The following is a 69,425-nucleotide window of genomic DNA, read 5'->3' on the forward strand; positions in this document are numbered from 1 at the left end:
TCTGCAGACTGGGGCTTCTGGTCAGCGCCTCTCCCCTCCAGGCTCTGTGTCCACTCTGACCTCCTGCCCTGACCTGGCTTCCACCCCTCTGCCCAGAAGCGTCATGGTCAGAGCTCTCGCTCCTTCTGCCGGACCTAGTTTTTCCATCTGTATACTCCGGCTGATAACACAGCAGGTTTGGGCCCCCAGGGGGTGGTGGGGCCACCCCAGAGCCTGGCGGTCCCTGTAGGTAGAGAGGAAGTGCTGGCCCCAAAGTGTGGTCCTTCCACCTACCTGGCTCCCAGCCCTGCCCACACTCAGCACCGAGCTCTCCGCTGGTGCCAAGTCGGGCTGACCACCATGGTGGCATATCACTGGCCACCCTGGCTCCCAGGAGCAGGTGGGGAAAGCTGACACCTGGGCCCAGCGGCCCTGCAGTGGTGCTGAATGGAACAGGTGTGGGTCTAGAGCACACTCCAGGCTCAGCTCAGCCCCTCTACCCACACGCTGCCTGCTCCCCAAGGCTCTGTCCCCAGTCTGACCCCACACTCTGCCACCAGGGTAGGTTCAGCCTCAGCTCCCCCAGGCTCTGCCCCAGTCCACCCTCAAATTGAGCCCCCAGAGTGGCAGGGGTTGGTTTTCCCTGGCAGGGGCTCCATTCAAGTGGGGTGGTCCTTTCTTTCTCCTCAGAGTGGTGGAAGTGTAGGGGGAAGGCCCAGGAGCCATTGCACCCCCAGGGCCTGCATGTCCAAAGACAGACAGACTCCGCGGCAAGGTGCTGCTCAGGCTGGGTCTGTTGTTTTTTACCGTGGAAGGCACTGGACTGCTTTTGGCTCAGCTCTGAACCCCTGCCAGGGGAAACCCAGTCCTGGTAGCCAACTTAGGGCCCTGTTTTGTTCCCAAGGGTGATTCACGCAGGCTGAGACCCACCCTGGAGGCCACCAAGTGGCTGGGTCAGCGACAGAGCCCGCTGCCAGAGGCCTGCAGGTCCCATGGGGTGATGTGCAAGGCACCCAGGTGGCAGGCATGGAGGAAACAGCTGGATAGCTGGGTGTCTCTGGGCCCTTGGCGGGCTGCTGGGGTGCCGGCAGTCATCGCACATCCCTCACTAACTAGGGATGGAGGAAAGACTCTGCCTGTCCGCCACAATCCACAGGCCAGGACGGAAGTGCTGGTGAAGGCAAGGGGCCAGCAGCCGGGGTGGTGGGTCTTGATGCCTTTCGCTTGCTCTGCCTCTCTTCTTGGGTGCTCCCTCCTTCCCAGGGCCTGGGCCTTTATCTGCCCCCCTCTCCGACAGGCATCTCCCACTGGCCCTCCCCCCAGCACCCTGCCCTAGGCCAGGATCAGGCTCTGGCTTGTTCCTCTTTATCTCTGGAAACTAAAATAAACGCACATCAGGAGACTGCCAGGGCTGGAGGCCAGGCCGCCCCACCCGCCCAGCCTGGGGGGGGGGCTTATTTTAGCAGGTGATGCTCCATGGGAGGGGGGCCTGTCCTCCCAGGACTCAGAGCCGACCCTTGGCCTGGCTGGCTCTCCCCTTCCCTCCCTTTCCTGGAAGAGGAGTCATGACCACAGGGAGAGCCTTGAGCTCACTCAGGCTCCGTCTGGGGTCCCTGCTGGTGTGAGGCTCCTTGTCCCCCCACCCCAACAGCCGCCCTTTTATTCCCAGAGATTGAGATGAAAATAAACATGGGGCGGGGGGTGGGGAGCTTGGGGAGCAGGTTGGAGGGGAGGAGGGGTAAGTGTGGTTTTGATTACTATGCTCCAGGGAGCCTGGTAGTGTTGCGGTTACACGTTGGGTGGCCAGTGGGGAGGTCAGCAGTTCAAAACCACCTGCTGCTCCTTGGGAGAAAGATGAGGCTGTGGGTGTTCGTTTGCTTTGGGTGACACACACATGGGCAGGGGGGCGTGTTCGAACTGCAGGAGACAGGGAAGAAACACAGGTCGAGACACAGGATTGAGGGGCTGACAAGTGCTAGGGAGGAAAATAAAGCCCAGATCCGGGGAGCTAGAGACCATCCCACCCCCCCCCACCCCCATCAGCTTCCCAGACTGCGTGTTGCTCTGACGCTGGAAGCCACGCCGCCATGGGGTCTCCCAGCATGAGCAGCTTTCAGGGGGGCTTCCAGAGGACAGACTAGGAAGGGAGGGCTGGCGGCCTGCTCATGAGAAGTTGCCAGTGCAAACCACCTGGGTGCCTCACGACTGGACGATGTCTGGCGGACTTCCTTTGCACATGCCACGGAGAGGTATCAGTCTCCAGAGGAGGACATCTTGTTTGCTGGAGAGCCTGGCCAAAGGGGGCACAGGGGACCCTCTGTGAGAGGGGTGGCCCCGTGGGCACAGGGGACTGTGGGGAGTAAGGTCCCCTGGCTTGAGCTGCCTGGACCCCTCGCTCTCTCCATCTGCCTACAGGGCTCCCATGGGGTGGGTGGTGGGTGGGGGAAGCAGTTAAGTTTAGGCTCAGGAAGGTGGGAGCAGCCTTGCCTGCAGGTGCGTGTCAGTCCGTGGGGGCCACTTCCTCCTCTCCCCTCCCCCGAGGTTGGTCAACTGTCTGGTTCCTGTGCCTGCATTTATCCACCTTGGGCTCCTTGCTGGCCCACAGAGACCCCGCAGAGTCAGGGATGGCTGCCATCTTGAAGAGCCGAGTCCACCTGACAGCCATGGTGTCAGGCTCTGCCCCGCCCACTACCCCCCACCCCCACCAGGATCCAGACTCACATCTTAGAAGTCCAGTGGCCGCTGGCCAAGGTCCGGAGCGCCCGCGACATGGGCAGTCCCAGTCACTGACATCCAGGACCGGGTGTCAAGCTGTCAGCAGAATCGTGCCAGCAGACTGCTCTAAGGGAGGGCTTCTTTTGACCCACGCTGGAGGCTGCTGCCCAGCAGAAAGCCCATCCCCACCAGCCGCTTCTGAACATGCCTTCCCCTGACATCATCGTGAGTGCAGAAAAGGCCCGTCGCTAGGACACACCGCCATCAGGTCAATGCCGACTCACGGAGACCCTACAGGACAGGGTAGTACTGTCCTGGGTGTTTACAAGACCGAAACTCTTCACGGGAGTAGAAAGCCCTGACTGCCTTCCTCGGGGCAATGGGTGGTTTTGAACTGCCGGCCTTGCAACTAGCAGCCCAATAGGTAACCACGAGGCCAGCCCCCCTTCCCCCGACCCCATGCATCCCAGTCTAAAAGAGGGGGCTGATCTCACCCTCCTCCTTATCCCGCTGTATTGCCCCCACTTCCTGCACATGGTGGGGCGCGGGGGGGAGACTTCTGGGTCATACACCTGATGGAGCGCCGGAGGGTGGGGGGGTTTAGCTCCCCCCTCCCTCCCCCACCTCCCATCCAAGGCGCCTTGGTCCAGGGGTGGGCCCTCCACCCCCCTCCCACACCTTTCTGCAGCCTGTCTGTCCCTTTCTATGGAATGAATGGCTCCAGTGTGTGTGTGTGTGTGTGTGTGTGTGTGTGTGTGTGTGTGTGTGTGTGTGTGTGTGTGTGTAGCCCGGGAAGGGGGCAGGGTCAGACTCAAGCCCTGGCTCTGGCACCATCCCAGACTTGGTAGTCTCATCTCTGGTGGCAAACGGAACGTGATAGTACCAGGCCAGGTTCTGTCCCCAAATGGTGCAACACTTTGCTATGGTCTGGACTATGACCCCACCACACCCAAATATGCATGGAAATCCTAACCTGTAGGCCGATTCCAGGAGCCCTGGGAGCATCTCGAACTGCTAATTGCAAGGTCAACAGTTCGAGCCTACCAGCTACGGTTAGGGAGAAAGAGGAGACTCTACTCCCATAAGAGTGACAGCTGCAGAAACCCACAGGGACAGTTCCACTTTGTCCCCCAGGGTCGCTGTGGGTCAGCTTCAACTCAATGGCGGGGAGTTAGGTCCTTTAGTGTACACGCAGTAAGGAACCCTGGCAGTTCAGTGGTTAAGTGTTGGGCTGCTGACCCAGAGGCTGGCTGTTCAAATCCACCAAGCTACCCTTTGGGAAAACGATATGGCCATCTCAGAAACACTAATGAGGAAGTTCTGCTTTGCCCCACAGGCTCTTCATGAGTGAGCGGGGATGGACTCCAGGCGGGAGGTTTGGCTCGGGCTTTGACACCTGCGCTTATAATCCCATTGGGTAACAATGAACACACGAAGGATGGGTCTTTGAGGGGCTGGACTTGAGGGGTCACCCAGCCACAGGTACCTGGGGTGGGGGTGGGAGGTGGGGGGATGATCTTCACTGGGGAAATCTGATCAGGTGGTCAAGTCAATGCCTATCAATTGTCAGATGGCAGACAAACGGGCCAGCCTCTCCAGGCCTCGGTTTCTGGTCAGCACCCGGAGGATGGCCAGAGACTGTTGAGGGCTTTCTGGAGCCTGGGCGCCGGGCACCCTGTGCTTATGGTCTTGAGTCCCCTGGTGGGGTACCCGTAGCCTGTGGTACAGAAGCTCTCTGGAGTCTGAGTTGGTAAGAAACCAAACTTTGGTGATGGTCAATCCAGTATCTTCTCTGGGGACTAAACCCCAAACCAAACTCAGCTCTGCCCCCACCATGGAGTTGATTCAACTCCTGGCCAACCCCATGGGACAGAGCAGAAGTGCTGATGGGGCTCCCAAGGCTGTCACTCGTTGCAGGAGCAGACGACCTCATCTTGCTCCAGCCAGGGGACCTTTCCGTTAGCAGCCAGGTGCTCTAACCTCTGTGCCACTAGGGATCCTCCCACGGGGGTCGCTGGGCCCTTGAGATGGGAAGGGCCTTGTCTCCTGGCTCTCACTCTGCCGTGGGGACTACACACAGCAGGGTGGCCAGAACCAGGGGATGCTCTTCTCCACACCTGGACGAAGGTGCCCTTCTCCTTGTCCCTCTGCTCAGGACTGTCCCTGTCCCTTGTGCATTTGTGTGTCCCTGTCTGCAGTGCCCCCAGCCCCCAGCTGGTGGCAGGTGCCCCCCGGGGTCTGCCACCTCCCCTTGACCACAAAGGGAGGTGTCCCCAAAGGCCTCCCCTCTCTCCTTCTCTCCTCCTTCCCCTCCGTCCCTGTCCTCCTCCCTGCCTCTTACCTTCTCCCTCTTCCGTGGGACTCACACGACTTCCTTCGCCTCCTCTGTGTCCTTGCTGCTCGCTTCCAACTTTCCCTTTTGTCCTGCACCCGGTCCTGCCACCTGTCTCTGTCTCTCTGCTCTTCCATCCCGCCTCCATCTGATGCCCTGGACATCGCCATTGTTCTCCCTGCCCTCCCCGCCACCCATCTCTCTATTCTCTTCTTTGTCTCCATCTCTCTCACCCCACCCCTTTCTTCTTTCTTCCCTCCACCTCTTCCTTTGCTTTCTCCTCTCCCTCCATCTCTGCCCCCCCCCCACTCCATCTCTTACCCTTAGTGCCTCTCCCAGGCTTTCCTGTCCTGACACCCTCCCTCTCCCCCCTGGGCCCTTCCAGAAACATACCCATATATGGCCTGTGTGTCAAGGACCGCTGATGATGGCGTCATGGGGGTGGGGGGGGTGTCAGCATCGAGGCTCAGCTCCAAGATGCTCCCTGAAGTGAGAGCCGGTCTTGGGTGCACCGGGAACGGAAGCCAGAGCCAGGGCTGCTGCTTCCCCGGGCTGAATTCACACAGGAAATCTGAGACACACAACATCTTATAGTCTGGCTTGCCATCCCTGGTCATGCGGTGGGCCCAAAATAAACTCCCGGCTTCAAAGGCGAGTGTTTGTGAGCTGCCTGGCAGTGTGACTGGGACCCAGAGAAGGCCGGGGCCTGGGCTGCCCGGAGACACTCCTCCCATCCCCCTGAGGCGTGCCCTGGTCTCAGAGCCCACCAGGTAATGCATGCTTTCACTTTCACTTCTCATAGGATGAAGCCAGCTCTGGCTGGTGGGATGCACCACCACCCCCTCCCAGGCAAGCCCCTCTTGCCTCTTCTTCTTGCTCCTCTGCTCCTGAGGTCCGGTGCCTTCTACTCCAGAGGGACAGGGGCTCAGGGACTCGCAGGGGCTTGTCCGTTCTCGGGCTGTGCGTCTCAGCACGGACACGCCTAGGGCACTTAGGGTTACAGACAAAGGGCTCTCAGAGATGCTCCCAGATGTCCCCATGCTGGGGAGCTTCAAGCGGGCATCGGAGAAGTGCTCACATGTAGGGGAAACTGAGGAGGGGGCACAGCAACCAAGGTGCCGGGGGATGTTACCTGTGGGCGGTTTGTGTACACATAAGCGCATTAGCACGGAGGACAGGCTGAGGCACAGGACAGGTGAAAGCAGGAGCTTTGTCCAGCCAGTTCTGGAAGGAGGGAAGCCAGTCCTGCCCTGGGCAGAGGGGCAGCTGGAGCAAAGACAGGGGGCTGGACCAGGTCTTCAGGCGGGGGCGATGGACAGTGCAGGCAGGCTGCTTGAAGGGGGGCAGGGTGGCAAATGTGGGTGAAACCCAAAGGGGAACTGGAGGGGATTAGGGCTCCTCTGCCTGATGAGATGGCTTCTGAGCAGAGGAGGGGCCCGCCCAGCTTTGACTTCATCGGGAAGCCTGCAGATGGGTGAGGGCCCAGAAGGCAGGCAGCCCTTGGTGAGGTACAGAAACTGAGGAAGGCAGGGCAGGGCCTACTAAGACCCCCACCCTGGGTACAGGATAGACAAGCAGACTCTGAGGGAGCTCATGGCCTCCCAGGCCCACCAAGCTGGGTCATGGCCCTGGACTCCTGGCAGCAGAGGCCCGGCCGGCCGTCAGTGACAGACACTCATCTCTTCCAAAACACTCGATGGGCCCTGACAGCTGGTGATAGCTCTGTTTACCCCACAGCCACCAAGAGCTTACATCACCATGCTGCACAAACAGGCCTGGCCCGGGCGCCCTGCAGGGCCACCCTCCCTCCTCTTCCCTGGGCCGGGGGCCCAGTCGTGACTTCATGGTGACTTGGGAACAGTCAGCACCCCCAGGGAGCCCTTCCCACGAGCCAGGCACAGGCTGGGGCTCAGGGTGCTTGCTCTCACCGACTCCTTTCAGGGGGTTGCTTAGGCCCATTACCCAGATGTAGAAACTGAGGTCAGAGAGTTCTAGGCATCCACTCAGTGCTGTGGACGGAGGAGGTACTGCGCAGTCGGCTGACTGCCAGGCTCATGTGCTTCGGATGTGTCGTCAGGTGGAACCAGTCCCTGGAGGAAGACCTGGTGCTCCGTGAAAGGGGAGGGGCAGAGAAAGAGGAGACCCTGGATGAGATGGACTGACGGGATAGCTTCAACAATGCATGGCCCAGGCCTAGGCGGTGTGTGGTTCTGTGGGGCAAGGGGTCACCATGACTCAGAAATGCTTGGACGATCAACAGCGGCAATGTCCATGCCTCCCCCAACCCCGCCCACTACACACACACACACACACACACACACGCTGTGATAAGCTTAGGACACAGGTCCCTGGCACAGCTAAGGCATCCTAAGGTGCCCGTGTATTGTAGCCCCAACGAGTCTCTGTGTCCCCTGCAGGCCAGGAGAGGCCAGATCCTGTCTTCTCATTCCTTGGCCTCTTGGAATCTGCAGGGCCTTAGCAAAACCTTTTAAGACTCTGGGGGCCAGGTCTGGCAGCAGGGAGATGGTGCCCATACAAAAACCGGTTCATCCCACACACGAGGAGTTTGGAGACAAAGACCCAGAGGGCCAGAGCAAGGAGAGGGGAGAGAGAACAAGATTGAAATAGAGGCAGGTGGCAGAGGGGGTTGGGAACCCCAGAGGGAGAGGGCAGTCTGGAAGGAATCCCAGTGATCCATTGTTGTTGTGAGTTGCCTGGGGGTTGATCTTGATTCTGATTCACTGCAGAGGGTGCAGGGTAGGGGTGGGGTGGGGGTGAAGTGGGATTTGCAAGGCTCTGACCTTCCAGATGCCCATCACCAAGCCCATCTTCCAGGCAAGTGTCCTAGATAGGTTCTCACAGCCAACTTTCCAGCATTTCGACATGTGCACCCACAGAGGCTCTGGGTATGATTTCAATGGCAGGATTCCCAGCTGGTCCTGGGACCTGGATTTCGGGGGCTCTAGGGGCCACTTCCTGTGCCCTGCAGGCCTTGCAGCTTTGCAGTCTGGGACCAGAACTTCCAGAAGCAGGGCCAAGATGCCCATGGGACAGACAGCGCTTAGCTACAGAAATGGTGGAGGAGGGGCGAGGCTGCAGCTGTTGGAGGCTGAGATCACATTAGGCTGAGATCACCCACCTGCCTCCTCCTGGGTGGGTGGGTGACAGAGGCTGGCATGGTGGAGCCCTGAGCAGAAGCGGAGGCACCCCTGGACTACCGTGCCCCACTGGACCTGGGCTGGCCTCAGTCAAAGGGGCTGGCTGGGACAGAGAGCAAGGTGAAGGGGAGAGTGGGGCTCATCTTCCTTCCCAGGCTCTGGCTCCCCATGTCTCACCCTGGGAAAGCCTGGCGGGTGGGTGGGGGGTGGCTGGCTGGCCAGGACCCCTGAGGATGCCCGGGAGGTGCCAGCCACGGCTCCCCCTTTGCCCACAGCTGTGCAGAGAAGGCCTTGACCATTAGCTCTAAGAGGAAGGGGAGCTGCCCCCCCCGCCCAGGCTGAGTCTCGTGAAACTACAAATAGAAATGAGTCCCCACCAGGGAAGGGTCCAGGCTCCCCGCCATCCCCATGCCCCCTACACACACTCTCTGTACCACTGGCTGCGTGCCCAGGGTTGTGTCCACACGTCATGCACCGTCTGAGGGATCCGGGTGTGTGCCAGAGCGAGGCTTCACTGACTGCTTTTGCAGCATTCGATGGCCAGCCCGTTCTTGTGAGGCACTTCTCTGTGGACTAGAACCACGACCTTTTGAGTGGTAGCTAGCGCCTTAACTAACCATTGAAACTATTGGGAGTCAAGGTTTGGGATATGGCAGAGAGGGTAAGAGAGGCGCTCCCTGGAGATCCCCGTCTCTTCCCGCTCCAGGCAGGCCGTGGCTGGGGCAGCCCTGAGTACAGCTCCCTCCGCAGGGCCCTGGCTCCCAGGGTGAGAGCTAGCAGGTGGCTGCTGCCTCTGGGGAAGGGCTATTTTTTATCTCTGTCAGCCTCTCGAGAGCACCTACCCCACTCCCCTCTCGCCCCCAGCCTGAGGTGCTGCCTCCCCTATAGGATCCAGGCCCAGAGGAAAATGATCAGAGATCACCATGAGCAGCACAAAGATGCCAGGGAACCGAGACCCCCAGAGAGACAGAACCTCACCCAGTCTCACTCCCAGCCCCCATCAAACGGGTCCTCTTCTGGGCCCATCTTGTTGTCAAGTGCTGGCGAGTGGGTTCCCACTCACAGGGACCCTGTGCGCAACACAACCAAACACAGCCCAGCCCTGTGCCGTCCTCTCGAAGGTTCTTCCGTCTAAGCCCAGGGTTGCAGCCACTGTGTCAACCCATCTCCTGAAGGCCTTCCTCTCTGTCGCTGCCACCCACGTTACCAAACATGAAGTCCTTCAGATAGCCTGAAGGTCTGGTGTCTCCTGATAACACGTCCAAGGTCCGTGAGACCAAGGCCTCTGTCCTTGCCGCTAAGGAGCCCTCTGGCTGTACTTCTTCCGAGACAGGTCCGTCTGTTGTTTTGACGGCTCCTGGTGCTCTCCAACCTCAACGCGTCACCCCTCCTCTCTTCCCGACTCAGCGCCCAACTCTCACACGCAGAGGAGGCCATTGGAAGCACCACGGCCAGGGCCACGCACTCCTTAGTCCTCCAAGGCACATCCCTGCTTCCCGGCACTTTGAGGGGCGGAAGTGGGTTGTGTGATGGCTCCCCATGAGCATGGATTGGGGATCCGAGCAAGATGAAATCCTGGGCAACTTCAATCCTTACTTGTTGGTCATCATGGCGCCTTTGGGGGTTTAGAGCACAGCTAAGCTAAGTAGCCACTAGGTTGTAGAAGCTTTAGCACTGGAAGAACCCCTGGAAACCTCCTAGCTCCAACCGCTGACCTGAGAGGGCCATGGACTTGACCTGGGTCACAGCACAGAGGTCACAGCACAGAGAGGCTGGCCCAGGTCTCTGATTCTCATCTAATGCTCTTCCCCTAGGCCGCCACCTCAGGGAGGGCGCCCCAAGGCCAGCTAGAGACTGGGTACCTGCCCTACCAGTCATGTTAGTGCCATGGGCACTGAGCCCCTGACTTGGCCTTGTGTGTGTGTGTGTGTGTTGGAGGTGCTCAGAGGGCCACTTCTGCCGCTGGGCATAGCTCCTCCCACCTATTACAGGCAGACCTGCCTAACCCACCTGGCAGAGATCCCAGCCATACAGGTAGGTGCAAAGGAGGGAGCGGGCCTGGGGCTCCCACCTGGCTGTACAATTGTCCCCTGCCCAGGACAGGAGGGCCAGCACCCATGCTATCAGCTGCTCCAGCCACTTAACCAGGACCTGAGAAAGCAAGAGACAGAGTTGGGACAAGGGCCCAAGTGTCTCTGTTCCCAGCCTCGAGCTCTTTTCACCGCAAACAGACCTGACCCTGCTGACCCAGAAAACAGCATCCCCAGTGTCGGCACCCAGTGATCTCAGGGCCAGGGCCCCCCTTTTCCCCTGGTCCCGGTGCCCAGGAACACAGAGTGACTGCTGACAGAGGGATCCAGGGCTGCAGTTCCGGGGACTTTCGAATCTCTATGGAAACCTTGAACACTGCGGTGCTGGCCCAGCCCAAGAGCTTGTGGCCCATTTATCCGGCGAAGGACCCAGCCTTGGGGATTTTTCCAAGGCTTTTGGCCCAGCCAACAAACCACCAGTGAAGACGCTTCTGGATCGTATCCTGGAAGAAGCAACCCTCCTGAGTGAAATCACGACTCTTTCCTCCTTACTTCACCAGTGGCTGGTTCTGTGTCTCAGCAACACAAACCACTCAGACGACCTACCATTCACTTTGTCAGGTTCAGCTCAACATGGTCGCCTCATGGTCACAAGGTGGCTGTCATGGCTCAAAGCCTCAAAACCTCTGAGCATCACAGGATGGTGTGAGCGAGGAGCAAGGATTCCTCTCATTGCTCTTCCAGGAGAGAGGAAGGTTTTTCTTTGTTTGATTTTTGAGGCACAGCCAGCAGACTTTCCCTTTGGAAACAAAGTCGGGCTTAGTCACTTGCTAGCCTAGTCGCTGGCCACAGGGTTGGGACTGTCCCAACGGGCTTGACTTATCATGATGCATGGGGCAGGGCATGCAACATACGATTACCTGCCCAGAGGCAGGTACTCCTGGTGAGGCAGATAGGGAAGGGATGTTGGGTGGGTCAGCAAAGGGGTCTCTCATGACTGCTGATGGGGGAGATAGTTCATCACCCTGAAGTGAGCTTTAACTGGGCCTTCCACTTGAACGAAGCACGGGCCTCAGGAAAGGGTCCGCCGCCTGAATGCCAATCTCCCCCCACAAGTTCCAGGAGCAGATGATCTCCTGGAGGTATCTAGGTGGGCTTCCCAGAAAAGGAGGGTCTGACTCTAACAGGGAAGTGGGCCATAGGAGGCTGGCGTATAAAATTGTCAAATTGATGCAACTTGACCTTCTGGGGTTGGCTTCTCTCAGCGAGGACTTCAAGGAGCGAACATCAGTGTTGTTGTAAATAGTGACCTCATTTGTCTCTGTGGTTGACTGTTGTGTCAGTCCAGGCAGACTAGAAAAACAAATCCAGAGACACTCATATGTGTGCAAGAGAGAGTTTTATATCCAAGAATAATTGTATATTAAGAAAACATCCCAGATCAAGTCCACAAGTCTGTTATTAGCCCGTATGTCCAATACTAGTCCATAAAGTCCTCTTTAGATGCACACAGCACACGCAGTGACACCAAATGCAGGAAGATCACAGGCCAGTGGGTGGAAAGTCTGTGGATCCAGTGGCGGTAGAAGCATCTCAGCACTGGTGTGGGTCTCCATGTGGCTCCTCCAGCTCCTCTGGCTCCATCAGTGTAGCTCCATGTGGCTTGTCAACAGGAATGTCAAGTAGAGAGAGTGTGTCCTGCCTCTAGGGAGGAAGAAGAAGTTCCCAGAATCCTCATGAGAAGGACATGCCCACGGGGAGGGATCAATTGGGCTGTGACCCGATTGCCAGGCTAGACTCCGCCCCTTTGCTCAGGTCGACAGATTATGTAACTTCCACAACTGTTCTCAAACTTTATCCCATTTGAATCGTGTATATATATGTGTGTGTGTGTTCTCAGTGCTCTGGTGTCTCTTGCTCAATACTGGTGGTGTTCCCTCTGCTGCTTTGTGTACGTGGGGTTTGTTCATTTCATCGGTGCCTGCTGTCTACCCTGTGCAAGGCCTTTTTAAAGTACTGAGAAGCCAGGATGTGACTTGGAGGACTCAGGTGTGCCTGACCCAAGCCACGGTCTTTTCAATCCCTTTCCGTGCATGTGAAAGATGGACATTGAACAAGGAAGACCGAAGAAGAGTCGATGTGCTGGGGAAGAGTGTTTAAGTACCATGGACTGCGCTCTTAGAAGAAGAATGGTCCTTAGAGGCAAGGTTGGTGAGACTTCTCAAGTACTCTGGACATATGATCAGGATGGACCAGGCTCTGGAAAGACATCAAACTGAACCGACTGCCGTAGAGTCAGTGCTGACTCCCAGCAGCCCCCGATGGGTTTCTGAGACTGTAACTGTTGCCTGGAGTGGAAGCCCAGCCTTTCTTCCATGAAGCTGCTGGTGGTTTCAAGCTGCCAACCATGCACATCTCAGCCCAGTGTCCAACCACTACACCATCAGAGTTCCCTTGGCAAAGCAGAGGGGCAGCACAGAAGAGGAAGACTGAACGAGGTGGAGAGACCCCGTGGCTGTAACCATGGGTTCCAACGTGAGAGCATCTGTGAGGCTGGCGCAGGGTCTGCGGTGTTCTGTTCTGCTCTCCATCAGATTGCCGTGACTCAGAACCAGCTGGATGGCACCTAGCACCACCAGCAGCCACGCCACCCCGGGCACAGGCCACGGGGGTTCCTTGACTCCATTGGACCGTCGCAGGGGCCTGTGGGTTGTTTCCAGCTGGGTTTGTTGTGAACAGCATTGCTGTGGATAATCTCGCACTTGGTATACGTTTGTCTCTGGCATAGAATTGGGAGTGGAATTTCTAGGTCATCGGACATGTGAATTTCTGCTTTAGCAAATACCATCAATTTTCCAGAGTGGTTTTTACCAATTTCACACTGCTCCCGGTGGTGGTGAGAATTCTGGTCACCACCCATGCTCTCCCATGCTAGGTTTTTTCCGTCTCGTGTTGAAGTCATCTGAGTGTGTGCAGGGGCCTGGTGGCCTGGAGTTAGCGACCTCAGCTGCCCACTGAGATGCCAGTGGTTTGAGGCCAGAAGGTACTCTGTGGAGAAGAGGGTGGCAGTGGGCTTAGGATCTGCAGCCTTGGGAAGCCTGTGAGTCAGTCCTACTCTGCCCTACAGGGTTACCAAGGACAGGAACTGATTGACAGCAGGGTGTTTGGCTGGATTTGGAGGGTGTAGTGTTTTGCCTTGGTGTGTTCATTTGCATTTCCCCAAGCAGCGACGAGGTCACATGCCTTTGTACTTGCTATTGGCCCTCTGGAGAGCCTGTTGGTGAGGCTTACAGTCTGGTCTTTTGGGCATCAGCTAACTAGGGGATGCTGCATTCCAACAAGGCCCCATCAGTAACCATCTTGTGCTTAGGTGGATGGTAGATGTTACTGCCCCACTGTCTATCCTTGGCTGGGAGACTCACCACCTCTAGGCTGGAGGCCTTGCTGGGCTGGTGTGTTAATCAGGTAGACTAGAGAAACAAATTCATAGACACTCATATGTGTATAGGAAGGAGCTTTATATAAAGAGCAATTGTGTATTGAGGAAACATCCCCGCCCAGTCCAGATCAAGTCCATAAGTCTGATATTAGCCCATATGTCCAGTACCAGTCTATAAATTCCTCTTCAGACTCATGCAACACATGCAATGACAAAGAATGCAGGGAGATCACAGGCCGGTGGGTGGATTGTAGATCCAGTGGTAGTTGAAGCATCTCAGCACTAGTGTGGGTCTCCACATGGCTTCTTCAGCTCTAAGGCTCTGGCTGCTACCAGCATAGCTCCAGGTGGCTTGTCATCAGGAATGTCTCCCAGGGAGTGAGCGTGTGTTCCGCCTCCAGTGAGTTATTTATCTCCTTAGCACCTCCAAATGAGGTCATCAAGCTGCAACCTGATCAACAGGCTAAACTCACCCCATTCACTCTTAACAGTCCCAAACTGACAACAGATTATGTAAGTACCACAGCTGGGTTCTCCAGGCAGGGTGGGCTCAAGTTGTGCCACTTTGGAGCTTTGGAGGAAGACCCAGGGACTCCAGGAGGGAGAGCTTCTTTCTGGACAATGGCTGAAGACCAAGAGCAAGGCCCACTGAGCAGGCCCGTGTCAAATCTCAGCCTGCATCACGGCCACCAACACCCACTAGCCAGAGCCAGGGGCATGGCCAAACCCCACGTCAACAGGGGAGGTTGCCTCCAGGAGTGCAGGCTGGGAGCGGACATTTCCCAACAAACTTAATTACAGCACTTTTTTTGGGGAGGGTGCTGTGTTGGACAGGGTTCTCTAGAGAGACAAACCAGATGACTGGTAATTATATATAAATATATTCATAAAGATAGATATATAATACAAGAAATGAACCGTTAACTTATATACAGATAGATAATACAAGAAATTAACAGTTAAATTATAAAGCAGTGAGACACTAGCAGTCCTCTAAGGCTTGAGAGCCGCCAGTTGCCAGTCCCTTTCTGTAGAGAGAGGTGGGTTATATAAACCCAGGCAGCAAACAGCAAGGCAAGTCACCAAATGTCACTAACTGTCGGTCCCCAGCTCCAGAGACGAACATTCCAATCCTGTGGGATTAACGGGACCTCAATTTACAGCGACACAGTCCACAGGCTAGGCATCCCACAGGTAGTGTACCCCTTTAAATTGAGGCACAGAACAAGCAAGGAGAGGCTCACTGAGCCATTTATCCCTGCACCCTTCAATTAATCCTACTTGTGTTTATCGGCCAGGCTGGCACAATAAACTATCACAGGTGCTAATCAAAAACTTCCGATGACAGAACCAGTGACTCACAGGCACACAATTCACCGGCCCATTTAAGCAAAGCAAAAACTAGACTTCTCTGAGCTTCCTTCCTCCCCCTCCCCTCCCCCCGCAAGGTAGTTAATGCCGCCAAAGTCTGTTATTCAAGGAAAGTCTCTGAAATGAACAGGTCAGAGTCTTTTAATGACTGGGTTTGCCATCTCAAGTAGTGGGCCTGCGCCTGAGCCACGAGTCTCCTGGGTTGGCCCCAGCATGTGTCCACATGTCGGGAAGTGGAAGCAGGCCAGGGGAGGGTGCTGCTGGGTGACTGGGTGGAAGAGTTGCAGGCACTGCTGTGTAAGCTCTCAGAGGGCAGGGTGCTTTGTCTGTGGGGATCATTGCTGCCTTTTCAGGGCTCACAAGAGCAGGTGACACAGAGCAGGTGTTCAACATATACCTGGTCGGCTCACAGGCTTCTGCATAAGTGAATGCATAAGGGGCTGTCTGGAGAGGGCAAGTTAGTGTGTGGTTAGTTGGTTGGTTGGATGGATGGATGGATGGATGATGGAAGAATGGATGGATGGATGCATGGATGGGGGATGATGCATGGGTGCATGGATACGTGGGGGAATGGATGAGAGGAGGGGTGGATGTGTAGAGAGATGGGTGAAGGGATGAGGAAGGATAAGTTGATGGCCAGAAGGTTGGATGTAAAATCGATGGATACATTAGTGGGTGGGTGGATGGATGGAAAGAATGGTTCGATGGGTGAGTGGACTGGTGAATTGCTGAGAAAAGGATGGAGAGCTACAAGGATGAGCAAATGGGTGGATGGATAAGTCGATGACTAGGTGGGTGGGTGGATCCTGTGGCCAACGCATGAATACAAGAATGAATGTGCTGGAAGAAACACACCGACCTGTGTGACCACAAGCTGTCAAAGGGATCAGGTATCAAGCATCAAGGAACAAAAAATCATATCATTGAAAATGTGGTGAGTGCAGAGTGGAGACTCAAAGCCCATTGGTAGCCAACCGGACACCCCTTACTGAAGGGTTGTGGGGAGGAGATGAACCAGGCAGGGTGCAGGCTCCCCTCCCACTATCATGATCCCAATTCTACCTTACAAATCTGGCTAGACCAGAGGATGTACATTGGTACAGATAGCAACTGGAAATACAGGGAATCCAGGACAGATGACTCCTCCAGGACCAGTGGTGAGAGTGGCGATGCCTGGAGGGTGGAGATAATTTAGGGTAGAAAGGGGTAAATTGATTATAAGAATATACATATAGCCTCCTCCCTGGGGGAGGGACAGCAGAGAATAAGGCGGGGGAAGACATCAGACAGTGTAATATATGACAAAATAATAATAATTTATGAATGATGGGTTCATGAGGTAGGGGGGAGTGGGGAGGGAGGGGGAATATGAGCAGCAGATATTAAGGGCTCAAGTAGAAGGCAAATGTTTTGAGAATGATGATGGCAACAAATGTACATATGTGCTTGACACAAGGAATGTATGTATGGTTGTGATAAGAATTGTACGAGCCCCCAATAAAATGATTTTTTTAAAAGGAATGAATGTGTTCATTGCTAAATGCACAAAGCCATTAGTGACCAGGATGCTTTTAATCTCCTCACAGGCCTTTCTGCATTGCTGCCTCCTGCCCCCATGCTGAGCGTCTCCCCTGAAGCCCGGGGTGACAGATACAGAGATGGCTACAGAGATCAGCGCCCCGGGCAGACAGTGTGCCATCGGGCACGAGGAGTACAGCCTGTACAGCAGCCTCAGCGAGGACGAGCTGCTACAGATGGCCATTGAGCAGAGCCTGGCCGACAAGACGCGAGGCCCCACCACGGCCGAGGCCACCATGGCCGCTCGAGCCAACCGCCCACCCGCCCATTTCCACCCGTGGACCAGGTGAGTGAAGCGAGGTGGAGGAGGAGAGCGGGGCATCAGGTCTCTGTTCTCTGGGCCTCCACACGGGGCAGGTCCCAGTCCCTGTTAATCCAACACCAAGCTATCCCAGGACCTCGGATGTGCCGGAGCATCTTTGTGATTTGTACTGATAATCGATCGACCAGCTGGACTGAGCTCAGACTGCATGGTGAGGTTTGCAGGCCAAAGTCTCCCTGCCACTGAGTTGATTCAGACTCACAGCGATCCTATAGGACCCCCATGTGTTTCTGAGATTGTAAATCTTTGTGGGCATAGAAAGCCTCGTCTTTCTCCTGAGGTTGGGTGTGTGGGCTTGAACCATGGACTTTTCAGTTAGCCCCCCAAGGTGTGACCCACTATGCCACCAGGGCTCCTGCTGCGAGTGTCCTCATTTAATGCTCGGAAGCCCCTTCAGACGACCACTAGACCTTCAGATGGGCACTAGGCCATCCTCTCCATTTACAGACCAGGAAACAGAAGCTCAAGGAGGCCAAGACACTCTGCCAAGGTCACACAACTCGAGGGTGGTGGTGCAGAGGTTAGAGTCTTACAACCCAGGCTTTTAGGTTTGAAGGAGGTGGGGCTGATAGTTTCAGTCCCTCAGGTGCTTCCCGCTTGAATTACGCAGTTTCCCCGGGAAACATGCCTGGGATGCACAGGGCATCTGTCCACTAAGTCCATCCTGCCCCTGCCCCAGGCTCCCTGCCTCAGCATCCCTCAGCACCCCAGGCCCAGGGCTCTTGAGAACAGCGCTGACCAGCAGAAATGAACCATTATCTGCAAACACGCTGGCATCTCCTCATTCCACCCCCAGCTGCCCCCAAGTCCGTTCTGATGCAAGGCCCCACCCCCCATACCCTGCTCCTTGGGATCTTCAGGGGTGGTTTTTGGGAAGCGGGCTGCCAGGCCTGTCTTCCGCAGCACCTCAGAGTGGATCCAATCTCCAGTGTTTGGGTTAACAGTCTCCTGGGCCATTTGTATCCCCCTCTCACTTCCTGCCTTTGAGTCGATGCTGACTCACAGCGGCCCCTATAGGACAGGGTAGAGCAGTGCCTTTGGATTTCCAAGGCGGTAAATCCTTGCAGGACCACAGAGTCATCCTTTCCCCCGAGGAGCAGGTGTTGGCTTGGAACTGCTGACCCTGCAGCAAGCAGCCCAGTCTGTAACCCGCTGTGCCAGTGGGGCTCCCTTACGACCCCCCCCCCCCAGGGGCTCCAAAACTGTCTGTTCATCTCATTTGTTGAAGTAAAAAGTAATAGGTGGAACTGAATTTTTCCAAACATGATAAGCAGAAGCTTCATTGCGAATCAGGGGAAGGCTTCCTGAGCCGTTGTGGGTTTTGCCCACAACTCACACGCACTGTTACAGGTCCCTGAGCACCACCCCACGACGTGACATCACAGGTCCCACTTCTTCCCGGTGCTTCTGTCCCCACGTTTCCTCCCCCCACCCCCTGGGCATGCTCCGTGGGCACACGCTACCCTTGAGCTCTCAGATGGCTGCTTGCTCTGTGATGTGCCCTCCTCCCTCCTGGGACAGTCCATTCCCCTTAGAGACCCGCTTATGGTTTGGCTGGTAAAACCAGCCATGGGGGCGAGACCAGCCAGTGATGGGGGTGAGGGGGCTCCCCCCAGAGTCTGGGAGGTTCCATTCATTTCTGTCCCACCAGTAAGCCTGGCCTTTTTTTTATGGTTTTGTGTTTTGTTCCGGGGGACTTAATTTTAATTAAGTCTAGTTAATTAGTCTATTTGATGAGCTGTAGCATGTGCAAAATATTGTTGTTTCTCTCGGTCTCTCTCACTGCCCCCGAGTGATACAGACTCACAGCGACCCGATAGGACAGGGTAAATGTGCCCCTGTTTGCTTCTGAGAATATAACTCTTTATGGGAGTAGACAGCTCCATCTTTCTTCCGAGTTGTGACTGGGAGGTTCTTTCTTTTACTTTTAAAGATCATTTTATTGGGGGCGCTTACAGCTCAGATAACAATCAATTGAATAACGTACATCAATTGAATCAACCATATTTGTACCTAGGTTGCCGACATTATTTTCTAAACGTGTACTTTCTATTTGAGCCCTGGCATCAGCTCCTCTTTGCCCCTGCCCTCCCCACCTCCCACAGCTGGTAGTTTCAGGCTGCTGCCCTTGCAGTCACCATCCACCGCCTGACCACTACCGCCAGGACTCCAGCTTCCAGGCGTGATCAAAGTGAAAAACCGTGACAAGATGTTTATGTCCTTTTGTTCCACATCATGTCTTTGACATCTTTGACATATAAAACCCCAAAGCCAACGTCACGGCCATCAAGTTGATGCCAACTCTCAGCGAGCCTGTAGGACAGGATGGAACTGCTCCTGTGGGTTTCTGAGCCTGTCACTCTTCACGGGAAGAGAAAGGCTCGCCTTTCTTCCATGCACGGAGCAGCTGGTGACTTCAAACGGCTGACCTTGCAGTTCTCAGCCCAACGCATAACCACCACCCTACCAGGGCTCGTATGTGATACGAGCTGGAAATAACAAAACCCGTTGCCGTGGAGTTGACTCTGACTCATTGGCTAGAGTTTTCACAGCCGTCAAAACTCATAGGAGCAGAACGTCCCTAGAGCTCAGGCCTGGGGGTCCCTTTCTTTGTAGGAAGTGGGGGCCACAGTGGTCATTGAGCGCTTCCTACTTAAATGCTTTTAAAATAAGATACTCATTTTAAGGAAAATGCTTTGAGTTAAAAAAAAAGTCAAAGTTGAGCCAAGGTCAAAGATATGGTGTTGCCCTGTGGTGTGGGATCAAACTGATGACCCTATGACCTTGAGCCAGCCACTTACCCCTCTCTGAGCCCCAGTTTCCTTCTCTGAGACTCGGAATTATTACGGCAGTCAAGGAGGAAGGTGGGAGAGGGGGTGCCCCAGGCCTGTCCCCTGAACCTACCTGGGGTCTTCCCAAGGGGCTTTGGCCCTTGGTGAGGCTGGACTCCTTCTGCCTAGCAGGCTAGACAAACACATGGGGGGCCCAGAGAACCTTCTGAATGGTTGGGCAACAGGAGGAGCTGGTGGATCTGGGACCCTTGGTTGCCCCTGGGGTGGGGGGGTGGGAGGGGTGTTCTGCAAACTAATCAGAAAGGGAAACCCAGAGCCGGAGCCAGGGTTTGTTCCTGTGGGGACCTCTGCACTCAGGTCAAACCACAGGTTCCTCTCTCTCACAGGGTTGAGATAAGGCATCCTCTCTGGGAAGGCACGCAGCTACACGTCATCAGGGCATCTGCAGGCTGCCCCTGCACAGGGGGAGCCGCTAAAGCCCCCCAAACCCCAGACACCAGAGCTGACCACCTCCTCCATGTAGGGGACAGCAGGTGGGCACCCCGTTTCTCCGGAGAAGTGACATGACTTATCCAAGGTCGGCTAACACCCAGGCCCTAGAGGAGCAGACTCTACATCTTTGGACTCTGGCTGTGACAGGAAGACCCCACAAGTTCAGTCCCGCCCCTTCCTCTCTGGGAGCACGCAGGGTTGGGCCCTGGGGGCAAGCAAAGGTCTTTCCTGTGGTTTCTACACAGAACTCTGATGCTCTTCCGCCACTACCCCACCCCCTCTTCACCTCCCCACCTCTTATCTCCCCTCTTATCTGCAGCTCCCAGGTGAATGTGAGCACTTCCCCTGGGGGTGGGGGGGAGTGATTATCAGTCTGCACCATGATCTCACTGAGCACGCACCCATGTCTCAGCTGAGGATCCCGCCTGCCCGTCCACTCGCAAGTGCAGACACGTCGCTGTCTCTGAAAACACCCCTTTCTGACCCCTCTCCACCTCTAAGCGGGGCTTGGCTCTCATTTCACACCCTGCCACCCACAGAGACTTGGGTGCCCAAAGATCCATCCACCTGTGCTCACCTTCCCAGACACCGTGGCCCAGGAAGGAGGGGGCCCTGCCATCAGCCTTGTTCGCATGGATCTCTGAGCAGCACAGTTCCCGCCAAAGGGCCACAAAGGTTCAGGTTCATTCACGCTCCCCACCCCACCCCATCCCCGGCCCGTGAGGATGACCTGGTCATCCAGCTCCTCATACAGGTAGATGCCAGCTCCTTGGGCTTTCTGACCACCCACTCCAGTTGGTGTCCCCCCACCCAACTGCCAACTTACTCTCTTGCCTTCATGGCTCTTAAAGCTGACAACTGGGAACAGTTTTTGTTCCCATCTGCTTCCTCGTTGCCTGGAAAGCTCCTTGAGGGCATGGGAAGCTCCTATCCGCCTCCCTGCAGAGCCCAGGGCCAGGGCCTCGACCACAAGCAGGGAAAAGTTAGAAGCGCCACAAGTGGATAGGAAAGTGGGTTTGGGGTTTAAATCCTTCTGCCATTTGCTGGCTGTGAGACCGCCCCCCCAATCCTCAGCTCTAAAATGGTGCTAACAGAGACTTGTCTTCCCCAGCCCCCCTCCCTACACATACACACACACACACACACACACACACACACACACACACATACACACTCACATCTCAGTGATCTTACTGGAAGTGACTGTGAGGAAGGACTTTGTGCAGCCTCCCTCACCATCTGCAACTTGGCCGGATTTCTCTGCTGCCCACTTTTGTGACTGCCTCTGCTTGTCAGACAAGCCAGGCAAGTGTGAGCTGGCCTCCTGAAACTGTCCCCAGCTACACTGTGACCTCCTTGGGGATGGTGTCCTTCCAGCCCAGTAAAGAGCCTGCATCTTTCTAGGGGTGCCTGCCGTGAAGGCTTTTAGGCAGACAAACGCACGCTGAAGCCGAGCCCGTGCTGTGGGAGCCTGAGTGTCATCAACTTGGGACCAATGTGGCCACTGTGGACATGAAGGCCCACATAGCCTTTGAGGACTCAGATGCACCTGACCCAAGCCGCCGTCTTTCCAATCACCCCTGTGCAATTGACTAAGGAAGAATGGATGCATGTGAATCCTGGTGCTGCTGAGGAATGCTGAAAGTCCCGCAGACTGCCTGCCAAGAGCTACCAAATCTGTGCAGCTGGAATCTGGGCGTCCTTGTCCTCGTCCAGAGGCGAGTATAGAGAGATTTTGTCTCGTGTCTCAGGAGAGACCCGTCCCTGGAGAAGGACACCCTGCTTGGTAAAGTGGAAGGGCGGTGAGCAAGAGGAAGGCCCTGGACAAGGTGGATGGGCAGTGTCTGTGGAGGACGACTGTGAGGATGGTGCAGGACCTGCAGGTGTGTCCTTCCGTTGTGCCCTGGGTCGCTACGACCTGACGGCACCTCACAACAACCACAACACCGCCGAAAGTCGTTGGGACCCTAGAAATCAGAGGCAGACCAGCCTCCCAAAGAAGACAGAAAATGTCCCTTCTGAAAGCCTTCTCTCCACCATTTCTCTCCCACTGCACGGCACTGTCACGGACGAAGCTGGAAACCCTCCTGAGGATGACTGGCCACCTTGTTCCTGGGACAGAGCTAGCTCTGTGTCCCACGGTAAAGCAGGGTCCTGCACCCCAGCTCCTCTGACTGGACCAGTGGAGCAGCCTCAGAAGGCTTGGTGCGCGTTACCTTCTTGAAACTTCTGCTTGTTATCTGTGGCTCCATGTCTAGGCAGACGGTGCAGGAAAGCAGGCTCCTCTTGAGTGCTCCTCCTGTCCTCACCTCGAACAACGGGGATAAGGGTCGTGGGGGGGGGGTGTCCCTGATGATAAATCAGCACAGCAATGGGCTTGATCCGGCTTCAGAGCAGTGGGGTGCAGGAAAGATTCACTTGCTCGAGGAGCTGGGTTTTGCAGAATGAAGAGGGGTGTGCCAAGCAGACTAGAGGATGCAAGCTTCCTGAAGCCTCAGTTTCCCCATCTCCCCCACAGAGTGCAGGGACAATTAAGCGGGCAGCTCTGTGCCCTGGGGTCTGACTGGTGGGGGGTGCCCAGTGAGCAGCAGCACGCAGCATGGGAGGGCGGGAAGCAGAAGTCCCTGCTGCAGCGTGGGAGCAGACAGTTTCTCAGCACGCTGCAGGGCTGGGGGCTGGGTTTATTCCACAGTTGCTTCTCCGCCCTACCCAAGATGGGGGCGAGGGGCTGTTTCTCTGTTTCTCCAGCCCTTGAGGTTGTGGCACAAGTCTCACCCCCAGAGCTAACCCCCTGTCCCCCTGCGGAGACATTTGCTTGTTTGGCCCTGCTTTGTCCCCAAGTGCTTTCTTCATGAAGTGCCTGGCGTCCCCCAGTGGGCTGGGCACTATACCCATGTTACCCTCGGGCTGCCCAGGGCTGGCCTGGGAGCAGAGAGGGACAGAATCTGGCCTACAGAGCAGGCACCGAGAACACGCTCCTGATTGGCAACTTCTTTTTCTATAAATAAGATGCCTGCTCCAGGTCCCATCACCTCTTTTCCGAGCTAGCCGGCCGTCCGATGGACAAGCAGCCTGTCTGCTGGCTTGGGCCCCTCCACAAGCCCCACCCGAGCTCCAGGGTGGGTGTTGGTGACTCCGGTTTGACTCCCGGCTGGTACACCTCATGCACAGCCTGGCTGTGAGTGGAGACCTGCACCTTGCTGTGATGCTGAACATGTTTCTGTGGAACCTTCAGACTGAAATGGACCAGGAAGAAAGGCCTGGCAGCCCACTTCCGCCCCAGATCTTCCCATCATGCACAAAACCCAGAGGTCCCCCCTTGGGCCTCATCTAAGTCATGACCTGAACCCACAGCCAGCCAGCTGGGCCTCTCATTTCTGGTGATTCAGCCTGGGAAGTCCCCAGCTGGGGCCCTTGGGGGAAGTAGACTTTCCATCTTTGATCAGAAAGACCGAGGAGGGGGGTGGCTGTCTCCTACAGCTCAGCCACTGTCAGCAGTCACCCTACTGGGTCCCCAAATCAAATGAACGCACCCTGCTCTTCATGTTCCTGGGACCGGCCCTCCTGCTCCCACATGTGGCCACTCAGTCATTTGGGGCCCTCACCTGCATACCTGTGCGCACCCTCAGGCCAATAAAACAAGACCTTCGCCTGGCTCTAGCCCCAGCCCCAGCCCCAGCCCCAGCCCCTGCCCCTGCCCCTGCCCCTGCCCCAGCTCGTCTTTGCCATCTCCAACTCATCCCGCGCTTGCTCGTTTGCGCACTGGGTACACCACAGGCCTGCACTGACTTTGTGAAGGCCTCTCTGCTCGGACAGCTTCACTGCCGCTGATGCTGTGGCTACACTGTCTGAGACGGGCCCTAGCTCGGGGGCAGGAGGGCTGAGAGAGGGCCCCACCACGGCAGCAGGGCTCAGGGGTCCATGCAAGAGACCCTAGGTTCCTTCCCGGCCGACACACCGTCTCCGCATCAACCTCCCACCTGTCAGTGAAGGGCTGTGTGTGGCTGCAGTGAGCAGGCTTCAGCCAAGGCTCTAGAACAGGGGTGCGCAGACTTTGGAGACGGAGGTGCCAGAACTGTCCCACACAACCCTTTAGCGATTCTTCAAGCGCTGACACTATGTCCTGACAAACAAATGAAGTCCCACGGTCTTCGGAGCCGCCTAGACGTGCCGAAGGGGCCACGGAGGATTCACGAGCTGCAGTTTGCCAACCCAGCTCTGCACTGAAACAGACGAGGAGGAAAGACCTGTCGGTCTAGACCCTCCACGGAGACCCGATGGAGCCCAACAGTCGGATTCAAAACAGACCCCAGGACGCGCTCGCTCTGCTGAGCTCCGGGTCACCGTGAGCCGGGGCCAATCCGGTGTCATCTATCCACACGGTTCCTTTAACTGAGCAGTCTGATACCGTGAGTGCCGGGGGCCCACGCGTGGCCAGCACCCAAGCCCCAAGAATCACAGGAGGAAAAGATCCCAAGCTTTTGCGAAGGCTGCAGGCCTGGTGAGCATGCAGGATGACTGGCCAGGCCTGGCCTTGTCTCTGCCGGCACGCTTCCCCCACTGGGACAGAGCTGGCGACGCAGGGGAAAGTGAGCTTCAGGCCCCAGGGCAGAAGGGCTGCCTGGTCTGCGCCCCCACCCCCACCCCAGCTGTGTCTGTTCCCTGCTGATTTCCCACAAGGTCACTTCTGTACACACCCCAAAGCTATAAACGCAGCCAGGAGGCCCCTGGACAGCTCCTACCCCCACCCCCACTTTACAAAGGGTGGCAAGGAAACCCCCAGGGCTTGAACCAAGGCTCAGGCCTGTGAGTGTGGGGGGAGTATCAGGGGGCTAGGGAGGCAGGAGGATCTGTACTTCCATTGGACTGAACACTGTCGGGGCCCCAGGTCTGCATCCGTGTGCTCTCCTACCAGTGCCCGGGGCTCCTGACAGCTCCCTACCCACTCTGGGCCTCAGTATCCTCAATGGCGGAAGGCCAGCGGCATCAGTGGGCAGGGGTGTCCTGCCTGACCTTGAGCCCTCAGTGGCGGGAGCAGTGGCCATGCAGCCACTCACACTGAGATTCACAGAAACAAGGACCCGGGTGTTCCTGTCTCTCTCTGCTGCACTGCCAGCCGCTGCCCTCTGAAACCAACAAGACGAACTCCCTGCCACCTAGTCAGCATTGACTCACAGACACCCTGCAGAACAGGGAAGACCTGCCCTTGTGAGTTTTGGAGACTGTAAGTCTTCACAGAAGTAGCAAGCACGTCTTTGTCCTGAGGGGCGGCTGGTGGTCTTGAACTGTGGACCGTCCTCGGGTGGACCTTGAGGGTCACAGCCCAATGTGTAACCACTATGCCACCAGGGCTCCTGGTCTGGGTCTCCAAAGTGGCTGTAAATCTGTACTTTCCAACCTGTCATGGGAGCATGTGCATCCTTTGAGGGTCACCACTCCAGCACCTCTGCCCCTCAGGTGATGCCCTCCGGCTCCATAGGGTCCTCCAGAGGCTGGCACAACAGCCTGAGGAGGTGGGCACAGCCACAGTGCCCGAGAGGCGCAGTGGCAGATGAAAGAGCATTGGTGTTGGGCACCTGTCTCTGTGGACAACGCCATCCACTGCACCACCCTGCTGCCACCCCCAAGCCCTGGGCAGGGGCTGTACTCCTGGTCCTCTGCCAAGTGGGGTACAAAGTCTGCTTCAACTGCTCCAGGTCATGGGTGCCAGACCTGGACTTGACTCTGCAGGTGGAGGGGGCTGATGGTTGAATGGATGAGGCGTGGGTGAGAGGGTCGGGTGGGGGGTGGCGCACAGAGGTGGTGGCTTGGCTTCCTGCCATGCATGTCTCCTCACCCCCACCCCCACCCCTGCTCTGTGAGTCTGGTCCTGTCTGAGGCCCTGCGTGGGGCCAACCAACCACTTCCCACATTCCCCGGGCAACCAGTGTCACCTTGCTTCCTATCTGCCTCCCGCGTGCGGTTGGCTGGGGAAGGGGACCAAGGGGTGGGGGTGAGGTTAACCTCATTGTTGTCATATATGGTCATTTAACTCTCCCAGGGCTTCCTCCGAGGGCCAAAAATAATCCGGAGCCCAGGCAGCTGTGTCCAGCACGCCAGGAGGACAGGGCCATCTGCTCTGGGGCTGAGCCCGCTTCTGCCCTGGTCCTTCTCCCCCGCCTGCCCGCCCGCCCACCCGCCTGCGGCCCCACAGCCATGACCCGCTTCTCCTACGCGGAGTACTTTGCTCTCTTTCACTCCTGCTCCGTGCCCCCCAGGTCCTCCACGCCTGAGAGCCCCCCGGCCCCGGCCCCCCAGGGCTTGTTCCAAGGGGTCATGCAGAAGTACAGCAGCAGCTTATTCAAGGCCTCCCAGCCCACGTAAGTGACCCCCGCTCAGGACTGGCCCACCTCACTCCTCCAGCCACGCTTGCCCTTGGGTAGGAAGGCAGGGACTCTAGGGGGGCTCCCAGGCCAGCTCCCTCCCTACTGTGGCCCCTGGGACCCTGGTGCTCCTGCTGAGCTAGCCACAGACCCTGTCCTCAGCGAGCCAGCCAAACTGGCGTGAGAGTCTCCCTCGGGCTCTCTGGGGGCAGGAGAGGTGTGGGAGCTGGACCAACCCCTATGGCTGGGGCTCTGTGTCTGGGGACCAGCAAGAGGAAGGCAGTGGCAGTCGTGGTGTGTGTGTGTGTGTGTGTGTGTGTGTGTCCGCACGCGTGCATGGTGGGGGGGTGTTGGGAGCTGAAGCTGCAGAGTTGCCACACCTCTGTCTGTCTGTCTCCCTGTCCCCACGGCACTCCTCCATAAATCTGAGCATGTTTCCTTCTGCTTTGCAGTCTTTCTGGGCTGAGAACCAGAAAGAATCGGAGCTAGAGGAGGCACAGCGGGGCAGAAGGGGGTGCTGGGTGCTAGGGGAGGGTGCTGGGTGCTAGGGGAGGGCTCTGGGTGCTAGGGCAGGGTGCTGGGTATTAGGGGAGGGTGCTGGGTATTAGGGGAGGGCTCTGGGTGCTGGGGGAGGGCTCTGGGTGCTGGGGGAGGGCTCTGGGTGCTGGGGGAGGGCTCTGGGCTAGTTGGATTCCTGGAGAAGAGTCCTGTGCTGTTTCCTTTTACATCCCACCCCCCATTCCACCCTTGACGAGCAAGAGGGGTCCTTTCACGGGCACCCCCCTCTCCTGGCTTGTGGGAGAACAGAGGCGAGGGTAGTCAATGCTTTGTTCCCCTTCCAACCATTTCCAACACCCCTCCCTCCAATCACTTGGTGCTGCTGGTGGGGCTGCCTGCCTGGGCCTGCACTTCCTGTGTGATGACCACCCAGTCAGGTCCCTCTCTGAGATCCTCTTCTCTGAACTCCAGTGCTCTCAGGTGGCTTGATGCCAATACCCCCGCCACCCCCCACCTGGTGGGGACTCTGGCTGAGCCTACAGAGAAGGGTCTAGTGTGTGGGCTGAGAGCTCCCAGCCCAGGCGGGGGCCGGGGGGAGGGGGTTGACAGTGCTCCGTGATACAATTTGGGCCCCCAGCACCCCCTCCCTTAGCTCCAGCCCTCTCTCCTCACTGCAGCCGGGTCCCACAAGAGACCTAGAGAAGCAGCACACATACCCCCACTAGGGCGCCTCCTGACCCCACCATGTCTTCTCTGGCCGCTGGTCTCGGGCCCTGCCAAGGTGGCTGTGAAGCCGTTGACAGGACGGATGTCTGGCTGTCTGTCGCTCCACGCCTGCCTGCCGTGACCCAACCACTCACCAGCTTCTTATTTGTGCTGATGCTGTGAATACCCAGGGTGCTGGGGAGGGGAGGGCGGCAGGCAGAGGAAGTACAGCTCACAGGAGGGAGTCTGGGGAGGTTTGGGCCCAGGGCCCAGGAGCCTCAGCCTCCTCCTTTGGAATGCAGACCCCTCCCCTCTGGACCCAGGAGACACAGCCCTTGTGGTCTTCACTGGCTCCCTAAGGGTAGAGGCACTGGGCTCAGTGGACGGATGAGTGGGTGTGTGGGTGAATGGATGGGTGAGTGGATGGTTGAGTGTTTGGGTGGATGGATGGGTGGATGGGTGGATGAGAGGATGGATGAGTGGATGGATGGATGAATGGATGAGTGGATGGATGAGTGGATGGATGGGTGACTGGATGGGTGGGTGGACAGAGAGACAGATGGATGGATGGATGGATGGATGGATGGATGGATGGATGGATGGATGGATGGATGAGTGAATGGATGAGTGGATGGATGGATGGGTGGATGGGTGGATGGGTAACTGCAGGGTGGGTGGACAGAGAGACAGACGGATGGCTGGATGAAGGAGTGAGTGAGCAGGTCAGAGAACATGTCATCTACTCTGCCTTGGAGTCTGGCCTGCTGACGTTTTCTGTGACAGCTGTTCTGGGTTTGATGGCCCTTGGCAGCTGCTTGCTCTGAGGAGAGGGCCTGTGACGGGGAGAGCAGAGGGAACAAACCAGAACACGGATATGTGGGCTGTGCAGTGTCGCCGGGCCTCCCCTGCTGCTGGACTCCACTTTGGAGCTTGTGAGAGCCCACTGGGCCTGGAGGGGGACTTGTCCCTAAGGCAGAAACACTGACCCCCAGAGAGGTGCCTGATGGTACACTTGAAGTCTCCCCTAGGGTCATTGGATGGTGGCACCATGTGCCCAGACCTCTGTCGGGAGTAGTCTCAGTGACCAGTGAAGGTGTCTCCAAAGGTCTCCTTCTGCTACGGAGCAACCCGCCCAGAGCTCAGGTTCCAAATTTATTTGATCTGCCACCCGTTTTCACGGCCAAAGTTATTCAGCAGACTCCACCCCCATCTCTAGCCCATCACTGAGGATAAAGTGTTATTGTTAGGAACCATCATGTCAGTTCTGACCCATAGTGACGGTATGCACACTGCCCACTCCTACGCCACCCTCACAATGATTCCTTTGCCCCTGAGGCCCCATGGATGGCTCCAGCACTGCCTCCAGGGGACATTGTTGTCCACTATGGGAAACTCTGGAGGGAGCCTCTGGCCATCTGCAGGGGTGCTGGTGTTCTACCGCCTGCTTCCTGTACAGCTTGTGGACAAGGCAGGAGTACAGGGATGCACACAGGGGACTGGGAGGGACAAGACTCTGCCCAGGGACCCCATCTCTACCTTCCCAGGCCTTTACTTCCTACATGTTCCCAAAGGGGATGCCGGAAGGAGCCATTGAGCCCGATAGCCATACATGTGACTCCTGTCCAGTCGGCTCTGACTCAGGGTGTGTCTGACTCAGAAGTGGATCTCCAGGCCTTTCTTCCAAGGACAGGGAGGCCTAGTGGTGCCGTGGTGAAGCGCTCAGCTGCTAACCCCTCTGCCCTAGAAGGTCGCTGTGAGTCCAAGTGGACTGTGTGGCTGTGGCTTTGTGTGGGGGCCAGGATTGCTTCTTCCAAGCCGTCTCTGGCTGGACTCAAACCTCCTGGCATGTCAATCATTTACCCCACCCCGGGGTTCTGAGCCGGATCCACAATCGATTCCCACTCAGATGGACCCTGTAGGAGCGAGGAGAGCTGCCCCCATGGATTCCCGAGGCTGAGCAACTTAGAGGAGCGGGCGACCTCATCTGGCTCCTCTGGAGCAGCAGGGGTGGGGTTGGAACCACTGACCTTTCGGCTAGCAGCCGAGCCCTTAAACACCAGGCCTCTTTCCTCCTGAGAAAAGACGATAACCCAACCCCACGGCCAGCGATCTGAGAGGAAGCAGACACAGCTCCAGTGAGGAGACGGCCATCTTTCTGATACTAGAAGGATTGAGATGATTTGTGGGGTCCTTATCACACATTGGGGTCATTCATGCACTCATTCATTCATTCATTCTTCGTGCACTTGTTAGGCACTGGCCACTGAGCCTGGCCCTGGAATAAAGCAGTGAGGGGTGGAGCTGGACAGCATCCTATCCTCTTGGAGCTCAGAGCCCAGGGAGGAGGAACATGAAGTCAGGGCCTGTGGACACTCGACGCTTCTGGGCTGAGCCGGACTGACCAGGTCAGCTGGTTTGCGGCCATCCAGGCAGAAGCGGCAGAGAAAAGTTGCGGGCTAGATGGGTTGGGTCAGGTCCCGTTCCACACAGAGGGATGGTCCTCACATTGCGCCCCTGTGTGGCCAGGAGGACCCATTCCCTGGAGGACACTGGACTGCTGGGGGCTGAGGGGACAAGCCTAGAACCACAGCCCTTCAAACTCCCAGCCATCAGCCTGGTTCCTAGGGACAAAGTGACACCCTTCCCTTTCACAGGGACCCCGTGCTCAAGGTCATCAAGGAGGGTGACGAGGAAGCCCTGAATGCCATGATCAAGGCTGGGAAGAACCTGGCGGAGCCCAACAAGGAGGGCTGGCTGCCGCTGCACGAGGCCACCTACTATGGCCAGGTGGGCTGCCTGAGGGTCCTGCTTCGAGGTGAGGGCGAGGAGCGGGGGCCCCTGGGTGGGGCTGGGGCATGCACCGAGGGCCCCTTCTGGCTCCGTAGACAGGGCAGGGCAAGGCTATCCCCCTATCTGGCCACCCATGCTGCTTCGATGGCAAAGAGGAAGTTCCCCCATGCCCCCAGCACCCACAGGGAGCAGCACCCCATCTCTGTAAAGACATCGAGGAGAGACTGGCTTGTGGGGAGCCACCAGAACCTGCTCCCATGCCAACGTCCCAGGGCAGATTGACGGGGGAAAACGGGCAGCTGGGGCTGTGTCCGGCCAAGGGGGACCGCAGGGAGCCCACCTCCTTGACAGCCCAGACCTATCCAGGGCCCCTTGTTTTCTGGGGGAACAGCAAAGACCTGCCTTGGCCCTCAAGGGGTCCCTAGGTGGCACATGCAGTTAAGCACTGGGTTATTAACAGAAGCTCACCCTTCAGTGCCTCAGAAGAAAGGCCTGGCAATGTATTTCTAGAACAAGTCAGCCCTGGCCTGGCAGCCCCTCAGGGCACCCCTGCTCTGACTCCCACGGGCTCAGGAGCTGGCGCCGACCTGACATTGTCCGAGGTCTTGTTCATTGTTTTCTTCCACCCTGGAAGCCGAGCAGACCCCAGGCTGCCCACCAGGCTCCAGGGAGTGAGGCTTGGGTTTTCCAGCAGTGTCTAGTGGGAGAGCCCAGGGAAGCTCAGAGAGGGAGGGGCCAAGCAAGGCAGGCTGCCCGCAGGAGGTGTCTTCTTGTGTGGCCATGGGAGTTACAGGGTTCAGGGCAAAGAGGATGGGGGTGGCCCTCAGGACCTGGGTTGGGGGAAACAAATCGGGGAGGCCTTGTGTTTCGAGGGGCAGGCGGCCCCCTATTTCTGAGCCCTCTCGGCGCTCCTCCCAGCATATCCTACGACAGTGGACCAGCGCACCCTGCAGGAGGAGACTCCACTGTTCCTGGCCACCTGTAGGGGACACCTGGACTGCCTCCTGTCGCTGCTGCAGGCCGGGGCTGAGCCGGACATCTCCAACAAGTCCCGAGAGACACCGCTGTACAAAGGTCAGTCATTTCCTGAGAGCAAATCAGCAGTCCCCCACACCCACGCACCCACCCACCCTGCCATTAGCGCCTCACTTCTCTAAGGGGCTTTGGAGGCAAGAGAGTCATTCTGATACCTAATCCATGCCTGCTGGGCAGTGGGGAAACCTTCAAACAGTGACCTGGCCAGGGCCCCAGGGTACTTGCAGGGCACTTGAGAGCCCAGTAGGTGGGACACTAGAAGCAGTGTGGCGGTAGACCGGTTCTCTCTCTTGTCCATCATAGCACAGTGGTTAAGAGTACAGACACTGGGACACACCTCTGGCCTTGAATCCCGGCTCTTTGTGACTTTGCGCATGTTGCTCGACCTCTCTGTGTACCGCTTCCTTTGTTCAAAGGGGACCATAACCTGACACCTGGGCCCGGATGTCGCACATCTTATGTGCAGAGGAGCGCTGGTCGTGCTGCGGGCTGCTAACCACCAAGTCAGCAGTTTGAAGCCACGAGCTGCCTCTCAGGCAGAAGGGGAGGCTTGGGCATGTTACTAGAAGAGACCGGCCCCTGGAGAAGGGCATCATGCTTGGTAGAGGGGCACCAGAATAAGAGGAAGGCCCTCGATGAGCTGAACAGACACAGTGGCTGCAGCCACGGGCTCAGGCGCAGGAGCAGTTGTGAGGATGGCGCGGGACTGAGCAGGGTTTCCTTGTGCTGTGCAGAGGTAGGGTCGCTATGGGCTCTTAATACCCCCACCACCACCGCCACCGCCAGAGAGGGGCAGCCTCAGACACCCGCAGGCGCAGTTCTACTATGTCACAGGGCTGTTATGAGCCAGAACGGACTCGATGGCAGGGAGCTTGGTTTTTCAAATAATCTGTAAGGGGGAGCCCCAGTAACATCATCGGTCGGTGTTGGACCTCTGCCTGGGAAACCCGGCCCAGTGGGTTTTACTTCATCGAGAGTGAGATTGATGGTGGTGACACATGGTTTGCTGATGTTCACATCTGCAGCTGTTCACTGGCATATATACTCTTAGTCAGACTGGGGTTATGAAGCTACTGATCATAAAAGACAGTAACGAAACACAGGGGTGAAAAGGTACTTGACTCACATGAAAACCGGCTTGGGGCAGTGTCGTCAGAAGGTGGCCCTGTGGGAAGCCGGAGGACCAGCTGTGCATACTCTCCTAGGGACTCGGAGCTCATGTGAATTAGCCAGCCTGCGTCACGTGCTGAGATCAGAGCGCCTGGCATATCGCCAGCCCTAGAGACGCAGGGGCTTCCAAATGTTCCTGGGAAAACGAAACGAAAAGATAATAGAATTTGTCCTGAGCTTTCAGAAGCCCCTCCCTCCCCCAAGCCAGCAGGTAAATGTGCCAGTGTGCGTGTGAGCGTGATGCTCCGGCACCATGCCTTGGGGCCAATGCAGGGCCTGGAACCAGGAGCGGGAGGGCACGGTGACCGTGGGCAGGGTGAGTGCGTGGCCGAGCCGGTCCTGCTTCTTCCCTGGGTGCAGCCTGCGAGCGCAAGAACGTGGAGGCGGTGAGGACCCTGGTGCGCTACAACGCAGACACCAACCACCGCTGCAACCGCGGCTGGACAGCACTGCACGAGTCTGTCTCCCGCAATGACCTGGAGGTCATGGAGATCCTGGTAACGGGAGGCGCCAAAGTGGAATCCAAGAACGCCTATGGCATCTCCCCTCTGTTCGTGGCTGCTCAGAGTGGCCAGCTGGAGGCCCTGAGATTCCTGGCCAAGCACGGTGAGTGCCCGGGGTCTCTGGGCCGTGGGGTCCCCAGGGCCACAGCTGGGTAGGGCCTCAGAAAATAGCTCTCAGATAGCATCGCCCTGGGGTGCTGGCCTGAGATGCATTCTGAGGCTCAGTTCAGTGGGGGATAGTGCTGAGATCCATTAGTGATGCCTGCAAGGAGAACAAGCATGGGGGTGGTGGCACGCATGCCCCCTCTCTACCATCTCTAATCCAGCCAACAGCCTGTGTTTGCAAATGAGGACTCTGAGGCTTGGAAGAGGGAAGTGACTTCCCTAAGGTCAAGTTGGTGGCAGGAACAGCTCGACTCTGAGTCAAAGAGTACCAACCACTTCCCTTTCTGAAAGGTTCCATTCAGAGCCAGGAAGGACCTCAGGCAACATTCAGGTTGCCTCCTTGTTGTGTAGGCAGTGAAACCAAGGAAGGGGAAGCCATTGTCCTCGGTCACACTGCAAGTGAGTGGCAGAACTGGGATCTGAACCCAAGCCTTTGGACTCTGTAAAATACCTTTGTGTGTGCGCGACCCTATAGGACAGAGTAGGACTGCTCCTTAGGGTTTTTGAGACTGTATATCTTTGAGGGGTCAGATAGCCTTGTCATTCTCCCTGGGAGCAGCTGGTGGATTTGAACCCACTACCGGTAGCTCTCAACCCAGTGCCTGACTCACAGGGCAGACAGAGTCAACGAGCTTTTCTACCCTGCTATCTCTACCCGATGGCGTAGTGGTTACATATTGGGCTGTGGTCTGAAAGGTTGGCACTTCGAAACCACCAGCCACCCTCTGGAGAAAGGCAGGGTTTGGGGCTCCTAAAAGAGTCACAGACTTGGAAACTCGCAGGGGCCATTTCACCCTGTCCCGTAAGGTCACCGCCACGAGCCAACGTGGACATGATGGCAATGAGCTAGTTTGTCTCCCGCAGAGCCGAGGCGTGGCTCAAACTTCAGGCTTTGGGGGAAGGAGCTGGTGGGCACTGGGTCCAGGGCAGTGACCGTGTGATCAGTGACCACTTGCTTGTCCTTCGCCAGGCTCTGACATCAACACACAGGCCAGCGACGGCGCGTCTGCCCTCTACGAAGCCTGCAAGAACGAGCATGAGGAGGTGGTCGAGTTCCTGCTGTCCCAGGGCGCCGACGCCAACAAGGTCAACAAGGACGGCTTGCTGCCGCTGCACGTGGCCGCCAAGAAAGGCAACGACAGGTTAGTCTGGCCCAGGTTCCCCCTGGGGAGTCACCTGTCGGCTGCAGTGAGCAGACATGCGCTGAATGCCTGCACAATGCCAAGAGTTGTGTGTGCATTAGGCGCTGGGCTGCTAGGCTCGGGCTCGGTGGTTCAAACTCATCAGCTGCTCCGAGGCAGAAAGACGCGGCTAGCTTCTCCTGTAAAGATTTAAAGCCTCGGGAACCCGGGTAAGCAGTTCTACTCTGTCCTGTGGGCGCTGTGCCGTGGCGGTGGGTTAGGTTTGGTTTAGGAGAAGTAGGCAGACACTGCTAGCCCTTCACATTATCAACGGGCTTTACTCCTGTGAGGCAGGCACTGGGGGCATTTCCAGCTTTTCAGATGAGGGTGCGAAGACACAGAGAGGGTGAGTGACTTGCCCAAGGTCACACAGCTCAAAGGTCACATCGAGAGGAACTGCACTTGGGGGACTAGACATGAGTCCGGATGTACCTGTCCCCCGCCCTCCATTCCCGGGCCCATGGCCCTCCGCTCCACCAACCCCGCCCCCCCACCTCCCTGGCTGAGGAAGGTCACCAAACAAAGGTCACAGCCCAGTGCTCAGCAGCTTCTGCCGAGGGCCCCGTCCACAGCCTCGTTTCTTCCTGGGTGCTGGGCCTGAGGAGCCCCTGCCCCGCCCAGAGGATGCATCGGGGTTTGATGTGACATTCCATGGTCCTGCTCTCCTCTCTCTCGGCCACCTGCCAGACACCCACCAGTCCATAATGGGGCCAGCTGCACCCAGGGCCAGGCAGCTGGGGCCAGCTGGGGTCTCTCTTCCACACGCTCAATGGGAGCGGGTGCCGCACACGTCACAGAGAAAGGACGCCCCAGGATTTCCTCCTTTGAGGCGGTGGCTGTGTGTCGCAGCGGTGACGTGCTCGACTGCTAACTGAAAGGGGAAGGTTTGACCCAGCAGCCCATGGGGAGAAAAGACCCAGTGCTCACCCCAGAAAACCTGACAGCCAGGAGACCCCAGGGGGGCAGTTCCACGCCATCTCCTGTGACCTCACGTCCGTCCGAGCAAATCGCATGGCGTTGTGTTCTTTTCCAGCAGAGCAAATCACCTTATGAAAGGGCAGGTCCGTGTGGAAATGGATCCCTGAAGCCCCTGCTTTCGCTTGGCAAGATCAGATTGCCTCAAGAGTTCTCTAACGTAGAGATTTTAAAGCCCCTCCGCAACCTGAGCTTCTCAGTCTTGGCTGCAGGCTGGTGTGCACCCCCACCTGGGACTCTGCTTGACTGGTTTGGGGTGCAGCTGGGGCCTCGAGGGGATCCTGCTTGGCAGCCCAGGCAGGCCGGCACTGTGACTGCTTCTTTGTGGCCAATGCAGAGCACTGTTGTTCTGAGTTCTGGGTCGGGTCCCTGGATGGCTGCAGGATTTTGCTGCATGGGACCTCACCGCCCATCCGGTCTCATAGGCAGGGCATCCTCTCACCCCCACGGCCTCAGAGAAGAGGGCCTCTTACCCCCCAGCACACACAGACATGCACAAACGAGGGCATCTACAGTGCGACAGGGTGCATGCACATGCATGCTCACATGCACACACAAGTACGTCTGCAAGTGCACACACCAGATTGCCTGTACACGCATGCACTTGCACAAGAGCAGGGTTAATGAACCACAGAGCCACTCAGCGCCACTGGCAACAGCACAACTGTCTGTGGGCGACTAGTTCCCGTGCAAAAGTGAAACCTGGCGCCAAGTTCACAGTAAACCCTGACAGAGGTCACCTCGCCATGACCCCAGCAGCTCAGACTTTGGTGTACCAGGGGCAGTCCCCAGGGAGGTCAAAATGCAGGGGTCACTGACGATTGAGTGCCGACTACGTATACTCCTCCTTCGGCTCAGCATTCAGATCCCGTCTCTGCTTCCCAAGCAGCTTCAGGGGCAGAGGTGGTGAGAAGGGGAGTCATTCCCACCGGGCTGGGAGGCAGAGAGGGTGACGGGGTGAGAGGAGCCGGATGCGCCGGCACTTTGAGTGCGCCCTGCACAGGCTAAGCGCCCAGCAAGGATGCGTTTGGGGCTGTTGTTTGGGAAGGTACCGTGGGGACAACACGTCAGAGGAGTTCTGCCACAGGACATCCTGTCGGGTAGAAGGCCAGTGAAAAAGAGGAAGACCCTCAGGGGGAGGGATTGACACCGAGGCTGCGAGGAGGAGGAGGAGGAGGAGGAGGAGGAAGAGGAGGGTGTGGGACCGGGCAGTTTCCTTCCTTCTGCTGGCCCAAGAGTCGAGATGCGTTTCTTGGGAATGATGCCCACATCGCTATTGTGTCCCTGGGTGGGTGTTTCCGAAAATCAGCCACGAGAGCCCCTTGGGTGGCGGCCACAGTGTGTTGGAGCTGGCCCCATGAGCACTGTCAGCATAGGTGTGAATGGCGAAGGAGTGTTACAGGTGGTTTGGTGGTCACGCCTTGGCCTGCGAACTGCCAAGTCAGCAGGTCTAAACCACCGGCAGCTCTGCTGGAGGGAGAGGCGCCTCTCTCTCCACCTGTAGAGTTCCAGTCTTGGAAACCCCCAAGGGCAGGGTCTGTGAGTCAGGATCGACTGCAGGCCAGTGAGTTTTGTTTCGTTTTTTCTCTTTGGTTGTCGGGGAAGCAGGTGTGGGTCACTGAGGGGAGCAACATGCTGAGATGGGCCGGCTGCCAGTGGGCAGAGATGGCTCTCTGACCCACTGCTGCCCAACTCTGGGCCCCATGATGCCCAGGACAGCCTTCCGTGGCTCCCAGCTCTCTGTCCTATTCCCTGCAGGGCAGTGGTTCAGACTGGGTAACAGGGAGCCCAGCAGGTGGGGATGGTGGTGGGGCAGGACCTAGGGCAAGGGGAGTGGAGTCCAGGCCATCCTGGCAGGTCCTGGAACAAAGCAGTCATTACCAGGGCAGCGTTCAAGGTCAGAGGCTGTTCCATGGGTCCTGGAGCCTGCCATGCCTCTTCAGGGGGCTTGGAATGACCCTGAACTTGGTGGGCCTGGTGAAAGCACACCTGCACAAGGATGGGGAGCTGACCAGGACCCAGGTCTCCAAGACCTCTAGGGTCTATTGGCCAGTAGCCATCTTTTTTGCTATCCAGAAAGGACAATGCTTTGTGACCCTATGACTTCCGTGTGGCCACTGCCTTGGCAGATCATTCCCTTTGGTCAGGAGGGGTAGTGGTGGGGACCTGGTTCTGGGAGCCTAGAGACCCACATTCCACCCTGCCTTTGCCTGTCCCGCCTCAGTTTCTCCCTCCGTCAGGTGGGATGGCTGCCCACTGTGACCTCCAGCTCAGTGAAGCATCACAATGTCCCTACAAGGCTTTCCCAGCCCTTTCTGGCATGGTCCCCATAAGCAGGGGACAATACAGTGGTGACACATGCTAAGAGAAGGCGGCTTGGGGGCCCCAGCCAGTGGCCAGTCGGTTTCCACATGGCTGCCACTTCCCGTCGGGCGTGGGGGTGGGTACAGGGGGGTGGGTACAGGGTGGGTACAGGGGGTGGGTACAGTGAGACCCACTGGGACCTGCTGGGGTACCAGCCCCATCTGCCAGTGGCCGAGTGTCTGGGACATAGTTCTCTGCTGTGTTTGGATACACCAAGGGTGTGATGGACCATTTGTTGGTGGTGGCCATGGTCCAGAGCCGGGCCGGGCCCCTCGGGGTGACCAGCGCCTCTGCAGAGGGAGGTCAGGCCTCCTGCGCCCACACAAATAGAAATTAGGAGGCAATTAGTCCCCCGGGTGTGTGAATTTCCTTTTGAGGCCTTAGAGGCAGATTTTAGCCAAAGGCAGCGTCACCAACAATAATAATTCTTTCCGCTGAGAACCTAGCATGAGGCTGCTGGCACGGGGCTTCAAGGAAGCTGGCAGGCTGGGAAGCGTGGGAACTGGCCTGATGGCACCTGCTTCCCTCGCCAAGGCCTCATCCTCAGAGTGCCAAACAGGGCTGCTGCAAGAGGTCACCTTTCAACCAGGATTAGGCAGATTAGGGTGGCAGGGATGTGTCCTGGTGGGAGGCAGGGGGCCTGGGGGGAGAAAACAAAGACGAGGGGTGGGGCCCGGGGGCTGTGCTGTGGTCTCTGGTTCATCATCACTCCGGGTCTCCCAGTCACACGTGTTAAAGTGAAGTCCACACACTAGCTCTGGCTCCTCAAGGGATCAGAGTGACAGTGACATGACAGGCACATTGCCAGGCTGTGATGACCACAAATCCCCTCATCTCTCGACAGCCACTTCAAGGCAGACTAGACAGCTGTGCATCCGTCTCTGGGCAAGTCACTACCCTCCCTGGGATTCTTTCTGCTCCTAGTAAATTGAGAATAGCACTCTCGCCCACAGGTTTAATAAACCGAGCTATGCAAAAGGCTGGGAGTGATGTCAGAGGTAGTGGGAGAGCCCAGTCAGGGTTTGCAGGGCAGAGAGGGTGGGAGACAAGAATAAGCATAGACTTAGAAAAGGGGGGACCCTGGTGGCTTAGTGGTTATGTGTTGGGCTGGCTGCTAACTGCAAGGTCAGCTGTTTGAAACCACCAGCTGCTCCACGGGAGCAAGACGAGGTTCTTTACCACCAAGAGTTAGCCTCATAAACTCACAGCTTCAGTTCTGCCCAGTCCTACAGGGCTGCTACTCATGGCAGTGAGTTTGTTGGTTTGTTTGTTTACGGAGAGAGGAGCAGGCAGGGCTTGCTCGCCAGGGGATGCCTGGGGCCCAAGGGAAAAATATCTGGCACCAGACACATTGTCTCATCCTGGTATCCACAACCTGGAGGTTCCCAAGGTGCAGGGCCGCTCAGCTGGGGGTCTGAGGAGGACCCAGTTCTTCTCTTGAATCTCCTGATTCAAGGCTGTCCCTGGAGCTCTCCGAGTCATGATGTTTCTCATCTATAAAATAGGAATGATGAGGCATGCTGGGGTTGGGGGGTTGGGGTTGCTTCAGCGGTTGAGCTAGATCTCATCTGTAATGTGAGGAGGTTCCTGGCAGGCAGTGACCTCTTGGATGGGACTGTCCCTTCTTGTCCCCGCCGGTCCCACCCGGTTTCCTGGCTGGCCGCAGGGAGCAACTGGAATGCTCACTGGGCTCAGAGACCCTGCAGCCCACTCTCCATATACCTGAGCTGAGAATGGACACCCCTCGCCACGTGGCCGGGGAGTCTGGGCAGCACGGTTCCTGGACTCTGATGGTAATTGGTCTGAGTTGTAAGCCTACATCCCCACTGAGCTTCAGTTTTTCATAAGGTGGAGGCAGCCACATGTCCCTGCCCCAGTATGGTCACTATGGTGATGGCTGGATTCCCCCCATGCTTCCTCCTGGGGACCCTCCCCACGCACAGGACTGGAAAGCAGCTGGGCTGGGCCTCTCGGCGCCCCCTGCTGGCTGGGCGGACCCACTTCCCTCTGCACTCACTGAGCCTGGGAGCAGCTGGACTGGGCCTCTCGGCGCCCCCTGCTGGCGGGGCGGACCCACTTCCCTCTGCACTCACTGAGCCTGGGAGCAGCTGGGCTGGGCCTCTCGGCGCCCCCTGCTGGCGGGGCGGACCCACTTCCCTCTGCACACACTGAGCTTGGGAAAGGCTAAACTCAGCGCACCCCTGCTGGCGGCCCTGCCCCCCGCGCTGGCACCTGGGTGACCACGTGCCCGCCCATCCTCCCGCAGGATCGTGCAGATGCTGCTGCCGGTGACCAGCCGCACGCGCGTGCGCCGGAGCGGCATCAGCCCGTTGCACCTGGCGGCCGAGCGCAATAACGACGCGGTGCTGGAGACGCTGCTGAGCGCTGGCTTTGACGTGAACGCGCAGCTGGCGCCCGAGCGCTCGCGCCTCTACGAGGACCGGCGCAGCTCCGCGCTCTACTTCGCTGTGGTTAACAACAACGTGTACGCCACCGAGCTGCTGCTGCTGGCCGGCGCTGACCCCAACCGCGACGTGCTCAGCCCGCTGCTCGTGGCCATCCGCCACGGCTGCTTGCGCAGCATGCAGCTGCTGCTGGACCACGGCGCCAACATCGACGCCTACATCGCCACGCACCCCACGGCCTTCCCCGCCACCATCATGTTCGCCATGAAGTGCCTGTCCTTGCTCAAGTTCCTCATGGACCTCGGCTGCGACGGCGAACCCTGCTTCTCTTGCCTCTACGGCAATGGCCCGCACCCGCCGGCTCCCACACGCAGCAACCGCTTCAATGACGAGCCAGCCTCAGACAAGCCACCCAGTGTGGTGCAGGTGGGCAGGGCGCGGTTGCGGTGGGTGGGGGCAGAATGCTGGTGGGCGTGGGCGTGGCGAGTGGGTGTGAATGGGCGGGGCCCTGGTGGGTGTGGTGCAAGTGGGTGGGGCATGGTAGTGGTGGAGGATTGAGTGGGCGGGACCTGGGTGGGTAGGCGGGCGTGGTGCAGGTGGACGGGGCTGCTTAAGTGGGCAGACCGTGAATGTGGGGAGAGGTGAATAGTGAGCAGGTGGGCAGAGCACAGGTGAGCGTGGAGCAGTGGATGGGACCTGGCGGTGTTGGGGGAGTGAGTGGGCGGCACAGGGGTGGGCGTGGTGCAGGTGGGTGGAGTCAGCCACAGTTGGAGGGGCGCGAGTTGACAAGCTCCGGTGGTGCTGTGGGCAGTGAGTAGGTAGGATGCGGGGTGGTGTGGTGCAGGTGCGTGGAGTGCAGCTGCGGTGGGCGTGGTGTGAATGGGCAGGTGCTGGGGCTACAGGTGGGCGTAGTGCCATGGGGAGAGTCTGAGGGCTGTGGGGCGAATGAGGCATTTGGATCAGGAAGGGCAGGTGAGTAACGAGTCCAGGAGACAGTGTGGACGAGTGGTGAACATGTTTAGAGACGGTGTGGACCAGTGACGGATGCGCTCTGGAGGCAGCGGGGTCTGGTGCTTAACGAGGCAGTGTGTGCCCTGGAGAGAGCGCTGGTGGACTGGGAGCCAAAGTGCCCTGCCTTGGTTGGTGTCCACCAGTGGTTAGCATGCGTTCAAGTCGATGTAGACTCATGGTTGCTTCTCTGAGGATCCTCGTTTGGGGTGGACACACCTTGAAGGACTTGTTGCCTAGCGGTTAACAGCTCCGAGGAGTCACGTGCACAATAAAATCTCCTTGGTCAGTGGCCTTGGAGAATTTAAGGCACCCAGTGCAGCAAGGGATTGGCGGGAGAATTGTGTAGTTGAAGGGCTTGTCACTCCCAGCACCCTACAGCCCAACTGTGATGTTGGGTGACTGAGTCCTGGAAGGGGCTCAGAAGGAGGCTGGGTAAGGTCAGAGGAGGGGCCCGGCAGAGTCAAAGATTTTGAGGCAGGATCTGTCCGTGGTGCTGACGTTAAGTCAGCCCTGCAGACGCAAGGGAAGAGAAGAACTTATGGGTGCCTGTCTAAGCACTGGCCGGCTGATTGCAAGATTGGGAGTTCACACCCACCAGCCTCTCCGAGGGAGAAAGATAAGGCTGTCCGCCCTCATAAAGATTCCAAAGTCTTAGAAACGTTGCAGAGAGCTGCTCTGAGCCCCTGAGACAGTGCAAATGGTTGCTGTGTTCAGGTGCTAACTGCAAGGCTGGAAGGTCGAGTCCTCCCAGAGGGACCTTGGAAGATAGGCTTGTCTGTCTCTCAGAAGCAGCCATCAGCAGCCTTGGGGCACACAGGTTGACGCTGACACCTTGCGGTCACTATGAGTCAGAGCTGGCTGCCTCCATGACAGCTGGTACTGGTGTACCCACTTTATGGACCCAGAAGTTGAGGCTCAGAGCAGTCAGCAATAAGCCTGGCCCAAGTTGCCCGTTGCCCCTCCACAGCCTGTGTTGATTAGTGTGGAGGACCTCTAGAGAGGGGTGCCCTGGGACCTGCCCTCCCTGTGGGGTAAGCTTCCTGAAGCTGGGGTATGCCCTCTCTTCCAGTTCTGTGAGATCCTCTCGGCCCCGGAGGTGAGTCGCTGGGCGGGGCCCATCATCGATGTGCTGCTGGACTACGTGGGCAACGTGCAGCTCTGTGCCCGCCTGAAGGAGCACATTGAGAGCTTCGAGGACTGGGCTGTCATCAAGGAGAAGGCAGGTAGGGCTGCTGCCCCCGCCATTGTGGGCGGGTCACCCTGTCCAACAGAGCAAGGCCCTGCCGGCACTAATGCTAGATGAACCCCTGGTGCACGCCCTATCGGGCTGTGTGCCCACTCCTTCCTTGAAGTATAAACCAGGATCCTGCCCTCAGGAAGACTGTATCTCTGGGGGAAAGCCACACCACTCGTAAGGGACAAAGCTGGGACCCACACCCCAAGTCCCCCACTCTTTCCACCAGGTTTTATGCTGATTTGGCTCTGTGGGGAGGGTTGGAGCCTTGGGGTTCAGTTCCCCTTGCTTGAAGGTCCCTGATAGGGGTGAATAGCATCCCATGGAAATGCAGACTGAGATCCAGCAGGTCAGGGGTGGGGCCCAGGAATCAGCAAGTCAGCATGCTCCCACATGGTGTGATCCTGCTGGCCCATAGGCCACACTCCAGGAGCGGGCAGTGTGACCGTGCAGGGGGGCCCTTCCCTCTTGGGACCCCAGCATCCCATCTGGACAGAGGAGCCTGGGCAGTTTCACTGTCCAGCACCCTTCTGGCTCTGGTCGTGAGGTCTTGACCCAGTACAGCTTCTCAGTTCTGGGTGTGGGCAGAGGCTTAGGTGTGGGCAGGCCCGGCCCGTAAAGTCAGGTTCAGCCCAGGTCCAGCTAACACATCTAGTGTCAACAGGGAAGCCTGGCTGAGTTGGGCCGAGAGTGTGAGGACCCCTCTCAGGCTTTCTGAGCTCCCGTTTGGTTATTTTGAAACCCATCTACATCATCAGTGCCCTGTGTGGGCACTCGGTGCTGTGTTGATGATGTTGCTCTGGGTAGTAGCTTCTGAGAGGTGGCACCGGGGCCCTAGGCCCACAGTGATGTCCTGCAGCCAGCAAGAATCCCTCTGGCCCTGGTGGTTTAGTACCCCAGGGCAGCTTTAATGTAGCCAAGTGAGGTGCTGAGCTTCCCAGAGGGCAATGGGGCACACACAGTGGTGGGTACAAGCCTGGCTTTGAGTTCCTAGGGTCCCAGCGCCTAGTACTGGCACCCTTGTTGTTGCCTGGCTAGCTAGGTGATGCTCAGCTGCCTGGCCCTTTGTCCTGCCTCCCATTCTTCCTGGCCTGGCCCTCCCTGTTCCCTGTGACTGCAGTAACCCTACCCTCGAAAATCCTACCTACCTGTCAAGCTCCAGCTAAGGGGAGGGGTCTGTCTGGGCAGGTGGCTCTGCATTGCAGATCCTGGGTGGGGGAGAACTTCGCAAGGGTTTGTTGACTACCTGTGGGACTGACTGGCTGACTGACTGACTGACTGACTGACTGGCTGACTGGATCTCCAGCAAACGTTCCAAGGGACAAGGTTGAGTATTTGTCACCCACCACTGCCCACCCCCTCTTCCTAGTCCTCTATCCCATGCCAGCTCAGGGATGCCACCTGGTCCTTGGCCCTGCCCCCTGAGCATCTCTTGAATGCCAGAGCTGGATGCACACTGTGAGGACACTTCGGAGATCACCCCTCTTGCTCCCTTGCCCAGGGTACCCCTTGTTAGGGGGTCCAGTCTCTGTGTAGAGGACCGAGCTGGGGACGAGGAGCCGGGAAGTGCAGGCTCTAGCCTGGTAGAGCACCCCCGCTTGCTTCCTCACCTGTGCCTGACAACCTTGGGCTGTGGGCATCAGTGAGGCATGACAAGCCGGAAATAAGGTGCTCTGTCAGGTGCTTTCAGACGCAAGGTCTGGGGTTCCAGGCCAGGCAGGGGGTGGTCCCAGCACCTTGTCCTCTTGTAGCCCCATCAGCTGGGTACCCTCACATGCTGGGTGGTGGGTGCCAAACCTTAGCTGATGCAGTCCCTCCTTTTCCCAGAACCCCCGAGGCCCCTGGCTCACCTGTGCCGGCTGCGGGTACGAAAGGCCATCGGGAAATACCGGATAAAACTCCTGGACACGCTGCCACTGCCTGGCCGGCTGATCAGATACCTCAAGTACGAGGACACCCAGTGACCGGGCCATGGGGGTGTTGGAGTGGCACCGCAGTTTGTCTTTGCTACGTCTCGGGATGCCAGTGTCCCTGAGCCCACGGGGGCCTGGGGACAGTTGAGGCTGCAGGCTCAGCAGCGTATCATGCTCTTGAAGAGTCTCTGGGTGTGAGCAGAGGGCGAATCCAGTGGGAGAACATTTGTCCCCAACCCAGTGAGGTCCCAGACCTCTGCCGTGGGCACTGGCAGAGACCTCTGGTCCTGGGCGGGTCCTCTGGTGCTCCAACTTGGCTGTAGAACGTTGAAGGGCGAGCCTACCATCCTGGGACAAGCCTCCCTGGGGCTCTTACCCCTCCTGGATGACGCCCTTCACCTGACTCTTCAGCGTTCTCCTGTAGACGGACCCTGCCCTCCCAACCTCACTCCTTCCCCCAGCCCCAGGGCCTGAGGTCCTCAGGGAGTGGGGGCGGGCCAGGGGTGGGAGGCAAATATGAGTTACCTTTGCTTGAATGAACCCTTCACCCTACAGGAGAGCACGAGGGTGGGGTGGGGGGGTGTTTCTCACCGGACTCCATTGTCACGGAAACAGGAGCTTACTGTCCAGAGGAGTGTGGGGCCCACCAGTCTCCTCCAGGGACAGCCCTGCACACCTGTGTGTTCCTGGCACTCTGTCGTCCTGTTCTGCTGTCTCCTGTTCTGCTACAGATGTGAGACACGGGGCTGGGGCCACAATAAAAACCTTGCACATGTTTCTGGAAGCAGAGGGGTTGGTGTTGAAGGGGTGGCCCCTGCACCCTGGCCATGTCCACAGACTGTGCCCTCCAAGGTCTCCTTGGTGGTGGTAGTTGGGGAGCACCCAGGAGGCTGCACAGAGCAAGGTCCCGCCCCAGTGTGTTGTCACGTTTCTATAGAAACTGCAGTGACTATAGAAACCCTGAGTCGGTGGTCTCTTGAGCAGGCCACCTCACTGAGGCCATGCAGGGCTCAGACCTGACTGAGCTTTGCCAGGGGTGGACGCTGATCTGGGCCCTCGAGGGCAGGAGCGACCAGTCTGGCCCTGTCAGACCATCAGAAGCCGCTGGGGGCTGGTTCCGCCTCAGAGCAGCAAGCGTGGTGCTGGCTGCCACCTGGTGGTCTTGCTGGTGCCAACATGCTGGGCGCCATGAGAAGGAAAATGCCCACTATACCCCAGGTCAGAGGGGGCTGGATATGCAGGAAGACAGACAGGTCCAGAGGTGGGAAGGGGGAAGCCTGGCCCTGCATGCAGCGTCTGGACATGACCTCAGGCTGCTCTGCTGCAGACCTGGCTGAGCTCGCAGGGCTCTTGCCCTGCTGTCTGGTGCTCAAGCCCGAGGCCCTGGAATGTTAGCATGTCAGGCTCAGGTCTGGTCAAGCAGACACCCTGCAAGTGCTGGCTAGTGCAGCAGGCCTGGTGGGAGGGCAGATGGGCTGGCCTGGGATTGTTGGGGGGTACTGGGCAGTCAAATGGGTATCTCACCCACAACCTTATAGGCTCAGGTTTAGGTCTTGGAGGTAGGGGGAGAGGGTGCTACTCCAGGTGGGTGGGAGGTGGTCCTGGGAGGAGTCCGGCTGAAGAGGTAGGTGGGAGGCTCGGCATGGTCACTACCCTGTCCCTGGGCTGGGCTGGGCTGCTATCACCTTAGAACATGGACCTTCGGCCAGACCACGTGATAACAGGCATTGTGCAGGGCTCTGCCCAGCCTGGGGCTCTAGGTCTCTGACCCCACCTTCCCACCACACAGTTCCCCAAAGGCTTACTGCCCACTCTCGGCCCCTGGGCCTGCCCCTGTGGGACTCAGCTTGTCCTCTACTTCAACCAGCACCCCCGCTTTCCCTAGGAGCCCTCGTCTACCTGGCTCTTCCCCTTTCCCTGGGAGGGTGCGCACTCAGAGTCTGGCAGCCCCACTTCTGGGGCAGGTGCCTCCCCTCCCCCCCCCCCGTGAGATCAATGCCAAGAGGGAGAGCCATGTGCATCTGCTGCTCTAAGTCAGGCTGATGGTTTTAAATCCCAAAGCTCTTTTGTGTGTGTGTATATGTGCGTAGTATGTGTATGTATGTGGTGTATGTAATGTGTGGTGTGTTTATGTGGCGTGTGTGTGCTGTGTTTTCATGCATGGTGTGTGATATGTGATGTGGTGTGTGATGTGGTGTGTGTGTTGTGTGTGCCTGTGTGGTATGTATGGCCTGCCCCTAATCCCAGACTGGGTGGGCCCACCTTCCTGTGGGTCGGTTAGTCATTAGGAGTGCAGGCTTGTGGCAGGATGCCTCCCCTCCCCTGTCAGAGCAGGGGTGGGATTGTAATGTCATGAGGAGAGTGCGGGTGTTTGGCAGGGCATTCTTACGGGGAGGGTGAGGAACTTGCCCAGATGACACAGCGTGTAGGCACTAGATGAGCTAGTCCAGGGCCGGGCTCCTAATTCTGAGCCATTAGGAAGGACCCTAAAGAGCTGCCCGGGTGACACCAGGGCCGTTTGAGACTTAGGGTCTTACTTGAGGACCCCGTTCCCCATCATATCACTCTATGGACCAGGTCATCGCTCAGGACAACTCTGCCTGTGGTGCACCAGCCCCATGGCTCTAGAGTCACCAAGGGAATTGGACAAGAACCTGCCGGCCGCCCTGTGAGCAAGCAGCCCACCCACTTGACTCCCCACTCCAGGGGAGCTCAGAGCCAAACAACGGTGGCGGGGTGGGGTGGATGGGCTCCACCATCACAACTCCACCCCCGAGGGGAGAGTCCCGTGACCCATTTTACAGATGTGGGAACCAAGGTCAGAGGCAGGAATTGTCCAGCATGGCACTGCTGGCTAGTTTTGGTGCCAGAGTCCCAGTCAGGGATGGCCCCGGGCCGGCGTGTCACATACAAGCTGTGTGCGGATACAGTGAACGAGCAGTCCACACTCAGCCGTTCCCTGGCCTGGGGTCCCCCAGCACTGGAGCCCTGCCCAGGTCGCCTGTGGAGGGACCACCTGTTGTGTGCCAGCCGCTGTGCCAGGCATGCACAACCTGCATTACCCGCTGGTCTTCAACTAGTGGCCATGCCTGAGACGTAGGAGGATTTGGCCACACAACCTGTTACTTTGCTTACCAGGGTGTGGCCCCGTCTGGCCTGACCCTCCCGTCAGACCACAGACTGGCCAGGACCAGTCTGCAACAGAGGGGAGCCCTCCTGTCCCACCACCTCCTCCTCCAGGTGAGCCCAGCTCCATAGCACCCCTTCACCCTGCTACTCTGAGCACCGACTCCTCATCCCCCCAGAGCACATGGGGCCCTGAGACCCAGGCTCAGGGTGGGAGGGGGTGGCGGTGGCGGACAGAGGCATTCAACTTCAAGACGCCCAAGCTGTGGAAACTGCAAAAGAAATGTCTTTATTCTTTGAGCTCTTAATATTTACAAGGATCAACAATAACAGCGGAGGGAGGCGTGTGGGGTGCTGGCAGGCAGACAGGTGTAAAGTCTGGCTTCAGAGGGTAGCCAGGCAGGCAAGGGTCATGGGGTCACCCCCGCTGCTCTGGTTTGTGGCAGGTCCTGGAGGTCACGGCGTGGACCCTGGCCTCGGGCAGGAGGGACAGGGCTGCCAGCAGGGTGTCCCGACCCACCCCTGCGGGTCCTGCCTCACCCCTGCCACACAGCAGGAAGAGGTCATGCCACCCCTGTGTAGCCCAGCGGCCTGACAGCCCGCCCACTGTCCAACACTCAGCGGGGTGGTGGTGGTGGGACAGCCCAGAGTGGGGGCCAAGGCCTCTGGCCAGGCTAGAGGTAGCCGAAGACATTGAAGATGGGCGGGGGCAGGGCAGGCTTGGTGGGGATGGGCTTCAGAACCACTGGGCGGTAGACTTTCTGGCCTGGCCCATCCAGGTCCGCTGGGGAGGCCGGGCTCGCTCTCCAGAGGCCAAGGCTGGGCACAGCGCCCTGTGGCAGTGGCCCCGGAGGGCCGGGGTACATGGGCTGTCCATGGTACTGGAAGGGGCAGCAGCTCCAGGCATTGATCCGACCCCCCAGTGACACCCCTGGCACCTTCAGCCGCTCTTCCACCAGTGCCCTGGGGGACCCGGGTGCCAGGGGCTCCAGACCCTGACACGTTTGCTTGCCCTCATAGGGAGGACCCTCCCTGGAGCCCAGGCCTCCCTCCAGCCCCAAGGGGAAGCTGTGGGCAGGCCGAGGCTCTTTCCAAAAGGAGGCGGGCAACTGTCTTTTCCTCATGGGCACCTGGCCAGGCTGGGCAGCGGTAGCGTTCTGCCCCTGGAGGGTCTGCTCCTGCCCAGGGAGAATCTCACCCCCCGTGGCAGGGTTTCCCAGAGCCTTCTCCTGGCAGCCCCCGCCCACGGCAGGGCTGGGCACCTGGCCGTCCACAGGCTGCCGCGCCGGCCGGTCCTCCAGCCCCCTCTTCAGGTGGGGGTCGGCCACTCGGCCCGGGAGGCCCCGCGGGAGCCGAGAGTACTTCTGGGAGAAGCGCTTGAGCTGCTTCTGCAGGTACTTGCGGTGGTCCACGGAGCGGCGGCAGGGCGCCGACTTGTCCAGGGCCGCCTTGATGTCGCTGGACGCCAGGTTCACGAAGTTTAGCAGCATCTTCACGTCACTGTCCGAGGCCATCACCAGGGGCCCGCTGCACAGGGCTTTCCATGGAGAGGGCGGGTCCTGCTGGTGGCCGACGCTTCAGGGACCTGGGGGTGGGAAGCACAGCAGGCCGTCTGCCCATCTGTCCCTCTGACCATCCATCGGGGTCTCTCCGAGCAGCCACGGCTGACCTTCCTCAAAGGCCACGTGACTGCAACAACTGTTCCCCCAGGCCAGCAGCCCACCGAGCATTTCCAGCCGAGGACCAGGTGCGCAGAGGGCCTCCTTGGATCCTGCGGGATCCGGGGCAGCAGAGGTCGGGCACCTTTGCCCAAGGTGGGCCGGCTACGCAGCAGGGCTGGGCTGCCGGCGGGACCTTGGCCAGCCCCAGGACTCTTATTTCGTGTGCACTCACTTTCCCCGGGGTGGGGGGCGGGGGGCCACGCTCCCTTCATCCCCCTACCTTGGTCTCCCAACCCCCAGGCCCCCACGCTCCACCCCAAGCTCTCCAGGCTGCACCCCTCTCTGGCAAGCAAGTCCGGACCTGCCCGGAGGGCTGGTCCCAGGCTGCGGGCGGCGGCAGGACCCCACCCCCCACCCCCGCGGAAGCATCTGCAGCAATTTCATGCCTCTCAGGCCACCACCCACAGCACCTCGCCTCCCACCCCGCCGGCCCGGCCCCCACACTGACCGCAGGTGCGGGCCCGGGGCCCCCGCCCACACGGCCCTGCAGGTTCCCCGCAGACCTGGGCCGGCCCAGCGCGCGAGCCGCCGACGAGCTCCGTCAGTCGCGGGAAGCAGTTGTGCGGCCCTAAGTGGGCTGAATGGAGGACACGTCCCCGGGGCTGGGGGGCCCTCAGGCCAATCAGGAGCGCCTCTCCAGATACAAAGCATCCCAAGCAGGCGGCAGCGCCCCGTTCCCACATTCTTTGCCGTCACAAATTGTCACCATGGGGACCATCACAAAACAGACAGCTCCCAAATGCAATCATTTCCCGGTACATTTCTACCCTTCAGCCTGGGACCCCCACCCACCCACCCCCACTCGGCCTCCACGCCCCTCCTCCCCTTGACCTCGGTCCCCTGGTTTCTCGAGGGGGTGGTGGGTGTGCGTGCGCTCGAGCGTGCAGAGAATGTCCGGTTCTGAGCAGGGGGCTAGCTGGGCCCAGCCGAGTCGGAGCCGGAGCTTGAGCCTGAGCCGGGGTGGCTGCCTCCCCCAGCCTACCAGTTCCCTGTGGCCATGCCCCAGTGCGGACGGACAATCGGATGGGGTAAGCCGGGCGGGCCAGCTCCCTGCCCTTGAGTGTTGAGTGGCCCGGCTCACTGGGTCTCCCCCTCGCCTGGCGGGCACGCTGCTGTCGAAAAGGTGGCCGCCAGGACAGCAATATCCATGGGAAGGGAGCCGGGGCCCTGTGGAATCCTGTCTCTATATTTGCTTCCTCAATTGAGCTGCACAAAGCCTGAATTGCCCATTCAGTGCGGCTGGACAAAAGGTTGGCGTTGCACGGTCGCCTCACATTTGTAGTCAAACAGTTAGGGACTTAAATCGAGTCGTCGTGATGGAGAAAGAGGTGGACAAAGCCCATAGAATTGCCATCAGCAAACATTTTCCTGTGTCATATTAGCCAGTCTCCATGGCTCCCCCTGGCCTGGGGACAATGGCACAAGTTTGCACACTTGGCTACTGTCACCGTGCCAACGCCGGCAGGGCCGCAAGCAGGGCCGCTCTGAGAGAGCCCGGAGGGAGCCCGATCCGTCCTGGCCCTGCCCACCGACGGACGGCAGGGCAGAGGGAAGGTGAAGCCCGGGTGGCAGCCTGGGAAATAGGCTCTGGCCAGGCCCCCTGACCAGCCACCTGGGGAGGGCCTGTAATCACACCTGCCTCCCTTTTTCTCCTTTCTTTCCCTCTCTGTCCGCCTTTCTTCTGGCCCTTTTTGTTTCCTGCTCCCTCGCGCCCCGCCTCCCCCTGCCCTCTAGATAGATGGAAGCCAGGTGGACACACCTTTGTACCTGTACCTGCCCTCAGTGCTGGAATGGAGGGATGGTGCTCAGATACACCAAGGACTCCCATGCTGAAGCCTCCCCACCCAGACTGGAGGCTTGACCAGGGAAGAGCCACGAGGCTCCCCCAGGCGAGATGGGCCCACCCAGCACATAGCTGTGGCTACAGGCGCCTGAGCCTGGGCCTTGTTGGTTTCTGCAGCAGCGCCCAGCCCACCCTGACCAATGCTGGCAGACAGGACTCAGCCCCTCTATTGCAGAGGACCCCAGTGTGCCGTGACTCCAAGGTTAGGAGTCATGCCTAACCTGCCTGTTGCCCCTGTAGGGAGATCTGTGCCTGATGCCTGGCTGGAGTCCCTCTGGAGCACCCCTACATCAATGCCTCCACTCTTCTCTGCCAGCAGACCAGCCCAGAGCAGCCCACTGGGCTTCCCCAACTTACTCTACGCTGCTGGGCCCGTGCCAACCTGCTCTTGGGGACGGATACCTCTCTCCCTGCGTAGACCATTTGTTGAGACCACGGTCAGCCTCTTCGCTTTGTCTGACGCCCCGTGGGCCACCACAGTCGTTTCTGCCCAATCTGGCCTTGCCCTCCAGATATGCCATCCCTTTCCCTAGTCTAGAATGTGCCTCTCCCACAGGTTAGGGAGCTCCTCACGTAGCTTAGAGCCTGAGCTTGTCTTCCACCCAACTCTCCCTCTCCCACGTTCACTGGGAGTCGGCAGGAGCTCATTGAGCATGTTGGCGTCCCACCCTGTGGTCCACACACATCTTGCTTCATGGCGTTGGTTGCGGTCTACCCCGCCCCACTCCACACACACACGTAGCACCACTCACCACACTTCCCTGGGAGTTCTGTCTCTGCCCTGGGTGTTCCATCTCCACCCCACCCCCACCCCCACCTTTCCTGACCTTCCTGTACTTTGTCCTTAGTAAAAGCTACCCTTTTGAGCTCACTGGTGGATTATTCTAGGGTTTCACCCTTTCTATTGTTTGAAAAATGGAGCCATGGGGGCAGGGTGGAGAGTTGGGAGTTGAATTCAGGTCCAGACCGGGAAGGTGACTAAAGGCCATGGCCTCAAGGCTTCCACCAGTCTCTCTCCCACCAGCAAGCCTGGTCTCTTCCTCGATTCTGACTTCATATTGCACATTTCTCTTGCCTAGGACCTTCCAGTGGGGTCCCTTTCAGAGCTGTTTCCGCTAAATACTTTGGAAGAAAGAAGAGGGAAGGGAGGAGAGGAGGGAGGAAGCTGGAATAAAGAGAGCAGAGATCTATTGGGCATCTGCTCTCATGTGATGCCTGGACAACTCCACAGTGAACGCTGTTGTTGCCATTTACAAGGAAGAACACCAAGGCGAAGCTGCTTTCCCAAGGACTCACAGATAGTAGCGGGCCAAACTTTAACTTGTACCCAGGCCTGACTCATGACATTTGATGATGGTCCCACCCATGCCGTTGAGTATCCATTACGTTGGGAGAGGGGGAGAAAAGTGTCAGTACTGTTGGGTTTGAAGACCCCATTGACCATCTTTCCCGCCTAAGTCTTGGGTTCCACTCTTCTGTTCCTCCACCGGAACTTGACTTTGAACTTCTGACTCAGAACTATGGCAGCTGTAGCCACGGGAGATGGATAGAGGAGGGAAGAGGGGGCAGCAGTGTCTTAAAGGGCAGCAGATGGGGCCGAGATGCGTGGTCCTGAGCTGACCTGGCCTCTGGGGGCTGCTTCTGACCTATGCTGAACGAGATTCCACATGCTTTCCTGCTAGTCCAGGAGTGCAGCTGGAGAGAGAGCAACGACAAACCACCACAACCGCTCAGCAGAGCCCTTCCACGGTTCTCATTATGGTCTTGTGTCTGGGCAGAGGGTGAAGTGGCCCATCCAGAAGCAGTCCTCAAACTCGGTGCTCTCAGCATTCTTTGTGGTCCAGCTCGAACATCCCATCCTCCAGGAAGACTTCCATGAGCTCCCTGAATTCTGAATAACACCTCTTCTGTCCCTGGACTCCGAGATTCAAAGTGAAGCTTGATCTCCTTACTCTACAACACAAACTCCAAACCTATTTGCCACTGAATCTATTCCAGCTCATTGTGACCCTATAGGGCAACTGGAATAGCTCTATAAGGTTACAAAGGTTATAAATCTTTATGGACTCAGGCTACCAGGTCTTTCATGTACTCAGCAGCTAGTGGGCTTGAACTACCAACCTTCTGGTTAGCAGAGAGATCACTTAACCACTGTGCCACCAGGGCAGCTTAGAATGCAAGCCCATTTGTCATCAGATCTCCCATCTTCCCACAACTGCCCCTTACATTCCCTCTATCCCACCCAAGCCAAAACATGTGTTCTCTGGACAAGTCATATCACTTCATGCCAAAACACATATTAGTTAGGGTCCTCTCAAGAAACAGGGCCAATAAGATGGACCTACATATAAATATACATCCATATGCAAGAGGGGGCTATTGATGAATTGATTGTAAGGAACTGGCTACCATGATGGTGGGTCACATGGCAGGCTGGAAACTTCCATAGGTCCATGGGTCAGGTGGTGGTCTGGAAACTTCAGTGAGATATTGATGTTACAGTATTGAGGCAGAATGCCTTCTCTCTTGGGAAACCTGTTCTTACGCTTAAAGCCTTTAACTGATTAGACGAGGCCCACCCACATGGAGAGCAATCTGCTTTATGGTCAGCTGAGGGTTAATACTAATTATATGCAAATACATCATAGCAACATCTAGACTTGGGCTTGCTCAAACATGTAGCCACCATCTCACTTCCACAGAGTCATTTCCGGGTGGAACTTCCTCTGTGGCTTTCCCGAGTCTGTAACTCTTCCTGAGAGCAGAAAGCCTCCTCTTTCTCCTGGGAGCGGTTGGTGGTTTCAGTCAAACTGCTGACTAGGGGGTTGGGACCCCAACACACAACCCCTATGCCACCAGGGCTCCTGTGGGCACTGTCGTCTAGTCAAACTGACACACAGAATTAGCCATCGCAGTCCAACCCTTGACAGACATCTATACCCATCCCCTTACACCAAACTCGAGCTCCACATAAAGACCTTCACAGAGTCACACTTGTACCTACTGAGGTGCAATGATCTGCGTGCAACTGGAAAGGTACTCAACCCTTCCCCTGGAGGAGGCTGCAGAGTCCCTAAGTGATGTTCGCGTGTCTCCCCGACTTCCTTTAACATACACACCATGATGGAGAGTGACAACATCTCCTATTCTATGGGAGGATTCAAGAGAGGGATGGGAAGATACTTTTTACGTATAAACGTGTGCCTGTGTTTCCCGCACATCTGCCTAAGACAATAATCAGGGCATGCTTTGAACAATTATGCAATTACAGCTCCCATTTTTTTGGGGGGTTAATGGTCTTGTCAGGCCTTTAGAACTGCCTTCTTCTACTACATTCCCCATTTCCCTCTCCGCTGGAACTGCCGCTGCTTATAGTTCTTGGTCTGGTGCGATGACCCAACCTTGTTCCTAAAGGGTCCGGCCCATTAAGTGTTCGTGTCTGAATTGGGTGGTGGGGAGTGCGGTGGAAAGACTATAGCTTCCCATTGCCTTGCACCCCAGGGCACAGTGGTAATGAGAGACACCCTAAGTCAGTGTTTCTCAACCCCCCTAATGCCACGATCCTTTCATACAGTCAGTGCCTCATGTGGTGGTGACCCCCCCAACCATAAAATTATTTTAATTGCTACTTCCTCACTGTCATTTTGCTACTGTGATGAATCAGGCGACCCTGTGAAAGGGTCGTTCGACACCCCCCACCCCGTTCCCCAAAGGGGTCTCGACCCACAGGTTGAGAACCGCTGCCCTAAGTGCTGGACCTCACTTCCATCACACGATGGGTTGCATCGGATCAGTCTGCTGCACACGACCTCTTCAGAGTGTTGAAAGCAAGGCGGTTACTTTGAGGACTAATTATCTTCCCATTGGGAGCCTAATGTGTAACGACTTCGCCAGCCGAGGCTGGTGTGGTTGCTGCCGAAGCCAGAAAGTCTAGATCCAGAGAGCCGCCAAGCAGCGGTGCAGGGCAACCTCGCTTTACATAGACCTGCCTCGCTCAGTGGGCATCCAACGCCACCACCAAAGCTGCTGTCCCGTCTCCCCGCAGAGGAGCCTGCCAAGCTGCCCAAGGTAGCAGCAGGCAGCCTGTCTGTCAGCCGCTGGGCAGCGCGCAGCTGAGGGCGCACGACATGTCTGCAATGGCTCCCTGGCACAGAAAGGCCATGCTGTGCCTCTAAATACAGGCGGGGGGCGTGTCTCTGTGCTCCCCACAGACACCTCAGTGCCAGAACAACGGCCCACCTTGCTGTTTCAGAGGCTACTGGCCCAAAGGCTGGTGGTTCGAAGGCACCCGCAAGCCCCTCAGAAGAGAGGCCTGGCAACCTGCTGCCAGGTGGAAAGCCCTGGGGCAGTTCAACGCGGCAGCAGAGGGACGTCCTCGCAAGTAGCCAACAATGTGATGGCAGCTGTTCCGTGTGTGTGTGTGTGTGTGTGTGTGTGTGTGTGTGTGTGTGTGTGTGTGATTTTTCAAGGATAGCCCACAGGCGGGCGCAGCAGTGCTTCGCCCATGGTGGCTGCACCAGGCAGAAGCAGGACCCAGCTCTGCTCTCTTCAGGGCTACCGGTGCTCACCTCCCCCCCGCGGGACCCCCCAGGGCAGCTCCTTGTAGAGAGTGCACCTCTGAGGCGAGCAGGAAGTCCTTCGTGTTCCAGGGCGCCACACCCCCTACCTTCGTGGATGAGGCCAGAGGACGACGTGGAAGCACCCTAGGGAGTGGGGGCGGGCGGGTACCAGTCACATGTGCGCAGCTCGGCCCAGGCTCTCGGAGGTCATGGCCATCAGGTTCTGATGGGCCCTGCTGACAAGTACTTGCCCAAGACTGGGAACCTGTGGACCGTCCTCTCCCCGGCAGGCCCAGCCCTGGGCAGTTAGTTGGGTGGACGTGGGGCAGGTGGGGAGGCAGGAAGCAGGCAAAGGCAGGCCGTGGGTGCAGGCGGTGCTGCTGAGGACCTCACGGGGTACCTTACGTAACCCTTTACATAACCTTGTGTTGACTGAGAGACTGGCCCTGGGCAGGCCATCAGCTGTAATCAGAGCAGACTCAAGGGTGTCTCTGAGGGTGGAGGGGGCAGCGGTGCCAGAGAAACCCAGTAGCAGCAAGACCGAGGGCTCCCTCCCTGATGCGCCCCCTCTCTGATCCCCCGGGCTGGGCTGCAGAGTCCTCAGGATGCCCCTGGTTCTGCCCCTCCACCCCCAGCTTCAGTGATAGGCAGGGATGGTTCATTGGCCTGCAAGCCCCACCTGGGAAGCATCTTGGCCACAGGCGAGACCTCAGGTGACCTTGGGGGGGTGAGATCTCTGCTTCTACCTGGCTGCGTGTCCTCAGACTGGTCCCTCCCTCCACCTCTGGCCCTCAGTTTCCTGCTTAAGTTAGATCAGCCTCCATGCTGCCCATGTGGACAGGTAGGTAGAACTGGTGTGCCACAGGCCAGAGTCACTGCAGACACAGCGTGGCAGATGCATCTCGCCGCCTCAGAGCACCACCACCAGCTTTGACCCAAAGCTGATTCCTAGAGGAAGGGGGGTCTGTTCTCTCTGCTCTCAGTTCTGACACCAGCCGCCTGCCCTGCCCCAGGGCACTTTCCACTCCTCCGCAGGGCATTGCCACGGCCACTCAGAACTCACAGACCACACTCACCATGAAGGGCCTTCTCAGGGAAATGAACGGGTTACAGCTCAGGACCGGGAATGACCCGGGATACGCTTCTTCAGTCAGGACAGCCTCTTTCCAGCTATGCCCACCAGCAGGCCCCCTCTGGCCCTCAACCTCTAGACCCCTGCACCCTACTCTCATTCTGCTAACGAGTGCCCTGAGGCAGCCGGTGCCCCTGCAAGCCTTAGCCCCAAGGTGTTCTCAGGGCTCTAGCTCCATGGGCTGCAAAAGCCCCTGTTCTCTGGGCTGAGAAGTCCACCTCATCCTGGTGCCACTGCGGCTGTTTCTCTGCCATCATTTCTCACCATCCTGCACTGTCTTCAGGGCGACAGCTCTCTCTCTCGCCCTGGCGTTTGCTCTGTTTCTGCCTTTGTCTCCTGGGTCTAGGAGGTTCTCAGTACAGGAACCCCGTGTCCAAGGAATGTACCCCACTCCCGTCTCTTCCTCCTGGGGCTACTGAGCTTCCCTCCTTCCCATGTCTGGACTGGCTTATTCCAAGCCTAGCCGATGGCAAAGCCTATCAGTCGCCTTAGTTAGGGTCCCATGCACTTCCTTTTCTTGATCCCACTTCCACAAGGGTTATGTGCGCCTCATTACAGTAGCAGCAAGCTGTCTAATCCCCTTGATGGGCCAGCCATCCAAGTAACTGGGTGGGCATCAGAGGACACCCCCCATCCCACCAGCAACCGTTGGGTCCAGGTACCAGCCTGGAAACCAGCATCTTCCCATTTCCCTCACAGATGGTCCTTGGGTGACCATTGACCACATCCATCCCCATGGCAGACTCACTGCCTTGCCAGGAGACACGCCATGGTTCAGCATCTTGTAGCATCCTCCCCAAATCACATAAAGCCCATGCTTGGTCCTCGCTCAGCCTGTGGGCTCCGGTTCCGGCTCACCTTCACATTCAGCACCCTCCAGCTGGGCTTGGAACCTGCCGGTCACATGTCTTCCACTTCCCGAGGACACGCAATTCCCCTCGCTAACAGACCTAGCTTCCCGATTCCCTTAGTCAATTCCTTCTTTCTCAGTCCTCTCCCCCCATGTGGTTATGCTCCAGTTCCGATTCCGGGCACACAGGGAGTGTGAGACTGACATCTCCCTGCACTTCAGTCTCCCCTTCTGTGAGACTGAGCAAGACAGCCCAGGTAGGACTCTCCCAAGTCCATCAGCTACCATGACTCCATCCCCATCCTTTGAGAAGCACCAGTTGATTGTGGGTGAGACCCGCCATGAGGTGTAGGGGGGACAGCAGCCTGAGCCAAAGAACCTCACCATCAGATAGTTTCTTCATCTGGCTAAGACGCTGTGCCATGTCCTTCAGCTCTATCCTCTCCTTGAGAATGAACTTGGAGGGGATTACTGGCATGGCAGGGCATGGCTAGGTATTGCAAGGAGTTAAGATGCCCCACTACTAATGGAAGGATTGGCAGTTCGAAGTCACACAGAGGTTCCTCAGACAAAAGCCGGAAGGATCTGCTTCCCCCAAGTCAACCCCCCCGATACCTTGCAGAGCACATTTCTGCTGAGACACACCCACATTGCCAGGTGCCTGAATCGACACAACGGCCACTCATTTGGTTTGAGTTATTGCTATTGTCACTCATCTTCTCATCGGAAAGGCCAACAAATCCACCCCCAGCTCCAGGGGAGGAGAAGAGGCTGTCTGCGCTCATGAAGATGTACAAAGCCTCGGAACTGGATTTGGAGTTGTCCTGGATTGGACTCGACTCGATGGCAGTGGGTTTGGGGACAGATGATGTGGACAGGGCCCGGGTTGTCCAGAGTTCTGCGGCTCAGCTTCCGATCTTTAAAAGGGAGCCAACAGCAGTCCCCTAGGACCCTCGGTGACATAATGGTTACGTGTTGGGCTGCTAGCCACAAGGTCAGCAGTTCAAAACCACCAGCTGCTCAACTAGAACCCCTGTAAAAAGTTCTAGTCTAGGAAACCCTCGGGGGCAGTTCCACCATGCCCTAGAGGGTCTCCATGAACCTGAACAAACCCAATGGCAATGAGTTGTTTGTTTTAACAGCACCCCTGGGTTGGGGGTGGAATGGTGGGGTGAGTGGACTGGGAGGAATCATTTGAGAAGCAGTAGCTAGCACAGTGCCCTTGCCTTTGTTTCCCCTTTGGGCTGGATCTCCAAGCTGCCCCGGGGGAGGCCCATTCTGAGCTCACCTAGACTGGACGGAGCACCTGAGGTTATATCCGGCAGCACCAACTTGATGCCCCGTGGGAGTCCCTAAAGGATTATGTCTGACATCCACACTTTAGCCCCACTCCCAGTCCATCCATCACCTTGACCGTGTCCTTGGTGCCTTCTTGAGGAGCCTCTTCACCCCACGGAGGGAACCGGCTGGGAGGAAATGGTCCGTTTAATCGCAACTGCCACCTCGGGTTTGATTGGTGATGGCTGGCTGGTGCCTTGGAAAGATTCCAGGGCCCCACGGGTGCACGGCAGTTGGGAACACCCTGATCTACCAGCGATGCCTTTTGAGGGTGGGGCTGGAGGTGAGGTTGGTTGGGTGCTAGAGTCACCCCGGTCACCATCAGTTCAAAACCACAAGGGGCAGGGCCAGGGACCCCGCCTGAGAGTTCTGGCTCCAGTGTTCTGGCTGCTCACAATGGTGTTTAGAAGATTACTGCGCTTGATAGGTTTGTGTCATGGCCGAGTTCAGCGAGTCTATCAGTGCCATGTTCCCAACAGCCTGGACTCCCTTCACGGCCTCGGTCCCGTGTTGGTTGTTCTCATGATATTCCAGACTTTAATCTCATGCTATGCTCATTGATGGACTACCCCGCCACAAGACTCACCGCCCAGGAGTCCGCCCTGACTGGTAGCCACGCTATCGGACCGAAGAGTACCACTGTCCCCATGGGGTTTCCAATGCTGTGAATCTTTCCCAGAGCAGACAGCTCCATCCTCCTCCCAAACAGAACCTGGTGGATTTGAACTGCCCACCTTGCAATTAACAGCTAATGCCTAACCCAGTACGCCATCCACAAACCAAACTCACTGCCACTGAGTCCATGCCAATGCATAGCGACAGGGTAGGGCTATCTGTGAGTTTCAGAGACTGTAACAATTTGTGGGAGTAAAAAGCTCCATCTTTCACCCACGATGCCACCAGGGCCCCTGTAACAGATGACAGCAGAGTGACAGCAGCACTCCATGGGACCCACCTTCTTAGGGTCCTTGCTTGACTGAGGTGGTCTGGGTCTGAGCCACCAGTATCTCCGCGGCAGTCTGCTTGCCGTGTCCCAGCGATTCTGCGATGGCAAATGCTTGTTGCTGCTAAGGAGAAGCTCTCCACAGACAATGGATGCCACACGCTCCTGTCATTGCGCTACCTACCCGAGAACCATCCCCGTGAGTTAGAAGCCCAGGAAGAGAAAGCACCATTAGCTTAGGCTCCACAAAGAAAGAAAGAGAGAGAGAAAGCAAGCTGTGTGAATGATGGATGAGTGAGTGAGTGAGTGAGTGAGTGAGGCTGTGGATGACTCTATGGCCGGGGACATGGTGCATGAGTAGGTGGGTGGGTAGTAGATGAGTGGGTGGATGAGTAAATAAGTGGATTGATGCATGAGTAGGTTAACAGATGCATTAATGGATGTTGGATGAGTGAGTTGGTGGATGGGTGTATGGGTAGGTGAATGGGTGAATGAGTGGTTGGGTGGGTGGTGGTGAGTGGGTAGGTAAATGAATGGATGGTGGGTGGGAGAGTGGATGGGAAAGTGAGTGAGTGAGTGAGTGAGTGAGTGAGTGAGTGAGTGAGGCTGTGGATGGCTGCATGAGTAGGTGGGTGGATAGATAGATGAGGGGGTGGCTGGGTAAGTGGGTGCATCTATGGATGAGTGGATGTTGGATGGGTGGTTGGTGGCTAGATGGGTGGGTGGATGGGTGAGTGAGTGGTGGGTGAGTGAGGGAACAAGTAGATAGATATTTAAGATCTGCTGGGTGCTCAGAGGCAGTAACTTTGAGTGAACAGATATCAGGGTACTAAGCAAAGTCACAGAATAAAGATGTCTCTGTTGAATATGTTTGCAGTCCTTCGGGTCCCCTCCTCTTCCCCCACCCCCCACCGCCTTGGTGAGCCAAGGTCATTGTCTGACGGCTAAGTGGTGGCTGTACTTTCTCCTGCAAAGACTGTGTTCTGCACAGGAGGCTGCTCTAGGCTGAAGTCTCCCATCAGCTGATCGCCAAGTCCTCCCTGACTCCTTGTTGCCCCACCCCCACCCTACCCTGGGCCCTCTAGGAATCTTTTCTCCTGAAAATCCTTGAACCCCAGGCATGAAGAGTCCACGAGAAACACTCAGCTCTGACACCAGCCGGACAGCCAAGGTGAGGTCACTTGGCTTCCCTGAGCCTCAGCCTCCTCCTCTGCCAGCGCCTTCCCTCCCTGTCCTCAGCTGGCTGGGGCCAACTCCTGCAGAACAGTGGGGCCCAGGGCCTGGCCTGTGGTCAGCCGTGCACGTCTTCAGACCCCTGTCTTCACCAGATGGGGAAACCGAGGCTCGGAGAGGAGAAATGGCTGCCTCAAAGGACCCTGGTGATTCCAGGGGCTGCGCGTCTTCACTATACCCTGAGTGGTCCCCAGAGAGAGGGAAAAGGAGGTTCTTCTCCGAGCCCCAGCCTTGGCCTTCAGTGACCACAAGAGGGTGCCCTCGTCACGGCTCGGGTCTCCTGTGTCTCTGGGTGAAGGAGTTTTTCTCTGGCCCCCTTCTTGCCCCACACCTAGGTGCCTTCAGGGGGGTCCAGGTCCCTTCTCATTCACCTTCTGTCTCCACCTCCACCCCCAGGAAGACCCAGTCTTTCCCTGAGTGGGGTTGGAGCTCCTACACTGCAGGGTTTCTGCCAGGAAGGGGTCGTGGTGGTGGGCTGTGCCCCCACCCCCTTACCTGTGGCCCATCCATTGCACATCCTTTGGCTCAACTCTGTGGGGGACTCCAGGCCAGTGATGGTGTGAGAGCGACCTGCAAAGAGCCCTCAGACAGCCCTGTCTCCCTGGAGAGACGGACAAATCACCACTTGAACAACGCAGTGGGCTTCCTCGCTCTCTGCTAGGGAGGCAGGAGGCTCAGGGTCACCTTCTGGCAAGTGGCACCTGGGCCAGGTGACTAGGGTGCTACAGGAGTTATAGGAGTTGACCAGGAAACCCAACCTTCTGGAGCAGGCCTGCAGCCTGGGGTAAGGTGACTGACTCTCTGTTGTGAGGGGCTGATCTCTGCTACTGTGCCCTGGGAGATGAAGGAACCTCGGAGGAGGAATTAAAGGTGTCGGCTCTCGACTGAGGGGGCTGATCAGCCCACCCCATGTGCCCATCTTTCACAAAGCTTGCTGCCCTTCAGCTCTGTCCAATAGCTCTCACACTCCACTGCTGATGCCGCTTCACCCCCCCCCCCCAGTTTCCTGGTCTCCAAGGAGGGTCCACTGGGGCCTGCTGCCCTCCACTCGGTGCCTGACCAGCCAAGGTCCACCCTCCCCTCTCACCTAGCCCAGTTTTACCACGGGTCGCTTTAAGGTCCTTCCTGGATGGCAGTGGTTCTCAACCTTCCTAATGCTGCGACCCTTTCATACAGTCCCTCATGTTGTGGTGTCCTCCCCACCATAAAATTATTTTTGTTGCTACTTCATCACTGGAATGTTGCTACTGTTATGAATCATCATGTAAATATCTGATATGCAGGATGCATTTTCATTGTTAGAAATTGAACATCATTAACGCATAGCGATTCATTACAAAAACAATATGTCATTGTATATTTTAAAATATTGATTTCTAATTACAAATAAATGAAATTCTGTCTTGAAGCATGGTGTAGCATAGGTAACAGTCTTCACGCTGGGGACTCATAGGTGGGCGGATCTGCATGTGGGTAAACCCACCTGGAGACCAACAGAGGAGCGGAGTCTCGGTTCCTAAAACCATTGGAAATATGTGTTTTCCGGTGGTCTTAGGCAACCCCTGTGAAAGGGTCGTTCAACCCCCCATAGGGGTCAAGATCCACAGGTTGAGAACTGCTGCATTAAGGCCTAAGGAGCCGTAGAGTTAGAGTGGCTAAAACATTTGGGTGCTAACTGAAAGGTTGGCGGTTTGAACCCCACCCAGTCATGCCTCAGCAGAAAGGTGAGGCTGTCTGTAAAGAGTTAACAGTCTCAGGAGCCCATGGTGGTGGGGGGCGGGGGCAGCTCTTCTCTGCCCTGTGGGGTCGCCGTTGGTCAGCATGGGCAGTGGGTTGGGGTCCTTGGGGCTGCCTCAGACCTGTTAGGAGAAACGCAGGAAGGCAAGCCTGCCAGCCAATGCTGGAGGCCATTCCGGGCCACCGGGAAGACGAGAGTCCTTAACAAGGATCCAGGCGCTGAGGGCTCCCTGTCCCCCACCCCATCCCCTTAGCCTGCTGAGGGTACAGGCCGAGGAGACTGCTGAATCCGAGGGTGGGGGGAGCGTAGCCCTGGCCCCCTCTTCTCCAGAGCTTTTCAGATACATAAATGACAAGTGATGTCTAAATCTGGTTCTCTAGAGCCCTCCTGGCCAGGTGGGGATTGGGAGAGATGGTGAGGCATAGGAGGAGAGATTGCAGGACCCTCCAGCCAGCCACTTCCAGGGGTCCAGGGACCATCACTGCGTGCCCCTCCTGAGTGTCAGATGGACTGTCCTCCGTGGGTTCTCCAGAAGGGCACCTCAGGCCTGCCTTCAATGGCATATCCAGGTGGACCTGGAGTTAGCAGCCAGGTGCGCTTAACAATGTGCACCTGTGACTCAACACCCAGCGCTTCCTCCAGGGCGGGCACTAGCTTCACAGTTCCTTCAGAGGCTGTAAATCTCTGGTTCTCCGCAGTGATGCTCTGCCAACAGCCGGAGAGGATTCTCAGAGCAGGTCAGAGTGCTGCCTTCAACCCCCTGCTCTCCCCCAGGACTGGAATGTTGCTAGAGGCAAACCAGTCCCCCCAAGCTTCACTGGCTGGCCGGGAGCACCTCCCCGCTGGGGAACGCGCAGAGGGTCCTGGGCTCTGGACTCAAGATTCGGGATTTGGTGACCTTCCTTCACCTTGTGGCCCTGTCCTGCCACAGGAGGCCAGAGACGTCCACACACGCCCAGCCTCCCCAAACTTCTCTTCTCCGAAGCCTTTTACTCAGATCCAAGGGTTAGGCAATCAAAGATATCAGGAGTTTTTTAAAGTCTTATCACACTCATTGCTGCCAGGGATGTAGAAAAATCGACAGGCTGGTGCCTTGCTGTAAATTGGTATTGACCTTCGGGAGGCTATTTTGTATAGAAGCAATTGCATTCCAAAATGTGTACGCGTTCAGACTCAGCAATTCCACTCCTGAGAGTCAACTTTACAGAAGTCTGTGCATGTGGGCAGAAAAGTTTGCAACTGCATACACACATACACACGCACCATCTGGAACATTGCAGCCATTAAAAGGAATAACTCAGACCTGCACGTACTGACTTAGCTGGACGGTCTCCTTACAAGAGTACAGAATGATGAGCCCCGGTGGCACTGTCAGGTAAGCGCTGACTGCCAATCCCAGGTTGGCAGTTCAAACCCAGCAGCCGCTTCTCGGGAAAAAGATGAGGCTGTCTGCCCTTGGAAAGAGTTACAGCCTCAGAGACCCCCAGAGTGGTGCAGGGAGTCTGAATCAACTGCCTGCTGGTGGGATTGGGGCCAAGGGAATACTGGGACACAATCTGGGGATCATGACAGTGGGCTGTGGGGAGTCCCCAGGTGGGCAAACAAGAAATGTGTCAGGCTGCTCGCCAAAAGGCTGCAGGTTTGAGGCCAGCCACAGAACCTCAGAAGAAAGGCCTGGCGATTGACTCCCGGTTTTGGGAATCCAGGTTTTGGGAATCCTGTGGAGTTCGGCTCCCCTGACACTCCAGGGGCCCCAGGAGCCAGCGAGGGTCAGGTTAACAGAGACCAGTGATAATAATAATCATAAGGGGGTGGGGCTCTATGGACAGGGTGGGGGAAGGTGGGAGGGGGTTCACTTTTTAGTTTATAAACTGTTTTATTTGGATTTTTTCAATGACCCTATTTTTAGGTATATTGCTTTGATCCACCCAAAACGTTGCATGTTTTTCCCCCCAAACTATGGGCTTTGCCCCACGCTGCTGACCTCAGGGCAGTCTCTCTCAGACAGGATGAAGTGGTCACTCTCAGGGGCGCTCTGCTCCCCACAGCTCCATGCTGGGTCTGAGGACATGAGGGATGGGGCCTGGGGCTGCTCCTCGGGGTCCTGAACTGCTGTGGGGATCACAGTGCCCTGCAGGAGACAGAGCAACCAGAAGGATCCTGCCCTGTGGTTGGTTGAGTGTGCTCACAGAGGTGCGGTGACCCCTTCTTAGGATGACTGCAGCATGGGAGCTAGACGTGCAGGCAGGGTGTGGAGAGATATGGGGGCGCACATCAGGAGGAAGGGGTGCCTGTCTGTTGCATTGGGGGCCGGTGGGGAGGCAGAGGAAGCTGGGCGGGAAAGGAGGCCCTGAGATCTCTGCTGAGAGCCCTCTGAGGTGCAGGGCCCATAATGGCCAACAGAGGGCACTGCAGCCTCTCCAAACTGATGGAGCTGGAGCTGGAGAGAGGTGTAGGGCTGGGAAGTGAAGCAGATTTCTCCATGGACCAGGGTCCTGGACAGGGAGCTGGAAACAGGAGGGCAGGCCCAATGGGACTTGGGATACCCGGAAACACACGGTCATAGCAGGGTGCCAGGTGCGGAACACGCAGAACCCGCAGCAGGTCTGGCCAGCGACCTCCAGCGACTTGCGGTGGCACTCCGTTGTCCACACCGCCTGTGGGATACAGAAAGATTTCTCCCAAGTTGTCTCCCCCAAATATATGCCAAACCTAGCTGCTTGCTACACATGGCAAATGACTATGCATTTGGAGGTCAAGGAGAGCAGGTCAGAGGTTACTTTCCCTAAGGGGTATCAGTCATCTAGAGCAATCAGACTGTAGAGTCTGTCCCACCCTAAGTAGGGCCCACTCCCTTATGACAAGGATAGTAGATTGTTCCCCTGAAGGAGAGCCCAGGGAGGTCAAGCCCACTCAAGGGAGACCAAGGTTAGGCTGCCATATTGAGTCTAGGGTCTGCCCATCTTGTCACATGTGCACCCCTAGTCCCTCCCCTTATGTGACCCCTAGCTCCTCCCCTTCCTGTCACGCTTATGCCTATTGTACAGTCCCTTCCTGTGACGTGTGTGGTTACCTGTAATCACGCCCCCTAAGTATATATGGGCCTTGGCCAGAAATAAAGAGGGAGATTCTCCTGCCCTCTCTGCCCGCACTGGGCATGGACCCTGCTGGTGAGATCATGGCAGTCCAAGAGGTGAGCATGCTACCATGAAATATGTCTGACTTCTTTATTTTACTCTCTCCTATTCTCTATGACTTTACTGTAACCTTTATATATTTTAACCATATGATTGTACTTACCAAACCCCATGATTAGTTGTGGGGGGCTGGCTTCCCCCACAACTGCCCAGTGATTTCCTGGATAATATCACCTTTTTTTCCAAAAGGCCCCTTCTCACCTCCTTCCACCCCATTGACAGTCCATGCAATCAGGCCAAAGAGTTCAGCCGAGGGTCAGGGGATCTCCATACTCCTGGCTTGTCCTACGTTTGTAGATGCCATACCTTCCCCCACCTAGAATGAAAGCCCTTATCACGTGTAACAGACTCCTACTCATCCCTCAAAACCCATCCTGAGTTTGATCCTTCCAGGAAGAGTCCAGGACAGATGACCATCTCTGAGCTCCCACAGGCCCCTGGACTTCCCTTTGCGGTTTCTGATTCTATAAGTACTCTCACCCCCTTCCTATCCCTCAGACGTCTGAGAATTCCTCTTCCTACAGCAGCCCTGTCCTTACATGCTCACTGCCCTCGGTCGCTGTGGACCTCAGGCCCTTTTGAGAAGCGTAGTGTAGCTGTCCCGGCCTGCCCAGGACCATGAGTGTTTGTAAACCTGGCAGGCACGGGTAGGGTTGCTACTCAGAGAGACAGAAGCAACTGTAATAAGAAAGTTGACTTAATGACCAGCATTGAGTTACTCGTACATGGTAACGATCAAATACACCTTCCTTCAGTGTCTCATTAACAGAGTCCCTGTGGTTTAGTGGTTACGAGTTGGGCTACGATCTCATGGGTGGCAGTTCAAAACCACCAGCCGCTCTGAAGGAAAAATACATAAAGGAAGACAAAAGAAGAAGGGGTGCATGCAAATGACAGTGCTGCTGAAGACTATTCAAAGTCCCACAGACACCAAAAGAACAAACAGACCCATCTAGGCAGAAGTACAGCCAGAATGCTCCCGCCCTTGGCAGCAAGGATGGCGAGATTTCATCTCACGGACCTTCTGTCAGCAGCCTCACTGGGCTAGAGGGCCCCCAGTGGTGCAGTGTGTTAAGCACTGGACTCCCCAAGTTCGAGATTTGAAGCCAGCGGCAGCTCCCTGGGGGAAGTTGAGGCCGCCTGCTCCCGCATAGCTGCCCAGCCTCAGAGTCCCGAGGGAGCCGCTCTGCTCTGTCCTCGGCTAGAGGCTAGGGTGTTTGGGGTTGGGGGTTTTCCTGGGGTGGGTGGGGACTGGGGAGTCAAGTCTAGGCTGTGTGTTCTGGAGGGCACAGGGAGGAGAGGGAAGGGTGTGTGCCTGAGGGAGACACAGAGTCGTGGAGAGAGATGGAGAGACAATGGGTGCCCTCTGGCCCCGAGGGGCTTCCCGTTCCAGCAGCAGGGGCAGGGCCAGCTGGGCGGGGTGGGCAGCCCCGAAGGCAGGGGAGCTAGAGGGTAAACCGTTCCTTCTGCTGCTGGTTCACCCGCAGAGGAGACGTCTCAGCCACCTGGGGCTCGACCCCCAGCCTCACCGTGCTGCTCTCTCCTGCTCTGGGATTTTAAAAAGAAAGACAACCTGTCCCCCTCGGCCCAGGCCTCCCTCCAGGGGATTCCTGGGTGTGACAGAAATAGGCCCACGCAGCAGCATTTGCTTTGTTGTATCTATTTTTGCCACAACTGAGAACGATAATTACACGAATAACCGTGAGTACAGGGAAGGAGGCAATGTTCTACAATTCATCGTGGCGGTGATAGTACAACTCCTCTCGATGTGATTAAACTGTTGAATTGTAAGGCATGTGGAGGAAGTGCCAATCCAACTGCAAAGAAGAAGAAAAGTCCGTGGGCTGGGGGTGAGGGGGGCGGGGAGTGGCCTTCCAGGTTCTGTTCACCGGGATGACAATGTTTCTCAGGCCTCTGAGAAGCCAGCAGCACTGACCCTGTGGCCACAGGCTCATGGTCCACGTAGGTCTTTATGCAAACACCTTCAAAGGATGCCCAGAGAACCACAAGTCCGGGAGGAGACCTGAGCTGGCTTGTCCCACAACCTCGGTTAACGCCTGCCACCAAACCTGAGCGAGGGAGATCCTGCTCCTGCCAAAGTGTCACCGGCCATCCCCAATTACCACCAGGGAGCCCTCAGAGCCCAGGGCCCCCAGATCTGATGGTGTGCTGTCCACGGCCAACTCAGGACACTGAGGCCCAGGGGCTTGCTGGGGGCTCAGCCAGGCTTGGCTCTAAAGCACCTTGATTCTGAACCTGAAGAGAAAAGAGCCCCTCACACTGCGGAGCTGTCCTGTCACCTTAATAAACGGAGTGGTCTTTGAGTCCCAGGCTCATGGGGGTGGTGGGGCTCTTGGTGCAGGTCCACCGCTGTCCTCGGGGCCGCCACCAGGTGGCGCGGACCGCAGCTCAGTGATCCCAGCAGCAGGGGGGCGGCCCCTCCCTGGCTCTCAGAGAAGGGAGGTTCAGGGTGGTTTCATCAGCTCAAGAAGCCACATTCAGACCTTCTAATTCTGGGGTTGCAGGAGCAAGGGCATCAGAAAGGACGTGCCCTGGCCAGTCATGCCCTGCCTTCGGAGCCTGCCTTTGGTCACCAGTGATGAGCTATACTAGGCCACCTGCCTGGTGGAGGGGTGGTGACAGGTGTGGGTGTGGGGAGCAGCAAGCCGTGGCTGCTGGCTCAACTCCAGAGGAGACAATAGCTCAGCCTCCTGGGACTCGGTCCCTAGCCCTGTCCCCAGGCCTGCTGTCCCATTCCACCTCAGCTGCCCCTCTAGGGGAAGCTACACAGCCCAGGCTCTCGGTCAGGCCAAGTGACAGGACAATAGTGACAACCCCATGTGGAAAGTGGGGACGGGGGTGCTGTTCTCTGTGGTGTCCACAGTAAAGACTACTGTCCCCAACACTGCCTGGTGCCGGCCGGGTACTTACTGTAAACACGCGCTGACCCTCCACCCTCTCTTGTTGCCACCAGAATAGCACCATGTTAGGGTTCTCTAGAGAAACAAAGCCAGGACACTTGTGATTTTATATATGAATATGGATAGGTAGATATAACACTATAACACAATGAAATAAACAGCTAATTAGCCTACCGAGTATTACAGAGGGCTCAGTTCAACTCACTTCCATGAGATAGTTAATACACTGGCCGTCCTTCAACTCACGAGCCCTGTTGGGTGCAAGTTAAGGAAGCAGACAGCTGAGTCTTCTGTAGAGCAATAGA

The 69,425-nt window shown here is 57.4% G+C and overlaps 2 protein-coding genes across 3 annotated transcripts; one reads left to right on the forward strand and one right to left on the reverse strand.

The window, feature by feature from the left end:
- The first annotated feature begins 5,490 nt into the window (after positions 1-5,490).
- ASB2 (ankyrin repeat and SOCS box containing 2) lies at positions 5,491-45,297 on the forward strand. 2 transcript variants are annotated; one of them, XM_075531358.1, is made up of 10 exons: positions 5,491-5,796; positions 16,611-16,888; positions 26,466-26,567; positions 30,428-30,588; positions 31,482-31,637; positions 33,129-33,374; positions 34,407-34,578; positions 40,223-40,787; positions 42,442-42,595; positions 44,434-45,297. In XM_075531358.1, the coding sequence occupies exons 2-10, from the start codon at positions 16,683-16,685 to the stop codon at positions 44,568-44,570; spliced, it is 1,899 nt and encodes a 632-aa protein (XP_075387473.1). In that variant the 5' UTR covers positions 5,491-5,796; positions 16,611-16,682; the 3' UTR covers positions 44,571-45,297. The 2 variants fall into 2 exon arrangements, with proteins under 2 accessions (XP_075387473.1, XP_075387474.1); XM_075531359.1 differs by lacking the exon at positions 26,466-26,567.
- A 2,654-nt stretch (positions 45,298-47,951) lies between these two features.
- Positions 47,952-49,499, reverse strand: FAM181A (family with sequence similarity 181 member A). Its single transcript, XM_075531271.1, has one exon. It carries the CDS (start codon positions 49,157-49,159, stop codon positions 48,320-48,322), a length of 840 nt encoding a protein of 279 aa, XP_075387386.1. The 5' UTR covers positions 49,160-49,499; the 3' UTR covers positions 47,952-48,319.
- Positions 49,500-69,425: the final 19,926 nt, after the last annotated feature.

Source organism: Tenrec ecaudatus, chromosome 14 (genome assembly GCF_050624435.1).
Source record: "Tenrec ecaudatus isolate mTenEca1 chromosome 14, mTenEca1.hap1, whole genome shotgun sequence".
In the NCBI taxonomy this organism is placed as follows: Eukaryota; Metazoa; Chordata; class Mammalia; order Afrosoricida; family Tenrecidae; genus Tenrec; species Tenrec ecaudatus.

What these genes read in the sequence shown, in the direction of transcription:
- FAM181A (XM_075531271.1), bottom strand. Translation starts at nt 49,159, where the DNA reads ATGGCCTCGGACAGTGACGTGAAGATGCTGCTAAACTTCGTGAACCTG.
- ASB2 (XM_075531358.1), top strand. Translation starts at nt 16,683, where the DNA reads ATGGCTACAGAGATCAGCGCCCCGGGCAGACAGTGTGCCATCGGGCAC. An exon ending in TTCAAGGCCTCCCAGCCCAC is followed by an intron (nt 26,568 to 30,427) that starts GTAAGTGACCCC and finishes TCCCTTTCACAG; the next exon opens with GGACCCCGTGCTCAAGGTCA. An exon ending in GCCAAGAAAGGCAACGACAG is followed by an intron (nt 34,579 to 40,222) that starts GTTAGTCTGGCC and finishes ATCCTCCCGCAG; the next exon opens with GATCGTGCAGATGCTGCTGC.